The sequence below is a fragment of the Erythrolamprus reginae genome, chromosome 4 (genome assembly GCF_031021105.1).
Source record: "Erythrolamprus reginae isolate rEryReg1 chromosome 4, rEryReg1.hap1, whole genome shotgun sequence".
Classification (NCBI taxonomy): domain Eukaryota; kingdom Metazoa; phylum Chordata; class Lepidosauria; order Squamata; family Dipsadidae; genus Erythrolamprus; species Erythrolamprus reginae.
Window position 1 is genome coordinate 35,687,311 of NC_091953.1, and position 72,089 is coordinate 35,759,399.

The following is a 72,089-nucleotide window of genomic DNA, read 5'->3' on the forward strand; positions in this document are numbered from 1 at the left end:
TCTCCCTCTTCCTGCTTGTTATATCTCTAGCTATGCAGCCAAGCATCCTACTTGCTTTCCCTACCACCTGACTGCACTGTTCACCCATTTTGAGACTGTCAGAAATCACTACCCCTAAATCCTTTTCTTCTGAAGTATTTGCTAACACAGAACTGCCAATACAGTACTCAGATTGAGTATTCCTTTTCCCCAAGTGCATTATTTTACATTTGGAAACATTAAACTGCAGTTTCCATTGCTTTCACCATTTATCTAGTAAAGCTAAATCATTTACCATATTACAGACGCCTCCAGGAATATCAACCCTATTGCACACTTTAGAGTCATCGGCAAATAGGCAAACCTTCCCTACCAAACCTTCCCCTATGTCACTCACAAACATATTAAAAAAAAATAGGACCCAGAACAGACCCTTGTGGCACACCGCTTGTAACCTGACTCTACTCAGAATACTCGCCATTAACTATAACTCTCTGATGTCTACGCTTCAGCCAGCTTCAAATCCATTGAACTATCCAGGGATTAAGTCCAATCTTCACTAATTTATCTATCAGCTCTTTATGTGGAACCGTATCAAAGGCTTTGCTGAAGTCTAGGTAGGCAATATCCAGGTAGGCACCACCTTCATCCAACACCTTTGTGACATACTCAGTTTGTTCAAACCTATGTTTAATTGATTAACCACTGCTAATAAGTTGGCTTAGTAATGTTCATATACAAATAACTCTTAAATCTGTCCTTTCTTGAAAAAAGCAGCTGTTAATTAATTTATTTATTTATTAAATTTAAATTTATATTATACGGCATTAACAGCTGGCATAAGTGTTGTACATACTCCTGATCAGTTGGAGGATGATGAAGATATTGAGGACTCGGATTCAGATAGTGTTTATGAAGTAGTGGGGTGCCCGGGATTACAGGTAGTAGAGCAGGTGGGAGGCCAACCACAGGATGGGGCTATGAGTTAAGGATCTAGTGAGGGAGAATCAGATGCTTGCTGGGTTAATCCTAAATTCAGAAGAATTCAGAAACGTAGAGAGCAAAGGTATGGAAGATATTAAGGAGAGGAATGGGTTAAATATTGTAGTGAGGTAATTGGCACGTCAGGGGACTAGTGGAGAAGAAGGGTGGAGTTGCAACGTTGCTGAAAGGAAATATGGAGGTGCCTTCGCCACGCTAAAGTAAGCCAAAGTATTTTGTAGTGTATTTAGTCAGTGCTGCTGTCTTTTTTACAGCTATGTAGTTAGGAAATAAATCTTGTCTAAGTGAAGCAGGAAAAGTAATGTGAGAAATGCGGCTGAGAGAGAGATAATGGACCGATTGATGTCTGGAATGTGTTGGAGTACAAGAGAGCAGAGAAATAAACGGAGTTGCTTTATTCATGAAATGATGCATTTAATGAGAATTATTTGTAAGTACTAAACTTCTACCAGAAACCAGAACAATAAGTCCATAAAGCCATAAAACAAAGATAAGCAATTAATCCTGGATATTGTGAGAAGCTTACACAGGTTGGCAAGATGCCTGCAATCAGTCCACAAAATAGAAGTCAAAACAGATAAGTCGAGCAGAGGTTTTCCAAACAAAAGATGTTCTAACAAGCAAACTATCAAACGAGTTGTTTCCTGTAGAGTTGTTTCCATCTTCATTATTCCTTGAGTCCTCACCAGTCTCCTCACTGTCCGACTTGGGTGCCAACTGCACAGGCCGCTTGTGCAACACCTCATCGTCCTAGTCTCAGATGGGATCCGCTACCAGCTATATAGGCTGCAGGCAGCTCACAACAGATGCATCACGTGACGCCGCTGTGATGATGTGAGTTTGACACCCCTGATTTAAGCCATTTTTCTTTTAGAGATATGAGGTGTAGTTTGCACTTATGGAAGATTCTATATACATAGCTGTGCATGCAATGGCTTCATCATTCCTGTGGACATTTACTTTATGAAAGGAAGATTATAATAGATATACAATACAAGGGCCAAGTTAGTTCATTAGTGTGGTCAACCATAATGTATTTCTATGTATATGACCAGAGGCATGTCTAGAATTTGTACCTGCCTCTATAACTTAGTATGTTCATATAGTACTATGAAAAATATATGCTTTCTTATCATACTACTTGAATTCGGGGACAGGGAGGAGGCTCATGTAAATACTTATAAATTAGCATCTGACTTCTGCCCTGATAGCATCATTGTTGAAAAACCATTACATTACATTCCTAAAAGCCACATTAGAGATAAATTAGGCACAGGGTGCATAATGTATTCTTTGTGATAATTGACTGGAATAAATGATTGGCGGTTTTATAAGAAAAAATTGGGGGGGAGAAGAAGAATTCTTTTCAGTATATTGTTTCAGTACAATTGGTACAATTATGAAGCAGTTACATGATAAGTTATTGTAATGTACATTCATACTTTATAGCTATTGCCAGATCTAAAAATATAAATATACAAGGTATGGTAGTCAGCAGTGGTGGGCTACTAGCCGGAATGCTGAATTGCGCTTGCTGCCGCGGCCTGTAAGTTCTTGCGGGGCCAGCGCGATTTTACTGCTGCACCTGTAGAGGCAGCAAAATCGTGCATGGAAGTGCAGGTGCGCCCATGTTTCGGCAATAAAAGCAATAAAACCTTGCTGAAACACAGGCACACCTGCACAGGTGCAGCAACAAAATCGCCCTGGCCCTGCAAGAACTTACGAGCCGCGGCGGTGAGCACAATTTAGCATTCTGTCTCGTAGCCCACTGCTGGTAGTCAGTATGCCAGGTATATTCCAAACTATATTTTTTCCTCCTGTTGAACTAGGACAGGTATTTCTATGGTTTCAAGCCATATTTCATGGCAATTAATGCTGATAGAATTCTTACTTTTCTCTAATTATTTTCAATAATTTATGCTTTGTAAATCTTAATAATTTTCAAGCATATTGAATAAACATCACTACATGGAAATTTGCATTGAAATAATATTTTTTAATGTATTTTTATTGATTTTTAACAAGTTTAATATACACACAACATAAAACAATGCATAGTGAAAAGTGCCCACCACCCCGACACACACACATACCCCACCACCAAATCGGGGGTGTTTCTTATATAACCCACTTTGACCCAAGAGCAATATATCTATTTACATATTATAGAGTGATTCCAGTTTATTTGTTGTAGCTTGGTCTCGGATTCTACTCGTCATATAACGTCTAACCTTGTCCTGCATTGAAATAATACAATGTATCATATTCACAACATTACAATTAAAAAGATGTGTGTCTCCAGTCCTAAGAACTATGTTAATTAATTTCAAGTTTCTTAGGAATAAGAAATTTGAAATGAATTAACATAGTTTTTAGGACTGGAGACACACATCTTTTTAATTGTAACGTTATTCCTCTAAAATAAGACATAGATTCTATAACTTGCAGATACATTTTTTTCATTATTGAAGTACACTGAGTACAGTTTTTCTATATTTAAACTGTATCAACTTGCTTTCTTTGAATATGCCAGGCATCTTATAAGAGACCATAGCTAAGGTATTGTTTCTTTCTTTCACGGACAGCCTATTCTTTAGGCTTTGTAGAAGTGTTAACCTCTGGTATTAAAAATAAAGAGTCTGGTTACACCTTAAAAGCTTATGCTTTTTAATAAAATGTATTATTGGAAGTTACAAGCCTCTTTCTAATTCTCTGTCCCTGACAGCATGTAAAATAAGCCATCTGTAGCTTGGTAATCATTTAATTAATCAAATATAGTGTTTAATAGAAATTGTTGTGTTTATATAAAGTTTCTGTAAATATTTAAAAGGCTTGAAGTATGCAACTTCCAAGAATTCAAATTTTGCTATTTAGTTTTGAATTGCGTTCTTTAAAAAGTTTTCGCTGATATTAAAAGTTGAACACACACATATGGTAATATTGATTGTCCATGTGTTTTTACTTCTGAAAGTCATTTTAAAGTACATATATGCAAAAAAAATGGAATGGTATATCCACATTAATCATTCTGGATAAATGGTCCACGGGTGCCGCCATCTTTTTTTTTTAATGGGATTTTTTTAAAAAAAAATCTGCTAAAATTTTAATTTAATTTTAATTTTTCTGCTGAAAAAATTATTTTTTCTGGCACTTGCCATCTTGTTTTGGGCTTTTTTGTGGGCGGGGGAAATTGTTTTGGACTTTTTGACATTGCATGTGTGTGTCAAATCCTGACTTCTGTTTTCTCCCTGTGAATCAATGGGAAATTATTAAAAATGATTGTTTCAGAATTATCATACAGTATTTTGCCTGGTTATGATCATTCAGTCACTTCCCATGCTACTATAATAAAAGCTGAGATTGGGATAAAATATACCAAATATCACCTTGTGAGAAAAAATGATATTATGGGTATAGAAATGCTATGAATGAGGATGATTTCTGAAAGATGCTTAAAATACTATGAAATAATTATAATATTGGAACAAATTTATCAAGCATGATGACTTTCACCCTGGATGTGAGGCAAGAAAAGACCTTCTTTGCTCTGGGAAGACTTTGGTAGTTGCTGCCCCATTAGATATATATTCTCCATTTTCTTCTAAAGAGGAATAAGGTGGCTATGAACACTGGTTATGGTGCTCTTGTTCAGCTACATTTGCACCTAATAATTTTAAATTTTATCATAATTTAAAGCAATATTTGCAATGTAGCTCAATGCAGGATTTCAAATTAACACATTCTCAACAGATGGCTATACTTGTTGATACTTGAAGATTCGCCCACATTTCTGCAACACTCCGCGGCCTGCACTGGCTGCTGATCGGTTTCCGGTCACAATTCAAAGTGTTGGTAATGACCTTTAAAGTCCTACAAGGCATTGGGCCAGAATACATCCGGAACCACCTTCTACCACACAAATCCCAGCGGCCGATAAGGTCCCACAGAGTTGGCCTTCTCCAGGTCCCATCGACCAAACAATGTCATTTGGCGGGCCCCAGGGGAAGAGCCTTCTTTGTGGTGGCCCCGGCCCTCTGGAATCAATTCCCCCCAGAGATTAGAACGGCCCCCACCCTCCTTGTCTTTCGCAAATTACTCAAGACCAACCTTTGTCGCCAGGCATGGGGGAGTTAGGATATTCCTTCCCCTAGGCCATTACAAGTTATGTATGGTATGTTTGTGTGTATGTTTGTTAGTTGTTTTATTAAATTGGATTGTTACATGTTGTTTTTTATCATTGTTGTTAGCCGCCCCGAGTCTGCGGAGAGGGGCGGCATACAAATCCAATAAATAATAATAATAATAATAATAATAATAATAATAATAATAATAATAATAATAATAATAATAAGCAGTCCAATAATATTTGACAGAAATCTCCACCGACCGAAAGGAATTTCCTCCACAAGGGGCCTTTGGATTTCTCACTCCAATGAATTAAATAATCCTTTATAGCAAGATTGTTTTAGCACTTGTTGCCAGATAAGCATAATATGGCACTGTCAATATAAAAAATAAATAAATGAAGTGCATTTCCCCCTTGTACAGACTATGTATGAAACTGGAATATGACATGGAAATATTTCTTCCACGGACATTTGGAGCATCAAAAATGTGCTTTTGATTCATTGTCTTTACAATCAACCAAAATAATTGTATTTTCCAGGCTGCAGATTTGTTTGTGTTTTGCTCATGCAATGCCTTTAATGACTTTTCAGAGCTGAAAAGTTGTTCAGATCCAATGGAACATGCATAAAGCATTCTGGACATTCTTTCTGTGGAACATTTTGAAGGTGGAGACATGGATACTGGGCGTTGGCCCATATATTGTCCCATATATTCTCAACATTGCAGATTTAAGATATATGGACTTCAGCCCCAAAATTTCCCAGCCAGCAAAACCATACTTTTAAAAGTCTTCATTCAGAACAGTGACTGAAAATTTGGGAAAATATGATTATTTTCCTCTTCATTTGGAATTATACTACATAATTTTTTCCTTCTTTAGGAACAAGCAGGCAATGGTGCTTACTGTAATTTTTGAAGGGTGTGTCAGACCCATATTGTTCAAAAAGGCTCAGGCAAAGAGGCAATCCCAAAACCAGCAAACTCTGGGGAAGGGCAGGGGACAGAATGGATCTGCCCTCAATGTGAAAGGGATTGCCACTCTCGGATTGGCCTTTTTAGCCACACTAAATGCTGTTTTAGGACTAGAAAGCTTAGAACTAAGATGCCTTAAACAAGATCTAAGTATTGCCCACAAGATCATATGCTGCAACATCCTGCCTGTTGGTGACTACTTCTGCTTCAACCACAACAACACAAGAGCACACAACAGATTTAAACTTAATATTAAGCGCTCCAAACTTGACTGTAAAAAATATGACTTCAGTAACCGAGTTGTTGAAGTGTGGAACTCATTACCGGACTCCATAGTGTCATCCCCAAGCCCCCAACACTTTACCCTTAGATTATCTACAGTTGACCTATCCAGATTCCTAAGAGGTTAGTAAGGGGTGAGTACAAGTGCACTAGAGTGCCTTCCGTCCCCTGTCCTATTGCTTTCCTATATGTCCTATACCTTTCTTCTATTCCTATATCTCTTCTATTCTTTCATTGATATGTTCTATTACTATATCTTCTTTTCTATTATCTCTTAAATATATTTTACTATGAGTATATCCTCTATAACCTTCATCATGTATTTTACTGTGTGTACATAGATATATACCCACTAAAACCCTCATTGTGTATTGGACAAAATATAAATAAATAAATAAATAAATAAATGAATGAATGAATGAATGAATGAATGAATGAACGAACGAGCGAGCGAGCGAGCGAGCAAACAAACAAACAAACAAACAAACAAACAAACTCTTTCCAGAGCACGATACCATAGTCTTTCAAGACTAAAGGTTGCCAATGAATGAGAGCTACAGACAATGTGGATCATAGAATTACTTTACGTACTTATATTTCTCTGAAGTTTTAGAGTTAAGGGATTCCAGTAAAATAGCAATTAGGAATTTAAATACCTCGGGGAAGAAAAATAATAGAAAATAACCACAATGATATTTCTTATGAGATTTTTATCTAGTCATTTACAACCTTTGAGCACCATAGCAAAACAAAATAACATTATAACATATAATTATAATCCAGATTCCATTTGAATTGATATAGTAGGGTAGAAGAAAAAGAAGGGGGCAATGCTTTGAGATCTCCTTTGAGTTGAAGAGTCAGATCAAATAATCTTTCTGCCTTCCCATCCATTGGTTCTTTACTCAATCAAATACAGACCTCCACATATATATTATTCAATGAATGAGGAACATCTTGAAAAATTCCTGAGAAGGGGAAATCCTCCTGTGATCTAGAAAGTGTATTTATCAACTGTTTGCGCAAGTTACCTGGACTTAGTCCATTATTCCTGTTTGTTTATTTATTATTGTTTATTTATCCTTTCCCACTAAATTGTTAGAATTCTGACAGAGGTCATGTGTCTAGGTCATATAAACATAAATAGAATTAGGGATTTGTCAAAACAGCTGCTATCACAACAGAAAAAATTGCAACCTGACATTTTCCTGTGATTTCAAGAATTCCATCATTCCACTACTTACAGTAACTGAAATGTCTTATTCTTCTCCCCCTTTAGCTACTGAATGAACATGTGTTATTAAATCCCTTACATCTGGGATTATAAATGATTTATATTCCTAGGTTATCCCAGTTCTGATTATGTAAAGGATAGCGTGCTTATAAAATTCCACCTTAAAACTAATTAAATGTATCTGCAGCCAATTCTTTTGCTCAGAAATCTTATCTAAACAGTGACACATAGCATTTGGAGCTAGTTATCCCACATCTGGAATCCAAATGTTAGAGATGATTATAAAAAAGTCAGCACAGCCACAGCACTTAGGCGCTTTGCAGCCAGAAGCTCAAGCAACATGGACCTTATTCTTCTCTGCATGTTCCTGCCACTATTCACAGTGGCATGGGGCCAATATGGGAACTATTACCATTCCTATGATGACTATAGGGCTAATGATGACTGGGTTAATTTGTACCGGCAGGGTTTCAACTTCCAGTGTCCCCATGGGCAAGTGATTGTAGCTGTGAGGAGCATGTTCAGCAAGAAAGAAGGGTCTGATAGATTGTGGAATTATGCCTGTATGCCCACCCCAGACACACTTGGAGAACCTACTGAATGTTGGTGGGAAGAAATCAACAGAGCTGGACTGCAATGGTAGGAAACCAAGTTTAAACTTAATTTCCTGTTGTGTGTAGTTAAGCTGATGCAATGTTTCAGATGATGGATGCAAAACTGCATGTTAACACCATAATAGTTTGTTAAGTTAGTATCATCAGCTTTGTGGACTTCAGTGGTGATGCTGCTATTCATTTCTATATATGAACCAGCTATAACATTTTCTTTGTCTTCTGAGGTAAATGGAGTGCACTTATTGCATTAATTTCTAATTAAATTAACTAATTTAGTCTGGAGGACAGAAGGAAAAGGGGGGACATGATCGAAACATTTAAATATGTTAAAGGGTTAAATAAGATCCAGGAGGGAAGTGTTTTTAATAGGAAAGTGAACACAAGAACAAGGGGACACAATCTGAAGTTAGTTGGGGGGCGGGGAAATCAAAAGCAACATGAGAAAATATTTTACTGAAAGAGTAGTAGATCCTTGGAATAAACTTCCAGCAGACGTGGTTGGTAAATCCACAGTAACTGAATTTAAATATGCCTGGGATAAACATATATCCATCCTAAGATAAAATACATAAAATAATATAAGGGCAGACTAGATGGATCATGAGGTCTTTTTCTGCCGTCAGTCTTCTATGTTTCTATGTTTCTAATTGTTAGTTCCAAAATGTATTGAATTTCTTCTAACTGTTTTTCATCTTTTTAAGAAATTATGTTAATGACATAAAGTTGAGTTATTTTTGTAATTGTTTTTTGTGGGGGGAAGAAGAAAATGCTTGTCACGTAGTTATTTCCTTGTTTTGTTCCATTATTGGCTCTAGCCAAACATATTTCTGGATGCTCAAGTAGAACTTGCAAAACTTTAAAAAAATAGCCAAATAAAAACATTACGGCAGAATAAAAATAAACCTATGTAAATATATACAGTATAAGCAACTATATAAAGTAGCTTTAATGATACCACAGTTAACTATCTGCTACAAATATTGTTCTTCAGACATTTTAAGGACTGGCCCATGACAGACTGAATTTCAAAACATGGGGATAGCTGGTAGTACTGGGGTTAAATCACAGATCGAGTTCATGTCTGGTTTTGACATTGCAGAATAACAAATATTCAGTTATTTAATTGGCAGTTAATAAACTTCAGTCTGAGGTTTTAAGTAACCATTCACATTTGACATCCATGAAAAACTGTACAGATGCCAAGAAAATCTTCTGAACAAAGATGTCTGCATGTGAACAATCATGTATGTGTCACGATTAAATTTATTTATTTTATTTTTATTTATTTAATTGGATGTGTATGCCGCCCCTCTCCGAGGACTCGGAGCGGCTCACAGCATATATAAAAAAGAACAGTAATCCAATCCAATTAGTACTACAATATTAAAAACAATTAGAAAGAGAAGATTAACCTAAAAAATTAACTCATTATGCCTCAATGTCATCAGTTTTTTCCTTTAATTTTTGAAAACAAAAAGTGATTACATTTTTAAAATGTGTATCTTTGCAAGGGCTTGGAATTGAATTCTATTATTAATGTGCAAAATATTTCAGAGAACACCAAAAGAATCATCTGTTGCAAAAAGAAACTTTGAGTAAAAACTGCTGTTTTTGCATAATGGTATTATCTAATTGTTTATATGTTTATTTGCTTAATATCCTGCCTTGGTTTTGTATAATTCAGGGCAATGTATGTAATGTTCTCTCTTCCTATCTCCCCATCACAACAATCCTGTGAGGTAGAATGGGATGAGAAAGAGAGTGGCTGGCCAAGACTCACCCAGATCTCCTTTGTGGTCAAGCTCAAGATTTCTTGGTTTTTGGCAAAGCACTTTAACCATTATCTGATATGACATGATCTAAGTATTGCCCACAAGATCATATGCTGCAATGTCCTGCCTATCAAAGACTACTTCAGCTTCAACCACAACAACACAAGAGCACACAACATATTCAAGCTTAATATTAACTGCTCCAAACTTGACTGTAAAAAATACGACTTTAGTAATCAAGTTGTTGAAGCGTTGAACTCATTACTGGACTCTGTAGTATCATCCCCTAACCCCTAACACTTTACCCTTAGACTATCCACAGTTGACCACTCCAGATTCCTAAGAACTCAGTAAGGGGCCTACAAAAGCGCACTAGAGTGCCTTCCGTCCCCTGTCCTATAGTCTCTCCTATATCTCCTATATCTTATCTACTATCTCTATATATCTTATCTTATCTTATATCTCTATAAGCCTCATTGTATATTACAGTATTGTGTATTGGACTGACTAACTAACTAACTAACTAACTAACTAAATAAATAAATAAATAAATAAATAAATAAATACTTAAATATATATGCTATTAAAACGCCCATTGTCATGACCTTTAACTGGGTGAAACATAGGACAACAGCCTTTGAAGCGTGGTGCCTTAAAGGGGTAATTTACATAATGTGTCCAAAATCTGTCATCCCTTACTCCCAAAGAAATGAAATTTGGGGAAGTTATGGCTAATTCAGTGCTACTGAAACAAAATATATCCTTCCATTGAAATAAATTTGACAGTGTACAGAGGGCTTCAAGGGAAAGGAGATCCTCCCTAGACTCTTCCTTACCAGTACAATATGGAATTCCCACCCACCCACCCACCCAAAAGAACTAACATGGGATAGTCCTCACAGGTTTTTCAGCCAACTGAAATGCAACGCATAGCTTTAAGTGCAAACTACCTTGCATGGGTTAAATTATGTGAATACATAAAAAGAACAGTTCATGGTGTTTTGCAGCAGAATTTTTTAAATGTATTTTATTTATGGAGGTGGGGGGTAGAATTTAGAGGCTATTAAACCATTTTAGTCCTTAAAAATTCTTAGAAACATCAACATTTGGGCATGCATAAGTGCACCAGTGTTCCTTCCGTCCCATGTCCTAATGTTTCACTCTTACTAGTAACATGTATATAAACATTGTTATATCTTTGTATACTACCAATACATACAGTATTTGACAAAGTAAATTCTAATTGGACCCAGTTTGGAAATAACACAGACCAGTGTCAACGTCTACCTGAAGGAGGTTTTCTACCTCTGCTGGACTCACTAATTCTCCTGATTCTTTGACTTCTGTAACAATCTGACATTTATCATAGTAAAACCTGAAAATCTTGTTATATGCCAAATACTTATCAGACTAAGGAAGTTCTAGTTCACTTTACCAAAGAACACCACGCCTCATAGTCTTGTGGTCCACCTTTCCCATTTACCTCAGAATCCCAAAGTTAAGTCCTTTGTTACATTCTTGCCATAGCTATATGAGGAAGTTGTCTGCGTAGAATCCTGTATAGTCATACATTCTCTACTAAACAAATAATTCCCTCAACATTGTCAGACTTTCTGCTAAATCTGCACTTCTATTCTACTAGTTTTTCTCATCATTCCTATCACCCATTTCCTCCCTTGTTGACTGTATGACTGTAACTTGTTGCTTATATCCTAAGATTTTTATTAATATTGCTTCTTCATTGCTTATTTGACCCCTATGACAATCATTAAGTGTCGTACCACATGATTCTTGACAAATTTATATTTTATTTTATGTACGCTGAGAGCATATGCACCAAGACAAATTCCTTGTGTGTCCAATCACACTTGGCCAATACAATTCTATTCTATTCTATTCTATTTCTACATTTCTAATTATCAAAATGTAAAATGCCATAAGAAACAATCTTACAATTTCAGGTTAAATAAAAACATTACAGTAACTATATACAAAACATTTTCACATCTGTTAACAATAATATTTATGTTATATGCAGAAAAGAAAGTAAAAAAAGGAAGATAGAGAAAAATATTCTTTTAGCTTTTTTGCTTTGTATTAGTTTTTATTTGAAATTATAATTCTTATGAAAATTACTATAAAACAATAATATTTTTTTTTGCATATGTCTTTAGGCTTTGTTTATTGATTTGGGGCCAAGGCTGCTAAGAAATCGGAGTGACAGTTTCTTTGATGAAGAAAGACCTGGATGAGGGATATTTAATATGAAAAAAAAATACAAACCAATTAAATATATGTAATAAATATTCAGTTGTATCCAGTGAAGGGCTACCAAAATTTTTACTACCACGCTGTGGGCATGGCTTATGTAGGATGCCCTGCATTTTCTTTCAATATCTTTCTGTGCAAATTGGGTGCTCTGGGGTGGAGCTCCATTTTTGCTACCCCACTGCGTTCCCCCCCACACCGTCCGGGCAGCAGCCCACCCCTGGCTGTATCATTATAGTTAGGAAACAAAGAGGTTTACCCCTCAACAGAGGATATTTTTGAATAATTTATCTTCACAAAAACCTTGTAAGCTAAGAAAGTACCCAGGACTTCCAATGGTTAATAAGGGACTGATGATTTCAGAGGCCTGTTCTGTCTCCATTATATCATCCTTTTTCCCTATGGTTGAGTCACAGCAGAGAAGTTTATTTTTGCCCTGAAAATCTGCTTAGTTAGATATGATAGTGGAACACAAGTATTTCTATTTTGTGGCCTTTAATTTAGTTTTTAAAAATCATAGAAACCTCAGAAACTGCCTTACTTTGAGTCAGATCTTTAATCCAACAGTTTCAACATATCAGCCTTGAAAGGCAACAGCTGTCTAGGATTTCAGCCCAGGATATTTTTTTTTGACTTCTTGGTAATCTGAAGGATTAAATCTGGAATTTTCAGAATAGAAAGTCTGTTCTACAGTTCCTTCCTCATTATTGGAGATAATCAAAGGGAAATAAAAAGAAGAAGAAAAAAAATGTTTTTATTTTATCAGAAACATTGGATTTTCTGACTGGACATTTTCTTCCTGGTGGAAATTTCCATCTTACCTTGGCTTCTGTTCCACATGGTGAAATTAGCTACCACTGCACTATATTTATTTTATTTTATTTATTTATTTTGTCAAGTGTGTACAAAGTATAAACATAATTGTGAATATGTAAGAATATACAAGCATGGCTATGAATATATGATATTTTACAAAAACTTGAGGACATTAGGACAGGGATGGTAGACATGCTGGTGCACTTATGCACACCCCTAACAGACCTCTTAGAAATGGGGTGGGGTTAACGGGAGACAGTCTAAAGTTAAAGTTTTGGGGTATTGGGGAAGAAACTACAAAGTAAGGTAATATATTCCAGGTATATTACCTTACTCTGTTGCTGAAGTCAATTTTTTTGCAATCAAGTTTGGAATGGTTTATGTTAAGTTTCTATCTATTGTGAGCTCATGTACTGTTGCGGTTGAAGCTAAAGTAGTCATTGATAGGTAGGACATTGTGGCAGAGAATTTTGTGCACTACACTTAGGTCAGATTGAAGGTGGTGTAGTTGTAAATTGTCTAAGCCCAGAATTTTAAGTCTGGTGGCATAAGGTATTTTGTTGGGCACAGAGGAGTAAAGGACTCTTCTCATGAAATATCTCTGGACATTTTCAATTGTATTAATGTCCGATATATAGTGTCCAGATAGATGAGCTGTACTTAATAATTGATCTATGAAATGTTTTATATGCTCTGGTTAAAATATTACCAGAGAAGAAGTCATGCAATATTAGGTTAACCACTCTTAATGCCTTCTAAGCGATGCTGTTGCAGTGGGCTCTGGCACTTAGATAATTAGAGATGAGTACTCCAAGGTCCTTAACTAAGTGAGGATCATCAACAAGGTTGTAATCATCTAGTTTGTATTTTATGTTCTGATTATTTTGCCAATGAGTAAGACTGAGCATTTGTTGATTGAGATTTGAAGTTGTCACTTGTTTCACCATTCTTATACATAGTAAAAGTCTTTTTGAAGGGTAGTAGCAGTTGGATAGTTTTACATCATCTGTGAAGAGGATGCAGTTGCTTTTTATATTATCATGAAGGTTATTTATGTAAAGTATAAAGAGAGTTGATCCTAAAATGCTGCCTTGGGGACACTGCTGTTAAAAGTTATAGGATTTGATAAAGTCCTTCCTATTTTGATCATTTGTTACCTGTTTGACAGGAACATAATTATCCATTTGTGCAGGGGTCCAGAAATACTATAAGATTTTAATTTTAAAAATACTTTGTGTTGTATCAGTGAGTCAAAGGCTTTACCGAAGTCTTTAAATTGTGTCTATTGCTTTGCCCTGGTCAAGTTGTGTAGACCATATGTTTTTACAGTGTAGAAGTTGCAAATTGCAAGATAATATTTTTCTGAAATCAAATTGTTTGTTAGAGAGTAGGTTGTTTGTTATCTAAGTGGAGGGTAATGGATTTGTTAACGATTGATTCCATGACTTTGCAACATAAAGAGATTGGTCTGTAATTTTCTCGGATCTCCCTTTTTGAAGATTGGGATGACCGTGGCTAGTGACCATAAATTGGATAGGGAGCTAGTCCTGAAAGATTTCTCAAAATTATTCTCAGATGTTCTGCTAGGGCAGTGGAAAGTTTTTTTAAGAATTAGGCACATAGTCCATCTGGTCCAATTGATAGAAATGGTTTAAATTGCATAGTGCCTTTCCAATGTTGTCTTCTGTAAAATCAAAGTGTATTAAATCATTCTAATTGTTAGTGGTTCAACTAGAAAATATTGGACTCGAGTTGCTGTTTAAAAAGACTGAACTGAAGTTAAAGAGGTTGGCTTTAACAGTTTCATTATTACAGTCTTTATTGTCAGGTCTTTTTAGGGGTGGGATGGTTCTCATCTCTTGAAGTTTGTTTTTTTACAAAATTGTATAAGGCATGGTTGGATTTCATGTGCAGGAGGTTTTTCTCTTGTTTGATATGGTAATTGGTGCATTCAGTCTTTATTTGTTCGCATATGTTTTTGTAGCGGCTTTTGAAGTTGGCTATGTAGCCAGTTTTGTTTGCTTGCCAAATATTTTTTTTGTTGTTGATCTTCACAATGATTTTCTTAAATCAATATGGTCTTAAAGATGGTTTTACTGTTTATATTCAAAGCAATTCTGGTTGTTTTTAATAGTTAAGGAGAAAAAATAGACATAAGAACAATAAACTAGGGTGGTAAACATTGATTTCTCCACTTCTTATTGCCTAATGGTGGGGAATGCTTATTGATTCCTGCTGTTCTCTACATCTGAAAGATAGCTATGGTGAGGATAACCACAAGCCATTTTCAAAATGATTTCAAAGGGTTGGAGAGTGAAAAAAAGGGTTGTTAAGTGCCTGGAGAATATGCAGATATGTATCTGTATATCTATTTTTGTTCTTCCAAACTGAACAGTGCGAAGGATGAAGCCAAGATTTTTATGCATTGCATATTTAAAAGAATTGAAGAAGAACATGGTTTGGCATCTAGTTTTCAAAAAAAACAAAAGAGGCTATAGCTTTTCAGGAAATAAGAGTGGCAGTATATGGAAATATTTCATATGGTTAGAAGTTTGACTTAATAGACTTGTTAAAAATGAAATGGAGGAAACAAGCAGGAAGAAAACTCTGTACAGAATTTCTTTATGCTGGATTTAGAGTGGTCACTTCCATTTTCTCAAAACAAAAATAAATTCATACACTGTACTAATTTTTGGCTCAGAAGTAATTTTTTTAAAATGCTATAATTTAAACAGGAAAAAGAAAACACCTCCCAGATGGATGGATAGGTTTAACAGCCACAATTTTATCTCCTTTCTTATGCTTCTTTAAGAGAAAAAATATTTATGAGAATCTGGTCCTTAGTAATTCTCAAACAATGAACAGTTGCCGGAACAGGGGATGGCTAATCTAGTGAAGAGAAGGACCAGAAGAATCATGTTAACGGTGTTCCAATATTTGAAGGGCTGCCACAGAGAGGAATGCGTCAAGCTGTTTTCCAAGGTCCTGAAGTTCAGACAAGGAATAATGGATGAAAACAGAACAAGGAGAGATTCAAGTAGAAATAATGAGAACTTTTCTGACAGTGAGAACAATCAACCAATGCAACAGCTTGCCTTCTGAAGTTGTGGGAGCTTCATCGTTGGAAGAAGAAGAGATTGAACTGCCACCTGACAAAAATTGTGGAGGGTCTGCTTGGGTGGAGGGTGAGATTAGATGGCCTCCAAGGACCCTTCCAACTCTCTTAATCTGTATCAGTTGCCACTAGTTTCTAATAATCTGCACGGAAAGGCTTGTAGTTGTGATTTTTATTTTCCTAATGTTTATGTGCTTTAAAATGTGGGTTTTCTCCCCTCCAGGTATCAAACATGTTCAAATAATGGGCTAGTGGCAGGATTCCAGAGCCAATATTTTCCATCTGTGCTTGATCGAGAGTGGCAGTTTTATTGTTGCCGCTACAGCCGGAGATGTCCATACTCATGTTGGTGAGTTCACAAAACTGAACTGTCTATCCATATTAATCCATATTATTGCAATTCAAGATCAGAAGCTAGCTCTGGGAAACGATTGTCCAAGTCATTACACCTTCACCAGACAAAGTAGCAAAAACACAAAAGGAGGGGAAAAGTGGCAGAGATGGACTATTTCAGAGAACATGCTCAAATCAATGTCATTATTTTTTACAATGTTACCATTGATATGTTTAAAATTACACTATAAATGCTAAGTTAGGCTTGATATGTTGTATGTGTGTACACACACGGTGTGGTTGTTTTAACTGTTCAGTTGTGTCTGACTCTTGGTGACTTTATAGACAAATGCTCTCCATGCTACATACTCCAAGCCTTCAAAAAACTTAATATTCTGACTTTGTCAATATGTTGGTCATAGTCTGATTCACTTTGCATCATGTCTCCCCCCCAAAATTTTCCATCCTAAGTAACAGTATAAATCTGACCTTCATCTTTCTTTATAAAAAGATGGAGTAGGGTGCAGATCAGATCATCCTGTGCTTACTCTAGGAAAAGGCAGCTTCAACATATGCCTTTTACAAATGTTTTACTTTTCTGTCTTATGGGAAAGATAAGTGTAGTCTTTTCTATGCAAGATGGATTCTAGCAAGAGTTCAGATTGTAAAAAGATTCTCCAAGGACTGGTAGCAGGATAAAAATACAAGAAATATAAAATATAGCTATGAAATTATCATAATTTTTGTATGTATATTTATTTTTGTATATAAATTATGTATAATTTATATACATAAATTATACTTGTAGCTGATTGTTTCCAAACTGTTCAAGTAAGTTCACATTTCATAATGTATAATAAATCAAGTTGATCTCTTCTTTAGTTGGTTTCATAGTATAATCCTTTGTGGAATCCAGAAATTTTATCTCTCTTTCTGGATCATAAGATATGCTATTTTTTTGTAAAGGTGATTGAAATCACTCATTATTTCGAAAATCTGTTTTGAACTCCTTTATTTCATTATCTGTCTCAAGATCATTCTATACATCCCAGGTAAATGAAAATATTTATTTTGTACTACATTACTTTTGATGTTAATGGGAAAGGTTGCTTCTTTGTAGGTAGATATGTCTACTCAGAATTTGCTCCAATGAATTGAGGAGAGGTTATTCTAAAATAATTGTACATAAACAACTCTGACAATTAGTCACCACTTTCTGAAACTTGCAACAAATCATTCACATCGTAAATTTGGAGTTTGATTGTTAATGCAATTGTGCTAAATCCAAATTTTATCTCTGCTGTTAAGAGGCAAATGTGTGAACAAATGTGTTCTTAAACTGATCGAACAAAGCCCATTCAAGTTACTTAGACAAAACACTGAAGGATCCTCCACCCCTATTTTTTAAAAACAGTAATTGCAACAAAACATTTATTGTGGTACTTATTTGTTGGGCCATTCAGGAGCTGGGGTAAAACCAGTGAAGAACTGCAAAAATTGTTACTATCACATTGTGGGTGTGGCTTATTTTGTGGGTGTGCCTTGCTGGCCATGTGACCAGGTGGGAGGGGTTTGATGATCATGTGACTGGGGGTGGCTTAAAGGCAGTGATGGGCTCCTACAGGAACGGTCAGAAACACAGTTCTGGTAGCAAAATTTGGAGCTCTACCCCAGAGCACCCAATTTGCACTGAAAGATGTTGAAACAAAATGCATAAGCCATGCGCACAGTGTGGTAGTAAAAATTTTGGTAGCCCATCACTGCTTAAAAGTCATGTGACTGGCTTAAAGATGGTCACCTTGACGTCACTCACATGAAGGATTTGGGCTAGGGTTAGGGTGCCTGGCTTCTCTTTGCCACAAAGAGATAAATTTTCCCTTACTGTTACTGAACATTCAAAATATACTATTTAATTCCATGTACAGTAATACCTTGTCTTACGAACCTAATTGGTTCCAGGGGGAGGTTCGTAAGACAAAAAGTTCGTAAGACGAAACATTGTTTCCCATAGGAAACAATGTAAAATCCATTAATCCGTGCAATGAAAAAAAACCCGCAAAAAAACGCTGCCGCCCGGCTGTCATCTTTTGAAACAGCCAGGGGTGCTTCCCAGCGTCCTCCTGAACCCGAACGCCAAACCCGAACTTCCGGGTTCGGCGTTCGGGAGGCCTCCGAGAAGCCCCCCGGCTGTTTTAAAAGGTGACAGCTGTGTGGCGGGGCTTCCCAGCGGCCTCCCGAATGCCGAACCCGGAAGTTCGGGTTTGGTGTTCGGGTTCAGGAGGATGCTGGGAAGCCCCCCGGCTGTTTCAAAAAGCGACAGCCGGGCGGCGGGGCTTCTTGGCAGCGGCGGCGGCGGGTTCATAAGAAGAAACAAGTTCGTAAGAAGAGGCAAAAATTTTCTGAACCCCAGTTTCGTATCTCGGGTTGTTCGTAAGACGAGGGGTTCGTATCATGAGGTACCACTGTATATATACCATATGCATACATACATATTACACACAGGCTCACAAAAATATACATTATCTACTATATAAAATCTATGTACACATACAAGCACGCGCACTGCTCTTCTAAAATTATACACATTCAACCTTATTTACTGTGATGGGAAAAAGATACCCAGAGCCCAAAAGAGAAAAAAAGAAGAAATATTCAAAATCTTTCTAACAGTTCTATGTACCTGACCGTACCTGTAGGAGCCCATCATTGGGTAAAACCTTTCTTTCTCACAATGTAAAAGCAAGCAATAATGTAGGAACTCAGGAAAGAAAAATACTGATTACAAACAACTTTCAACCATACTCCAAACAAGCAGCATTCTGCACATTTGATAAACATTATAAGAACTGTATTTCTGTGACATTTCTACCACAATAGCCATGTCATAGATTAAGAAGTGACATCTGGCAAATGCAAGAAAGTTGATTGTTGTGCGTGCAAATTTTATGCTTTTAATTTGGAAGCACCCTACTTTTCTGAAAAGTAAGTGTGTTTAGCAGGATTTGCCAACAGAAAGAAAAAAAAAGATTGGCAATCACTTCTCCTGGCAGCAGCAGGTGAATTGCCCAAACTGAACACCTGGTAACCATACTAAAGCATCCCAATCTGGAAATAATGTTCTTACAGGAACTGAAGAGTCCATCTGCCATCATCACAGGACTAGAATAGTTAAGAGAGCAGTGAAGTGCCTTTAAATCATACATGAAGTGTCAATGGTAGACTGAGGGAATAGTTGATCTAAAGCCTTTATCTAGCCATCTGTTAATCTTCATGAAGCTGCAGTATGTATGAATTTGAATAAAAATAAGCTGAAAGATCAAAAAATCTTGAAACAAACTAAACCCTGGAACATACAAGGGTAAGATGATATATATTCACTTAAGGTAACAATTGTACATTATGAAAAGTAGCTTGTTAATATTATTGCTGAAGCCTATCATGAAGATTTCTGCTAAATATGAAACATATGTTTGGGTTCTTTGGTGCTTATCACATTTTAAACACTGTACTGCTACTTTTAGAAGATATGTGCTAGGATGCATATTCAGGATTATCTAGCTCAGTGATGCCAAACCTTTTGGGCTCAGTGTATGAAAATGCAGAAAATGTCTAACTTGATTCTTCTGGTGCATGATACCACATTCTTCCTTCCCAAGACACAAGAGAGGGGCGGCATAGAAATCCAATAAATGAATGAATGAATGAATGAATAAATAAATAAATAAATAAATATAACAGATATAATTGCAAACATTTTTTCAATTTGTCTTTGTCCCTCAGAACAAATTACCTATTGGATCCATATTTCATGAGGTCCAGAAAATTTGTGGCTTTGCAGTTTCTAAAATGAGAGGGAAAGAACATTTCATTCTCACGTGATTTTTAGAGCCACCAGAGGCCTCATGGGGGCACCCCACATTCTTGTCCAGCCTCTTCAGCCTCAGAAAATATCAGAAAACTAAGAAGAATGGGACATAGTGGCATGTCATCAAATATGACATGGCGTGTCACCTGTAGCATGTGTGTCATCAGTTTGCCAGTGGAATAACTTGCCTCCAGAAGTTGTGAATTTCCCAACACTGAAAGTTTAAAGAGATTGGACAACTCTTTTTCTGAAATGCACGGTGGGCTGATTTAACGGCCGGCCGAAATTGCGCCGGGCCCAGGAAGAACACGGCCTCGGCGCTTTGCCAATTTAGGCAACAGTGATCTCATCGGGTACCGTGAGATCGCTGTGGCCTGGCTTCGTGCTTTGGCGCACAGCCTTCGGGAGCTGGGGGATTACCAGGGCGAGCCTGATAAATAGGGTTGGACTAGAAGACCTCCAAAGTCCCTTCCAACCCTTCTCTTCTCCCCTCCCCTCCCATCCCCTCTCCTCTCCCCTCCCCTGCCATTCCATTCCATTCCATTCCATTCCACTCCATTCCATTCTTTGTATATGGAGACTTGGATATAGTGATGGGAACAGTGTGCAATTTTAATCAATTAAGGAACAAAAGTTTGTCTAGATTTTATTGCTTCCATGTGCATTGCCTCGGCAAGTTGAAAATTTCTGACATAGTAAATTCAGTCTGAATTGTAAATAGTTCCAGAATTTTGAAGTTCTATGGTGCTTTTAAAATCTTCCTCTCCCCCACCCCAATGTTATTCTGTTATAACTAATGCTTAGATAATGCATTGAATGGTCCTTTGAAAAACAAGGAAAAAAGCAGAACAACCAGTAATTAAATCACATAGACTGGGTTTATGAAAAAGTAAACTTACCCAACAAAGTTGGTACTTATATGCTTCATTATGGAGAAATATAGAGTAATTTTATTCTCTGTAATTGTTAGGATGGCATAGACAGATAGACGCCACAGCACTGTGTTAACAAAATGAAACTTCACATTCTTAATTTCTGTTTGTTAACACTTTGGGCAAGTTACCGTGACTTACAAGTTTTTCCTATGTCATCTTATTGAACAGTAAAGATATACAACTCTCTGGGGTGGTTGGTTTATATGGAATTTTGTAGTAGGTTTTTTTTTTACAACATGTGTGCCATGGGAACTGTCCAAAAACCAACCACTGTTTTGTAGGCAAGCTGGTAATATTACCCTACTGACTACTCTAACTTTTAAATATCTTGCTCCTCCTCTATCTCTTAATTTGTTTATTTCTCAACAAGTAAGAAGTAAATACTGTATCGACTATAAGGAGCCATAGTGGCACAGTGGTTAGAATATAATATTGCAAGCTGACTTTGCTCACTGCCAGGAGTTTGATCCTGACTGACTCAAGGTTGATTCAGCCTTCACGAAGAACTTAAAACTCCTTATTCTAGTTTTAAGCAAAACTCATTCCTTTAGCTAGCTATGACTAGTGACCACTTTAATACCACTTTAAAGATCACATTTTAAGATTAAAGAACACATATTTACATTCTTGAGAAAGAGAATTTCCCTGAGGATGGGCTTCAGCACAAGTCTGAAAGTTTGGAAGACTATGCCTCTAGTCCTAATAACTGACTCAAATTGGAACCCCTCACATTTTTTAGACACATAATAGAAAACAGCTCATCTGTTTGGAACCCATATCGCATCTCAGACATTAACACCCTTGAAAATGTCCAGAAGAGCCCTTCACTCTTCCACTTGAAATAGAATATCCTATGAGACTAGACTTTCAATCCTGGGCCTAGAAAGTTTAGAACTAAGACGCCTTAAACAAGCTCTAAGTATTGCCCACAAGACCATATGCTGCAACGTCCTGCCTGTTGGCACTACTTCAGCTTCAACCACAACAACACAAGAGCACACAACAGATTTAAACTTAATATTAACCGCTCCAAACTTGACTGTAAAAAATATGACTTTAGTAACCAAGTTGTCGAAGCGTGGAACTCCATAGTGTCATCTGCAAACCCCCAACACTTTACTCTTAGATTATCTATGGTTGACCTATCCAGATTCCTAAGAGGTCAGTAAGGGGTGAGTACAAGTGCACTAGAGTGCCTTCCGTCCCCTGTCCTATTGCTCTCCTATATCTCCTATACCTTTGTTCTATTCCTATATCTCTTCTTCTATTCTTTCATTGATATGTTCTATTACTATATCTTCTTTTTTATTATTTCTTAGATATATTTTACTATGAATATGTCTATAACCTTCATCATGTATTTTACTATGTGTATATAGATATATACCCACTAAAACCCTCATTGTGTATTGGACAAAATAAATAAATAAAAATAAAATAAATAAATAAATAAATAAATAAATAAATAAATAAAATTAAACTGATAAAACTCATAGCTTTTTCTGTCTCCCTTCCCAGATCCACAGGAATTGGTATCAATAGGAGAAAAATGGATTCCTAGGATACACTGACTTTTTTGCTTCTAAAAAAATGAATATTCTGACCAAGTATAGTCACATTCTGTACTTAGAATTTTTAAAATAAAATAAAAACTTCTTTGAAAAAAGAAAGAAAGAACACCCTACTCCTACTTTCTGAAGATTACTTAATTGTTTTCAGGTCTTCTGAGATTTGTCAAAGGTGCTCAACTATCTGAATTGAGTATCAACCAGTGATGGGCTACAAAAAATTTTCCTACTACACTGTGAGCGTGGCTTATGCATTTTGTTTCAACATCTTTCAGTGTAAATTGGGTGTTCTGGGGTGGAGCTCCATTTTCGCTACCCCACTGTGTTCCCCCCCCATCCGGGCAGTAGCCCACCCCTGATTATCTACTATATAAAGTGTATGCACACACACGCACACACAGCTCTTCTAAAATTATACACATTCAACCTCATTTACTGTGATAGGAAAAACAGACCCCAGAAGGGGAAAAAAGAAAAAAAAATCAAAATTTTGCTTCCGGGTACTGCGTACCTGATCATACCCATAGGAGCCCACTACTGGTGTCAACTATCAATGGGATTTGCAATAGACTATTATTATTGTACAAAATAGGGAAATGATTGTTATTTTCTTTTTCCTGACTTATAAGGATGACAACAGAACATCCAGATCACTATGGAGAAGATATGGACATGATGTTGTATTCCTATGATCATTATATCCGCGGAGCAACTACAACGTTCTCTGGTGTAGAAAGGTCAGATTCAGAAATGATGTTGAAAGCTAAATCTTTGCCTTAACATGACTACACTGTGAAACATTTTTTTTAATTAAAGATGAAGATGAAATAATTGCCTAGGGGTGGTAGGAGCAATGGACATAATGGAAAGCATGATGACTTTTCTGAGAGCCAGAATGAACCTTTAACGCTTTACAATTAGATAACAGTCAGACAAAACAACCAGCCTATTTTTATCTCACACAATAGTATCTTAATAGATTCCCTTTCAGTAATGGCAAATCCAAAACTAATACTTTAAGTATAGAAAGTGCCTAGCACTGGCCATTGACGGGAAAAGGGGTTTTTATTATATATTAAATATGGATATTGATATTGTATATAAGGATATTTATATTGTATATTCAAGACATCAATTACAATATTTTTAACATATAGATCTACAGTACTGTACTTATTTGAGTGAAGTGGCTTCTACAGCTTTTGTAGAATTAAAGGAAGATTCCTTAAAAACTGCAATTTAGCGTAACAGGTTGAAGTTGTAGGATCAAAAGAAACTATAACTGAATTCCTGATATTTTAGAGAGGATTATGTTATAACGACTGGTCCAAAGTCACGTAGCTGACTTTGTTCCTAGATGAAAATTCATATTTTCCCAGGTTGTAGCCTGGTAGCTTTAACTATTAACTGGCTCCATTTAATCATTGCATCTAGCAAAAAGAATAGAGCTAGAAAATCTTCTCAGTTTTAATAATGAAAAATTTGTTTCTACCTCTTTTTCAATGCAATATGTTTTGCTTTAGTTTGTTTCTAAGCAGCATTGCTTGTGGATAAAATTGCATTTTGGGAAAATTTTACGAGACCATCCAAAACAAAAAATAAAGTATAACAACTTTATTTAAACTCAAGACCCAAGTATTTCAAAATCTCCCTAGAGACCTTGTTAAAGGAAGGAAAGAATAAATATATATTGATGGCTGTTTTTCTTTTGCTAGAAAACCATAGTTCATTAAAAAAAAATCTATTGTAAATAAATCTAAATCAGAATCTTAACATATTTGGTGTTGTCTTCCTATTTACAATGTATTAAACTTTATTTTTTTATTTCTCTTCCTTTGCAGAGATCGTCAATGGAAATTTATTGTCTGCAGGATGACAAATTATGACTGTCAATTTCAAAATGCTTAAAAATTCTGAGTACTGTATATGCTATACTTCAGAGTTTGGGCAGGAAATAAATAAAAAAGGGAAAGGGAAAAAAGATAGGAAAGTCAATTCAGTAATAACCTCTTACAGAGGTTTGACTCTCGTATTCCAAAAAGCCTGATAAGTACAATATTGAGTTCAGATTTTCTTTCTGCAGGTGAATTAATAGGTGAATTCTTATTAGAGAATAGGTTTGCTGCCTTTGATTTCATAATCTTTGCAAAGTACTTGAATTTCCATTGCTTTCCATTCATATGCCTAGTCAGTTGCAACTGCAGAATCAATGTTAATTTGGGAGTATGCATGGCCAGTCTCTCTTCCCATAATAGTGGAACTTTTATTCTTCTCTTATGCTAGTGTCAATTCTCATATGTGTCACTATTATTAACTGGGCATATAAGTACCTGCTGGGCAGAGGGCAGCCTTTGAGAAAGCTGCAGTTCATTCTCCCGATTTTTTTTAAACAGTTACAGATAGATGCTTACTTGCTTAAACTTGGATAAAGTGACTTCCTTTGTTATTTAGCTACTCTGTACAAATACACCTTGGTTTTGATGAGCAACTTTATATCCACTGCATCTGCAAAAGAGCTCTCTTTATTCATATTAATTCACGTTTCTGAGATTAGGGGGGAAATTGGAAACCACATTATTATTATATTATATCCATGTTAATAGCAAGGCTGGTTGGTAGCAGTCACTTTTAAATATTGTTCACTTACATTTTAAATGGTTTGTTTACACCAAGTGAAATAAAGTACATTTTGAGGACCATGATATCTCCATTTTGAATGGTATCAGATTATTTTTGTTAACTGGTATGTACAAACTGTGCACAAAAACTGATGCTATTCCAGTGGCTTTTGCATTGTAGCTCAAATGTGAATATAATTTTGTTCAACATTGTTTAAAGCTTAACTATGAAGGCAGTCACTGAGAAATAATGGTAAAAGAGCATTACTTTAGAATCAAATATAAACAAATGCTGTGCAATTTATTCTAAATACCAGTATCTATTATTCAAGTATATTATGAATTAGTACAATTAAATGAATAAAATAAATAAAATTATACGGCAATTCAGTAGCTTTTAAGCAGTTTTTAACAATTGTTCGTGCATTTAATAATTGCAAACAAATTAACTGTAGAGATTCTGTTACTAAATGCTTAATATAAATTGTCAAAGCTCTGCTATATTCAAAAATAATAGATACAGATGATTGTTTATGGATTTAGTCTCACTTCATTAAGAAAGTACTAAAATTATATGCCTTTGAGAAGGATTAAAGAAGGAATTTTTAAAATACGAATAAGTTACATAAAAGGCAATTGAAGTGAATTCCATCCTTTCAAAAAGAATGAAAGTGAAATATTTTGTATTTAGGAAAAATAGACATTCAGGGAAAGGCATAATTTTACATTGTTAATGGATCAACCCATCCATTAACTAATGCAGCCTAAAAAGCAAAATCCCATTAACACTTGAACAATATACTTCATTTTTCATGTCAAAACAACAAAAGGAAAACTTTCAAAACATGGATCTGGTTCCCTTTCTGAGAATTTTTGCCTTTCAAAAAGCAGCTTTAGTAATATCCCTCTTGAGAAATCAAGATTAACTTGGCTGAACCAGTAGAACTCCAGATCTTCTTCTAAAGTGGAATATTTTGTGAGGAACGTGATATTGTAAATCATAAGAACAATTTCTTGGAAGTAAGCAGAAGATTGAATATGAATGGTGTATTAATTGTATGCAGTGATGGATGATATGTATGGAAGTTTATAATCTCTACTGCGTATTAGAAAACTCTACTGCATATTGTTCAAGAAAACAAACAAACACATGCACACACACACTCACAAGCACATTCATTTAAGATATATTTATGAAGCAAGAAAGTTTCCAAGTTTCCTACAATAGTTGTGATTTAATCTTTATCAGAATTCTCCTTAACTAGAAAATGCTAGGAATGTTCAGCCTTTTAGTATTTATCTACAAAAGCTGCAATTCTGGCATCTGCCAGAGAAATTACCACTAAGAAAAATATTTCCTAGGCCATGTTTCTCTGAAAGAACCAAAACAAACAGAAATTATAGAATTTACTCTATATTTACAGAAATAATAGCTTTATTTTCATTCCCTGGAAAGGTATCTTGCATATGTGCTTAGTTTTAGCTTCTGTAGTCATTGCTATAGAAGAAGCTAGGTTAAAACCTTTTCTTATTTTTCTTATTAATTTTTTTTTTTTACTTGAAATGGCTTGGGAATTTCTCAATGTAAATATGCAATAGAGATTCAGGTCCCATTCATTCTTCTTAGGCGTCTATTTTTTCAGTTCATCTTGAAACTGTGTGTGCAAGAATTTACTAATGGTGGTTGTTAGGTTCCTGTCGTCACCAAATGTTAGATTCGCGCAGGAATGAGATAGCGTAGTCTGTAAACCGTTGAACAATTTATTGGAACTGGAACTAGAAATACGTCAACAACATGGCAGCCTGGCAGCTATTTATATCCTTGCTGCCAGGCTGAGCCAACCAATCCTGTTTCAGTATTTTCCCGCCCAAGGAACAGAGGAAAGGTATCCTTATTAAACTGTCCTATAGACCAGTGTTTCCCAACCTTGGCAACTTGAAGATATCTGGACTTCAACTCCCAGAATTCCCCAGCCAGCATTCGCTGGCTGTGGAATTCTGGGAGTTGAAGTCCAAATATCTTCAAGTTGCCAAGGTTGGGAAACACTGCTATAGACACAACAGTGGGTGAAAGAATGAGTGATTCAGAACTCCTTTGCATCTAAACATGGTACACATATCCCCAGCAGCAATTTATTTCTGCTGTGTATTCTTCATGTTGCCTTAATTTGATCACCGTTTCTTAAACGAATCAGTCTTAAAATCATCCTTGCTTGAAATGGTATCAACTGTATTACTGTGACATAAGTTTCACCATGGATATATTCTGACACTTTTAAGCAGCCATTTTATAGGTGGTTCACTGAGTGCAGTGAAGGGCTACCAATTTTTTTACTACCACACTGTGGGCGTGGCTTATGTAGGACGCCCTGCATTTTCCTTCAACATCTTTCAGTGCAAATTGGGTGCTCTGGGGTGGAGCTCCATTTTCGCTACCCCACAGGGTTCCCCCCCCCGTCCCGGCAGTAACCCACCCCTGACTGAGTGGTGTGGTGGCTTAGTGGTGAAGACACTTGCTTTTCACTTGGATGGTTGGGAGTTTATTCTTTATTCCTTTAATCTATAAGCACTGTTGTTTGTCATTTTGTTTTAGGTAGTAGAAAAATGTACCTATTATTCTCTGCAGTTGGCCTGAAACACCTTGAGCAGCAGCCAATCTGCAATGGTAGCAGGGGGTGGGAGGCACAATTTTCTACTGTTTCATGGTGCAACCCTCCATGCTGTCAGATGTGTTCAGACTGCTTTTGAACAAGGTTTTGGTACTCTTCTGAAATAGTACTAAATGTGGCTCCAAAGGGAAGTTGACATCAGCTGAAAGCCAGATTCTCTTTGCATGAATCTGCACAAAGCATTTGAAGGGGGGAAATGACAGCGCCGGACTTACCCGGCAGGCAGGCTTTGCTGGAGGGACCGGGAGACACGGTCCCTCATGGCGGCCGCCATCTTGGATCCCGGGCGAAGTCTCGCGATGCGAGACTTCGCTCGGGAGATCGGGGCCTGATTGGCCAGGCCCCTGATTGGTCCGGGCGGGGCCTGCTTGCCCTATATAAGGGCGAGCAGGCCCGGGGCTCTTCCTTTTCGCCCGGACCAAGCTTTAGAGCAGACACCCGCCCGCCCTCCACTATTTTGCAGTGTGCTTAGGGGTCGCCCTTAGGGGGCCGAATGGGAATTTTTTGCAGTTCTGCCTTTTAGCTGAGCTGTTTTTTCGCCCATTCCACACTGGGGTAATGGCTGTGCGGTTAGGGGGTGCTTGCATTAATTAGGTTAATTGGCTTACCTTTGGTCATTTGGGTAGGCAGGTTAGGGGCGGAAAATTGGGTGGTTTAGCAACCGCGCGTTCTCCCTTGGGCATCTTTGGGGATGATTGACAGGTTCTCTGCAAGCTCATGGAGGGAGTTTCTGCCTGAGCAGCTGGGGGGAACCTGTCTTTGGGTCCTGCACCTTTAATTCCCCGATTCGGGTTAGCCGGTGGGACCCCCCTCATGCACAGCATGGCAGAAAAGGTCACAGGTGACGGCCTGGCCCTCACCTGGACCTTGCATCGAGATACGCCCATGTGTTGCCCAGGAATGTTTACTGGCATAACGTCATTTCCGCCCCGGAAGTATTTGTTTGACCCTGCAGGTCCAGTTCCGGGTCATAGTTGTTTATGCTAATTTATGCAAAGTATTTGAATAAATTATGCAAATTTATGTTAATAAAAATGACCCAATTTTAAATCCAGCTCTGGTGTCCGTGTCGTTACTCCGTCTCTCCAGCAAACAGAAGGCATTCTAGCAGAGAGTCAAATTCATTAGTCTAGCCTTATGTCAAAATCCGCCTCCTCTGCAAGCTTCAAATCCAATCCACATTAACGAGAATGATTGGCATAGGCTTTCCTGCTGGTTATGTTTGATGGAAGGGATGGGAAATACACCAATCTTTGGCTTTGACATTTCCAGGAAATTGTAGAAACATAGAAACATAGAAGTCTGACGGCAGAAAAAGACCTCATGGTCCATCTAGTCTGTCCTTATACTATTTTCTTTATTTTATCTTAGGATGGATATATGTTTATCCCAGGCATGTTTAAATTCAGTTACTGTGGATTTATCTACCACGTCTGCTGGAAGTTTGTTCAGTAAAATAATATTTTCTCATGTTGCTTTTGATCTTTCCCCCAACTAACTTCAGATTGTGTCCCCTTGTTCTTGTGTTCACTTTCCTATTAAAAACACTTCCCTCCTGGACCTTATTTAACCCTTTAATATATTTAAATGTTTCGATCATGTCCCCCCTTTTCCTTCTGTCCTCCAGACTATACAGATTGTAATCAAGGACAATTGCATTTGTTGTCATTGTGTCTATGAGAGGCTAAGGGTGACTAGTGAAGCCAACATGTTTTATGATGGCTTTTTACCTGTTCCATATGTATACAATTAATCCTCATTTTATGTCTGAAATCAAGCCTGAATTATACTCACAAGCCATTGCGATTGTAAGTCAAAAAAATCATGTGACTGCATCTGATTTTTCAATATTTTTGCAGTGGTCATTAAGTGAACCAGTTTTCCCCACAGGGCATTTTTTGTCAGAAATTAGAAGCAACTACCTGAAACCAGAAAAAACATATTGCAAATTTTGGTCATGTGACTAACAAGACTCTGCAAATGACCATAAAGATGAGCTGCTTGTCAAGCGCCCAAAATGTGATCATATCTCTATAGGGGAGCTATCCTCATAACTTGGAAAATAGGTCATAAGTAGTTTTGGGGAAATTCAAATTGCAAATGGTAGCTAAATGACAAGTCATAAGTTAAAGATGACCTGCATTATTTTAACTCTGCTGAAGAAAGAGCTGTCAAAAACAAAGAGACAGAGGAGTGATTTAAAGAAAAGATGTCTTGTGATTCACTGAGCCAATATGTGCTAAGGTTTGACAAATGTAAGCTTGAATAAATCATTGCTTTTGTGCCTATTTATAGGCAATGCACTTTCTTTCATTTTAATGCACATAGATTCCCCCCCCCATCCCAGATTTTAAAACTGGAAATTGAAGCCCAATGGAAATTACTTGTACTGTACAATGTCTATAGCTGTTTACCAAGAGGCTCCCTACTGTGATCTGCCATAAATATTAGATACTCTTGATGCTTCTGCAAAAAGCTATAATGTAATTTTTATTGATGGCATTCTTCTGAAAATAGTTGTGCTGTAACAAGAGAAGATAGTTTAGATGATGTCTAAGGAAGAGAAAAAATGCTCTTCAATCATATACGGGGGTATACATCTTATTTTCTGAGTGTCCCCCTTAATTTAAAAAGATGTTTCTCCCTTGTACTTTATTTTTAATAGGATTTTATCCTTTAAATGTATTATATCTTATATCTTTTCTCCCTTTCATATATCTTCTCCTCTATTTTTATATCTTTTCTTTATATATAATACTCCATGTCTATTCTCTTCAATATGTATTGTGTATTGGACAAAATAAATAAAAATAAATAAAGTATTGGACACCCACCTCTACACCAGCTTGATGTCGTGTAGAAATGTAATGAACAGCAATTCAATACCATTCTCTAAACTGGTAGTAGACAATTTTAAAAATTGTCAACTAACATATGGACACACCTAGAATCTGATTGGCTTCTACTTGATACTTTCCCTTCCAGAACAAAGCAAAACTATTTATGAATTGTTCAACCCATTGCAAATTCTCTGGATTGCAGTACCATCTGCCTATATGCCTCTTGCTTAGAAATGCATGATAAATTTTGCCAAGACTCTGACTGAGAGGAAAGTCAATACTCCTAGAATATTCTCCTAGCCTTACCGGCAACTCATTCTGCTATAAGAAGTGGAATTGTGTAATTAACAACATGTCCTGGTAACAATAAAACAGTGCTTGTGAAATGACATCTTTTCTCATACCTTTGTTTAGTACTGAACTGCCTGAATCCTTTCACTTCCACTTCTGAATAATGAGAATAGTCTCTTCTTCAATATTCTCCAACTCAATTTCCATCAAAAATTGCATACAACAACTTTTTGACCATTTCTTCAACATATTGTGATATAATTGTACTGGCTCTGGAGAAAAGAGATCATTTATGATTGCAGAGTAGATTCTTGCTATACCTTTATCAATTCTGAAGTGTGTTTTTCTTTGTCTGCTGAGTCATATTTAGAAAGGCTTTTGAGAAACGACAAACAAGGCTTTAAACAGTTCCGACTTATTCTCATTTCTTTATTTATCCTGCATTTATTATTTTTACATTATATATTTCTAATACAGTGTTCCCTCGATTTTCGCGGGGATACGTTCCGAGACTGCCCGCGAAAGTCAAATTTCCGCAAAGTAGAAATGCGGAAGTAAATACACCATTTTTGGCTATGAACAAGTATCACAAGCCATCCCTTAACACTTTAAACCCCTAAATTACCATTTCCCATTCCCTTAACCACCATTTACTCACCATTATTACTGGTACTCACCATTGAATAAGACACTTAGTGATCCTGATATTTATAAACATAATTATTTATTAACAATAATTATTTTTTTTTGTTATTTATTTGCAAAAATTATTAGTTTGGTGATGACGTATGATGTCATCAGGTGGGAAAATCAAGGTATAGAAAAAACCCCATGAAGTATTTTTTAATTAATATTTTTTTAAAAAACTGTGGTATAGGCTATCCGCGAAGTTCGAACCTGCGAAAATGGAGGGAACACTGTACTCCTTCTTCCACCTATGTGCAATAGACCAACAGCTTCTATGATAATTTTATTTCAGAATGCCTCAAACACCAGCAGTTACAGTTTGCACTCTCTTAGTTCAACCAAAGCAAAACTACGCTGCACCCAATTATGGGAACTTTCCCAACTTGATATGTCTCCAATGTACAAGACTGCAGTCAAGTGACAAAAGGCATTGCTTGGAAAATCTAGACACTGCAATAGAAGGCTTGCAGATAACATAAGCTGGAACAGGTTCAGAAAGATTGGCGAGATAAGTGACTGATGTCTGAAGACATCTTATCTGAACTTTGTCATTTTACTTTCACCAATGGCTGGAAATAGCTCATGATGAGCCTCTTCTCGCTCGAGAGATTGTAGGCAAACCTAGAACTGCCTGGCAGTTGAAAGTACATGGTGACATGCACATTAGTGTTTTTTTTAAAATAGCTGTGTGAGTGAATCAGGATTTCTTTGTAGCCAAGGAAATATACAGTAGGAGACAGAAATATATGACTGAGTCTAAACTAATATGCCTACTCTTATATAACATATTTAAGAAGTCATTCTCCTGTTAATATGAATATAAGTGTTGGTTATGACCTATAAAGCACTTCATGGCATCGGACCAGAATATCTCCGGGACTGCCTTCTGCTGCACGAATCCCAGCGACCAGTTAGGTCCCAAAGAGTTGGCCTTCTCCGGGTCCCGTCAACTAAACTATGTCGTTTGGAACCAACTCCCCCCAGATATCAGAGTTGCCCCCACCCTCCTTGCCTTTCGTAAGCTCTTAAAAACCCACCTCTGTCGTCAGGCATGGGGGAATTGAAATATTCCCTTCCCTTAGGCTTATAAAATTTATGTATGGTATGACTATATGTATGACTGATTTCTTAACTTGGGTTTTTTAGATTTTTTAATATTAGATTTGTTTACGTTGTCTTTTTACTGTTGTTAGCCGCCCCGAGTCTATGGAGAGGGGCGGCATACAAATCTAATAAATACAAATACAAATAAATGAGAATCAGGGTCTCACTGAATGGCCCACAATTAATTTAAATTAATGGCATGCGATTTCTTTTCAATTTTATTTATCTAATTGTCAGCTTTGGAAGCCCTATTAGCATAGAAGCTTCCACGCTGCCATATTCTTGCACTTGGGAAATTAGAAGGGGGGAATTTAGTAGATGAAATGTAGTTAGACATAATAGCATTCTTCTTTTCGGTCAGGGTCATGGTATTCCTGTACTTGGAGGAGGAGTGGTTGAAGGGATGGCTCCCGATTGGGATGGATGAAAATTGGACCATATGATGGATGCAGGGGGTAGATTTGGGGTTTTGATTTACTGAGGGGAAATCTCTGAACTCTGAGATTTGGGGTTTCCCAAATGGGCCACTATACGAATTCTAATAAATGGGAACTTTGAGAAAATGCCTGTCTCTGAGTTTTTTATGGGACTTTGGTTCTTCTTTTTTCCGAACGCCATCACTCTACTAAACAAATAATTCCCTCAATACTGTCAGACTTTCTACTAAATCTGCACTTCTATTCTACTAGTTTTTCTCATCATTCCTTTCACCCATTTCCTCCCATGTTGACTGTATGACTGTAACTTGTTGCTTATATCCTAAGGTTTATATTAATATTGCTTCTTCATTGCTTATTTGACCCCTATGACAATCATTAAGTGTTGTACCACATGATTCTTGACAAATGTATATTTTATTTTATGTACGCTGAGAGCATATGCACCAAGACAAATTCCTTGTGTGTCCAATCACACTTGGCCAATAAAATTCTATTCTATTCTATTCTTCTGACACTAATGTAAATTGGTATAATAGTATGTTTAATTTAAATTGATATAAACCTCCCTTCTCTAGAAGGTAAGGTCTGTTGATCTTTGCTTCCTACAAACTTTCAGCCATCAGTTATAGAAAAACGTGGCTAAAGTTTAATTCTAATCAGGGATGGTTCCTCCTGGTTCTCACAGTTTGCCCGTACTGGTAGCAACCCACCGGTGACATCACAACAATGTCACTGAATCGGATCTATTGATGCCAGTCCATGGGTGTCGCCATCTTTTTTTTTTTTTAATGAAATGAATGAAACACAATGATCACAATGCTTGCTTCTATCAAGATAGAGAGGAGGCTTTCGTTTCCATTTTTTCACCAATAAGTCCTAAGGAGGTTTGGGGCCTCCTGCAGTTCAGCATTTGAAATGTTGAAATTTGAGATAAGCCTGCCAAGAAGTCACTATAGTAAGATTCTCAACTAGCTATAAAGAAGCAGGTACCTGGCACTAGGAGGCCTTTGGCAGATCGTCAGCTGGCTCTCAGAAGAAGACTGGATTGCAAGTCCCTGGCCTTCAACTCTCTGTTGGCTCTAACTAAACAACAAACCTATTTGTACTATGGGTCATATCAATGAGAAATTCCAGCTGGCCTCTTTTAAATAATTTCAGTTCTTTTTATGCTTTGGAGGAATCTGAGTAAAAATTGAAGACATCTGCAATAGCACTTAGCCTTATATACCACTTCACTTGTGAAGTATCTTTGAACATTTTCAAGGGTGTTAATGTCTGAGATGCGATAGGGGTTCCAAACAGATGAGCTGTATTCGAGGATGGGTCTGGCAAAAGTTTTGTAGGCTCTGGTAAGTAGTGTGAGATTTCCAGAGCAGAAGCTACGTAGGATTAGATTTATACTTACCTTTATTCCTTTTTCTGAAGCATAGCTGATCAGCTCCTCAGCTGTGTTTTGGCTGATTATAGCTACTGAGCATGCATGGAAGCAGAATTGCACAAAGGGACATGCGCATGCGCACAAGTTTATTGAGCACATGTGTACAAAACATTGCAATGCGAACCAGTAGTGAAGGAAAGTGGAACCCACCCTGATCTTCTGGAAGGGAAGGGGAAGGAAGGGAAGAGAAGGGAAGGGAAGGGAAGGGAAGAGATAGATGCATTTCTAGACAGTACATTTTCTAGTCTAATTATTGGGTTGGATGTTAATATATAGACCCGCATATCAATAAACTCAAAAACAAATAATAAAAAGCATTGCATCAATGGAGGCATCAAGACTAACCTAAATACAAAAGTTTTTATTTAGAAAATAAAACAGAATAAAATAAATCAATACAGAATAAATAAATCAATATACATTTCTGTATGAAGCTATCTACTAGCTTTGTAAGCCTCACAAAGGCTTAGATCATGCAGCAAAATCTTTAATGCCAATCCTAAAGCCTAGACAAGTTCAGAAAACTTTCTAATAAATTTTAATAAATTGATAAGCTATTTTTGATTTTAAAGGTCAAGTCTAGTCCTTTCAATGGAGCCTGAAACTGAATAGCAAAGAGTTCATCTAGTATGCCAGTGGTTCTCAACCTGTCATTCACAGATCCCTGGGGGTTGATGTCATCATAGGGGGTCTGTGAAGATTCAATAAATGTTATAATTTAAATTTTGATTTAAATCTTGGGGGGTCCATGGCCATAATCATAGCCACAAAAGTATTTAAAGGGAGTCCATGACAAAAAAAAAGTTGAGAAATACTGTAGTATGCTATTAGTAGTAGTACAATGCTGATGATACCCAGCTTTACATCTCCACCCCATGTCCAGTTAGAGAAGCAGTGGAAGTGATGTGCCGGTGCCTAGAGGATGTTGGAATCTGGATGGGTGTCAACAGGCTCAAACTCAACCCTGACAAGACGGAGCGGCTGTGGGTTTTGTCACGGATAATAAAAGTCCGTTTGAACCTTTAATACCCGCAGAGGTTGATGGATCGAAACCATCCTCTGCTACCATGTCACGGATAATAAAAATCTGTTTGAACCTTTAATACCCGCAGAGGTCGATGAATTTAAGAGATCCAATCAGTGTTAATCAAAACAAGCATTTTTTATTTATAAAAGTAGAAACCAGTTGCGGCCCTATTTGGACCGGGAGTCACTGCTCACAGTCACTCATGCCCTCATCACCTCGAGGCTCGACTACTATAATGCTCTCTACATGGGGCTACCTTTGAAAAGTGTTCAGAAACTTCAGATCGTGCAGAATGCGGCCGCGAGAGCAATCATGGGCTTTCCTAGATATGCCCATGTTTCGTCAACACTCCGCAGCCTGCACTGGCTGCCGATCAGTTTCTGGTCACAATTCAAAGTGTTGGTTATGACCTATAAAGCCCTAAATTGCATCGGACGAGAATATTTTCGAGACCATCTTCTGCCGCACGAATCCCAGCGACCGATTAGTTCCCACAGAGTGGGCCTTCTCCAGGTCCTGTCAAGTAAACAATGCCGTCTAGCAGGACCCACGGGAAGAGCCTTCTCTGTGGCGGCCCCATCCCTCTGGAATCAACTCCCCTCAGAGATTAGGACCACCCCCACCCTCCCTGCCTTTCGAAAGCTCCTGAAAACCCACTTGTGTCGCCAGGCATGGGGAAACTGAAATGCCCCTTAGCTACTATGGTTTTTTAATGTATGGTCTGTTAGGTTGTGTGTTTGTTGTTTTATAATAAGGGTTTTAAATCGTTCTTTTAACATTAGATTTGTACATTGTGCATTGTTGTTGGGAGCCGCTCCGAGTCCTCGGAGAGGGGCGGCATACAAATCTATTAAATTATTATTATTATTATTATTATTAATGTGATGCAAATACATGATGTTGTGGTTGGCTCTGGCCCAACTCCTGCCCCAAGGAATGTGGAGGTGGATGCAGGGGAAACCTCAACATGTCATAGGCCTGTGTTATTGCCGACAGAGTCAGTTCAGAATTTAGTTTCCTTGGCCGAAGAAGAAGGTGGGAGTGACTTGGAAGAGGGGGGCTTGGCACACAGCCCAGACAGTCAATCTCCATTATCTTCCATTGATTCAGATTAAGATGTCTTGGACCCACGCAAGTGCAGAATTATGCGTAGAAGAGACCAAGTAAGGACATATTACCGGAGATAAGAGAGGCCACCTGTGTTTGGGTGGGGCTAGAGTAATTAGGGCTGCTGCTACAAATACAGTGGTACCTCGAGATACGAGTTTAATTCGTTCCGGACCTGGGCTCTTAAGTCGAGCAGCTCTTATCTCGAACGACTTTTCCCCATAGGAATTAATGTAAATAATTTTAATTGGTTCCAGCCCTCAAAAAACTCACAAAGTTAGTCTAAATTATGCAGAAAGACAAGTTTTTAATGAAGAAATGTACATGTACATATAAATGAATAATGAAGTTTCTTTCACTTAACTTGTAAACTTTCTTAAACTTTTAAATTTACATATGTTCAACTTCTCTGCCACCCAATCCTGTAGGACAGAGGTCCCCAACCCTTTTTGCACCAGGGACCGGCTTTAAGCGATCAAGAGAGGAATGGGATAAATGAATGGACGGAGGGTGGGAAGGAAGGAAGGAAAGAGGGAAGGGACAGGAACAGAGGAAGGAAGCAAGGAAACTTATGAAAGGGGAGAGTAAGAGAGGAATGAGTGAAGGGAGGGAGGGAGGGAAGAAGGTGGGAAGGAGAAAGAAAAGAAGAAATAGAGGAAGGGAAGGTAAAAGAGAGAAAGAAAAAGAGCTAACTTCCGCGTTCAGCTTCAGGAGACAGCTGCGAAGCCGCACGCGTGTTTTAAAAGGTTGCAGCCGGCCTGGGGGGCTCGGGGGGGTGCTGGCAAGCCCCCCAGGCCGGCTGCAAGCACCCCCCGAGCCCCCCAGGCCGGCTGCAACCTTTTAAAACACGCGCGCCGCTTCGCAGCTGTCTCCTGAAGCCGAACGCGGAAGTTAGCGTTCGGCTTCAGGAGACAGCTCCTTGGCGCTCGTATCCCGAATTTGGGCTTGTAAGTAGAACAAAAATATCTCTCCCCTCCCAGCTCTTATCTCGAGTTGCTCGTAAGTAGAGCAGCTCGTATGTCGGGGTTCCACTGTAGTGGGTTTGGCTGTTGTGGAAGAGTATCTGATCGCAGTTCTTCAGGAATCATGCCTTGACTTTGTTTGTTGATTTTTCACGTCTTTGAAACCAACACAGAGCAAAGTGTGTGGGTTTTTCACTTCGTGGAAGAAGAAGGGGTGTGAAGTTTCTTCACAGCTGCTAGCTAAGAACATAAAGACTGATTAAGGGAAATTGTACAGATTACCCGGTTGTTTTGGGACAAGTGCTCTTTGCAATACAAAAAGAGTGCTCAGTTTATTTTGAATTTTGTGATAAAGCACATTGTTTTGAATTTTCAAACGTGTGTGTGTCTGAAATTTGTATCCTTGAATTTTCGGGAGGCTTCTACCAGAGAGCCCAGCAGAACACATAGTAACCACCTTTTTTTAATAATAGGCCCTGTTTCTGAATTATCTTTAAAGGCATGATCATTTTTTTCAATTAATGTTGAAGAGTGGGTCTCTTCAGAATGCATTGTTTAATATTCAAACATTCCTGTAGTCTAAATGGAATTATTATTCCCTAGGACATGTTGGTGGCCATATCCATCACAAGGGCAATGATTTTTTTTTGTATTAGTGGGTGATACAGATAAGCATGTCCTGCATATTATATTGATACTCTGTAGACTCAGGAATCAAGCCAGAAGGACATCAGTCTGGGAGCTGAGAGAATACTGGGAATAGATGACTATGACTAATTGGTTAAACAGCACTTTGGCACATAATTACACAGCTCAGAAAAACTAAGTGCAGATATAAAGGATGCTTACTGAGAAGGTTGAAAAATGTATAGTGTCTATCCTTTTCACAATCACCCATGTACACATTAAATCAGAGTCAAAACTAGTTGCTCTCACTTTCCCCTACTTTTTAATTTCAATGCATGAATCAAGTGAAGAAACCAGAAGGCATTTTAATTTAATTCAGCAGGAGATGGGGAATCGTACTGGAGAATTCCATTTCAAGACTTCACCCTTTCTGTCAATATAAAGGCTAAATTTATATTAAAATGAAATGTAAGTGGGGGGGGGGGAAGAAATGTATAGAAAATATAACATTAGTTGCCAGCTGTCAACTCCTAATCAGGTTTATTCTGAAATCTAGATTCCTGTCTTTGGACTAAAGCCAGGGTGGCACAGCAGGTAGAGTGCTGTACTGCAGGCCACTGAAGCTGACTGTAGATCTGTAGGTCAGCAGTTCAAATCTCATCATCAGCTCAAGGTTGACTCAGCCTTCCATCCTTCCGAAGTGGGTAAAATGAGGACCCGGATTGTGGGGGCAATATGCTGGCTCTGTTAAAAAGTGCTATTGCTAACATGTTGTAAGCCGCACTGACTCTAAGGAGAAGGGCGGCATAAAAATCGAATAAAAAACCTAAAAACCTAAAAACCTAAAAAACTAAAAAACTAAAAAACTAAAAAACTAAAAAACTAAAAAACTAAAAAACTAAAAAACTAAAAAACTAAAAAACTAAAAAACTAAAAAACTAAAAAACTAAAAAACTAAAAAACTAAAAAACTAAAAAACTAAAAAACTAAAAAACTAAAAAACTAAAAAACTAAAAAACTAAAAAACTAAAAAACTAAAAAACAAAAAAACTAAAAAACTAAAAAATTAAAAAAACTAAAAAACTAAAAAACTAAAAAACTAAAAAACTAAAAAACTAAAAAACTAAAAAACTAAAAAACTAAAAAACTAAAAAACTAAAAAACTAAAAAACTAAAAAACTAAAAAACTAAAAAACTAAAAAACTAAAAAACTAAAAAACTAAAAAACTAAAAAACTAAAAAAACACTCAATAAATAAAATAAATAAAATAAATAAAATAAATAAAATAAATAAAATAAATAAAATAAATAAAATAAATAAAATAAATAAAATAAATAAAATAAATAAAATAAATAAAATAAATAAAATAAATAAAATAAATAAAATAAATAAAATAAATAAAATAAATAAATAAAGCAAAGAAGCATCTTATGGCACCTTAAAGACTTACTGATTTCTTATTACAATGATCCCTTGTCACTTCGCTTTTCACCTTTGGCGACTTCGGTGAATCGCGGGTTTTTATAAAATATTTTAAAAATATATACAATAGCAGTTTGCCTCAGACAGGCTCCCCATCTCCCCTTTCCCCAATCCCCGCTTGGAGGCGAAGCTTTGTCAGAGCCGTTCCGTTGCAATTCCCGTCTCAGCAGATGGGCGGGGCAGGGTGCAGGCCATCACCACCTTCTCCCCCAGCTGACAGGGAGCGCCAGCAAGAGCCAAGTCTGCCGGCAGCAGCCAAGTTTAGAAACTCGGGGGCTGCTTCAGCTGCTAAGCCACTCTGGCGGGTCCCCGGGGTGTGTAAAGGCCCCGCACCTGGCCACCACCTGCAAAATTCCCTTCCGCAAAACAGGTAAGGCAATCCTTCTTCCCTCCTTCCCTCCTTCCCTCCTTCCCTCCTTCCCTCCTTCCCTCCTTCCCTCCTTCCCTCCTTCCCTCCTTCCCTCCTTCCCTCCTTCCCTCCTTCCCTCCTTCCCTCCTTCCCTCCTTCCCTCCTTCCCTCCTTCCCTCCTTCCCTCCTTTGCCGGGCTGCCCTGCTTTTCTTGCACATTTTGCACTCCCCTAACCTGCTCTGAAGTGGACCTCACCCTCTGGCATATCTCTGTCTCACCACCACCACCCGTCTCCTCCCCTTCTCTCCTAGTTTAAGGCATAGGTAAAAAGGAGCTCTGGGAAGGGGTGGGTGGCATTTTTTACGTTATATTTACTTTGTAAATATAGCGTCCCTACTTCATGGTTTTTCGTTTACCCGGGTGGTCCTGGAACACAACACCCATGATAAACAAGGGATCACTGTATATAGGTTTTCATTACTCAGAGGCTAGATTATCAGTTTAGGTTTAATCCGATCAATTTGTCAATTTGTAACCATAATATCAAATGCATCATGATATCCATTCCGTTTCATGCATGGTTTGTTTGGGATGTATGACTGTTTTTATATTAAGGGTTTTAACCATTTTAATCATTGGATTTGTGCTGTGCTTTTCTGTTGTGAGCCACTCCGAGTCTTTGGAGAGGGGCGGCATACAAATCTAATAAATAATAATAATAATAATAATAATAATAATAATAATAATAATAATAATAAATAAATAAATAATCATGGTAGAACCTCCATTCTTTCACATTTGTGTTACAGATATGCAGGTAAGTGACTGAGTCTGCCTTATTATGATGTACATTTTTTTAAACTTATCCCACATTGCCCAACTCCTTAGACCACAGGTTAACAACTGGTGCTGTGAGGACCTCAGTGCACCCAGATGGAGGAACTGCTCCAGGATGACTAATGGCCAGTCCTGTGATTAGAGTTCTGGAATATGGGACCAGCCAGGCAATTCATGGTAGAGTTTGAAATATCTGCCATAGAGGAAGCTAAGTGAAACTTGCAACTTTGCAGTGCAAGGTTGCTGGCCAGAACAAGGTAATGGTGCGGTGGGCGGGGGTGGTACAGGCTGGCCAAAATAATGGGTGTTGGTAACCTATGGCTCATTCTCCCCCCTGCTGTGGCTTCCTGTTAGTTGAACTTACCGATGGCTGACCCATCCCTTTTCCCTCCTCTCCAAGTCACTCCTCACCTGGCATCAGAAGGGAAGGGTGGAAGATAGAGATTTGTCCAAATGCTTGCGGGAATGAAGCTTCATCTATTTCTTGGTCTCGTGGGCATTTATTCCGGGCTGTGTTGATGCTTCATGTACCTTGGTCTCTGAGGGAGATGTGCAATGCATTTAAATTTAGCTCACTTCACAATGGGAGAGTTGGCATCCCCTTCTTTTCCTGGAGTCCATTACAAGAGAGAGAGAGAGAGAGAGACAGACAGACAGAGACAAAGGCAGAGAGAGGGGGCAAACAGACAGTCAAAGAGAGAGAGAGAATGTCAGAGAGAAAGAGATAAGAGAGAGACAGGCAGGGAGGGGAGGAGATAGATGAGAGAAAGAGAAAGAGGGAGAGATGAGAGAGAAATAAAGAGGGGGGGAGAGAAAGAGATGGGGAGAGAGATGAGAGAGAAAGGGATGACAGAGAGACACACAAAGAGGGAGAGAGAGAGAGAGAGAGAGAAAGAGGGGGGAGAGAGAGAAAGAGGGAGAGAGAGAAAGAGTGGGGAGAGAGTGGGGAGAGAATGCCTGAAGGACCCCAACCCATCCCTAGGAGTCCAGCAAGCGGCGTGCTATTAGTGGTCTACAGGATTTACAATTATGAATGTAGTGGTCCCTGAGGTCCAAAAGGTTGTGGACACCTGCCTTAGACCACTGTGTTTATCAGATGCATGGGATATGCAATAGAGGCATAAATAGAAATATAGACTAGAGTGCTCTCTGTGAACAACTCTTGGTGAAAGAGATGAATATGGCTTTGAGAAATGAAGATAGCGAAAATGATCAGAATGATCACTAAGCTGAAGCAATTACTTAGAAATAACTCCTGATAAAATAAGGTCTGTTAGATTTTTAAGCAGCTTGATGCCTCAACTTTAGGCAAATGATTTAAGGTGTTGAACTCACAGTGGAGAGACCCAAATTCAAGCCTATTCTCAATTGTGGAAGCTCATTGAGTGACTTAGAGCTTGTCCTATTTCACAGAGGAAAATGGGAGGAGAAAACATTAAGTGTGCAACCTTGATCTCCAGTTGGTAATTCTGGTAACAAGTATGGCCCTGTGTTTAATTTCAGTGGGATATCACAGTTTCAGAAATTTTGGATTTAAATTCAGTTACTTTGATAAGCAATTTGAACATATGCAGGTGTCTTGTAAGCCTTGGTTGTAAATGATAATTTTTGTGGTGGGTTTCGCTGGAAATCTGTAGCAAGTAAGTTCACGTGGTGATCCATTGTTGTCTACATAAGGTTTACATGCTTTAACATCATGCAAATATATGGCATGATTATAACATACCAACTTCTACATTTTACTATTATATCCATCACTATTACTATTCTTGTTGGTACTATCAATGTTTAGTTCCACAGCAAGATTTAAGTAAAGAAGCTGAATTTCACAAATACTACTTTCTTTTCAACCAAGCTTCTCAGTTTCAACTGAAAAAATGAAAACAATTTATCAAACAAATATTACCAATCAGTACTAACTCCACTACATCCCTCCACCCCAGACATACTAGGCAAAGTTGTTAGTATTATATACAAAACAGATGGGTTTGCAATATATAAACAATGTTTTTTGTATTGAAGTATCATAGCTTTAAGAGGTAGTATTGCAAATTGCCATAAGAGGGAGCCAGAAAGCATGATTCTCTCTCTCTGCTCTCTCTGTTCTTTCTACTGATTCAATGAGACTGATGTAGTAAGCTTGATGATAGTTTGATGTATCTGTAAGCTGTAATGTATGTCTGATATGTAAGACAAAGACAGGCTTATAATATTATTATTGTATGGAGAGATATTGACTGTGCTATTTCTAAAGTAAACACTATTTTATAAACTTTAATGTATCTGTTCAGTATGACTGAATAAGTACAGTGGTACCTCATCTTACGAACGCCTCTTCTAACGAACTTTTCAAGATATGAACCCGGTGTTTAAGATTTTTTTGCCTCTTCTTCTGAACTATTTTCACCTTACGAACCCAAGCCGCTGCTGCTAAGATGAAGGGGTTTCTTCCCCCCCCTTTTTTTAAGAAAGAAAAGGGAGGGGTGGCTTGGAGGGGGGAAAAGACTCCACTGAATTAACTAGGAGGACGGCGTTTTTGCAAGCACTGAGGGGGGTGTCTTTTTAAGAAAGAAAAGGGAGGGGTGCCCCCCTTGCCTTTCTTCCTTCCCACTCACCCTTTAGCCTAGCTTTGCTTCTTCCACCCACCCCCTTTAGCTGCTCCTCCCTGCCCTCTGTTCGCCTCCCTTCTAAAGTTTGGGATTTTCCTGAAGGATTTGCACGCATTATTGGCTTTTACATTGATTCCTATGGGAAACATTGTTTCATCTTATGAACTTTTCACCTTACGAACCTCCTCCTGGAACCAATTAAGTTCGTATCATGAGGTACCACTGTATTTGTATCTCCTGGATATCTGCTGGAATCCCACGCTTTCCTCTGTGTATGTCCTCGATAACTTAAGTGTTCTGCACATTCCTTAACAAAAGTTAGGCAGTGACTATCAAGGGATCAAATGTTATGACTCAGAAAAATGTGGGCACATGTTGGAAGCCAGAAATATCTGTATTTGTTCTTACAGGCAAGTTGTTGCTGTTGGGAACAATGAAGCATGCATTCCTCTCACTAGTTTTGAATTAAAATTTACTCATCTGTCTGGTCAACTTTCATTTGTGGGAAGCCAGAAGTGCTACTCTGGGTTAGCATGGTGCAGTTCTTGAAATAATTTGGACCTGCATTTTCTTTCCAGTTAAAGAAAATACCAAGAATCCCTTTCAGCAAAGCAAAGCCTTAGAAGAGGAAATCTGAATGCTGTGATATAAATAAGAAAAATGTAGAGTTTTTTTCCACCTTCTCTTCTTTTCGGGCTATAAACCAATATTTTGAAAGATTCTTGTTGACTGTCTTACTGAATTAGTGGGTGTTTCAGCCTCTCTCGTACAACTGGCAGGGAACAACGGCAGATGTCAAATTGTTTATAAGGTATCTGTGCTACAGCAATGTGATATGACACCCAGCAGCTGTTCCACTGACCACTTTCTCATTTTTACACTCTTAAAGTAGGGAAAAAGCAGATGGTTGAAGAAGAAATCCAAGTTTTCTGTCTTTCCCCCCCCTCCAATATGTTTTATTAAGTTTATGCATATAATGGGGGAGGGGAGGCAACCACAGTAAATTTCAACATTGTTGAAATATCCTTTAGCAACGTTACTTTTTAATCCAAAATCCCAACAACTTTCTCCCCTTGTGCTTAACTTCAGTGGAATGTAGGTTTAGTTTACACATAATGGATCATAGAACAAACCAGTCCAGAATTATCATTCAAGGTAGACATGACCAGCCTCAAATCATTATGTTTCAGTTACATTATGTGAAGATCCAACTCCTTTGAGAAATCCTTCATGCTGGGAAGGAAAGAGTAGACCAGCAACAAGGTAACCATATAAATTGATAAGGAAGGAAAGAAGGTGAGTAAGTGGATTACAATGCCCATGTGCATATATATATGTCACATGTTTTTTGCTGAAATTTTTAAAATTAAGGGAGACTAGGATGGCACCATTTCGGCCTTGTTCTGGCATCATCAGCTAGCCACACCCTTACTGGCAGCTTCTGTCTTGTAAGGCAGAGAATAAATATATTACATGTTTTCATATTTATATATATATAAATATGTATATATATATAAATATATATATATCTATATATATGTAGATTGTTCTGAGTTCGGGTTTTGCCCTGTGTAAAGTTCCAAACTTCAGCCTGATGATGGTGAATGTGATTTCACCGAAACGTCGCATAGACATGCAAAACATTACACAGGGCAAAACCCGAACTCAGAACAATCTACATACATATACCCGTGAAAATTTACGAAAACAAATATATATATACAATCATATAAATATGATTGTGGAATGTACTAACAGGTAAGGCTAACACAAATGGCTCACAAACCTTCTTAGCACCTAGTCTCCTGAATGTATTTTTCATTAGTTAGCTAGTTTACTTTGGAAGACACCTAATTTTGTGTTTTTGCAGTTTACAAATTAAAGATGGAAAAACACATTCAAAAAGTAGATAGACAACCAGAAGAATAAACACCCAGTTTTAAACTAGACTAAACAAAGCTAAACCAAAGGGGAATTATGTTTATTATATGATTCATTCGTTGAGTAGGTGACAGCTCTGTTATCTGCTCTGTGTGTATTTGGAATTTCATGACTTGTTTCCACAGCACAAGTGTTTCCCATCTGTAAATATTGTCAGAAGGTTTTTGTGGGGGCGGGAAGTGTGACATAGAGCATCACATAAGCTGACCTGCATAAGCCACTGCATAAACTGACGGTTTGACTATTATCTGGATTTATCTACTCTGTATATAAATTGATATAGTATACTTTTAATCAGAATTTTTATATGATTTTTGTGGTACTAAATTAAAACTAGATAGAACATTTGCCCTGTTATCTTTAATAAATGTGTAGAAAAGGAACTTTTGGTTGGGTTAATACCATACCTGCCATCTTGCATCTATTCATATGCATACTGTTCTGTCGGACTCTCCGGTAGAATCCTCCCAAAAATACACAGATACAATTTCAGACACACACACGTTTGAAAATTCAAAACAATGTTCTTTATAATGAAAATTCACTTAAACTAAGCCCTCTTTTGGTATAGCAAAGAGCACTGGTCTCCAAACAAACTGGTAATTTGTACAAGTCCCTTATCAGTTCTGTGATACTTAGCTTGCAGCTGTGAGGCAACTCACAGTCCTTCTTCTTTCACAAAGTGAAACACACTTTGCTCTGGTTTAGTTTCCAAGCGGGGAAAAATCAGCACACAAAAGGTCAAAGTCAGTAAAGCAGTCAGGAAACACAACGATCAGATAATCCTCCACAATGGCCAAACCCACAGGCTGCTCTTTATAGAAGCCTCACTAATTAACACAGCCCCACCCAACCACAGGTGGCCTCATTTTCTTTGATAATAATCTCTCAGTTGTTGCCTATGCATCGCTCTCCTCATGCGTGGGTGTATCATTAACTCTTGTTCTGAATCCAAGGAGGAGCTAGATAATTGATCTCCTTCTGAGCTGTCTGACACACTCTCCTCCTCCCTGTCACTCATGTCTTCTTGGTCAGAGGAGCTTTCATCAGCAGATTCCACTGGGGGCAAAACAGGCCTGCAGCATGTGGATGTCTCCCCCACATCCAAAGTCCTTGGGGCAGGAGCTGGGCCCGAGCTAACCACAACACATATTGAATAAAGTCTTCTTTGGGACAGGAAGTCTGTGTGATGGAAAGCACTCTATCTAATCATTATTAAGAAGACATCTGGAAACAGAATACTTGGCAACATATTTGAAAATGTCAATGATAATGTGAAAATTCAATCATTGTTATGTTTTTAAAAAACAGACATAAAATCAACTAGTAAAATAAAAGAGGAATCCAATTGGAAGAATTTATTTCTGCTGCTCAATGTTATGACTGAAGTTTAACATTAAATATTGTAGTGAGTACAACAACTTAGTGTTTTCCCAACAATGAAAAATAACGAATTATATCAACAAAAAATAAAATTAAGACCAAAGTACCTTTTCTATTTATGAATTATTTCATAAACCTTTCCTCTTTTTCCTTTTTTTATTCCTCTTTCTTATGTTCTCTTTTTTCTCTCCTTCCCTCAACTTATTTAGCAGCTTTTCAAATAGCTATTGTTATGCATACTGGAAATAACATTTGTTTAAGGTCTCTTCTTCCAGTTAGCCAGCCAAAAACTATCTCATAAAATCTCTCACCAACAAAGGTTTCAAAACATAAAATCCAACCAGGGAGCATTCAAAGAGCAGAAGATTTCTCTACTTTGTCCAATAGTATTAGTTACTATATACATCCAAGTTTTATTTCAGTTGGTTGGCTTCCCATAAATCCCAACAGTTCCAAGAGAGTCAATCATGACTTCAAATTTCCATTCATCTTGGAAGACAGGTATTCTCTGTATTTGAATGACAATTAGAACAGCAATGTAGGCAGTGAAGGGCTACCAAAATTTTTACTATCACACTGTGGGCGTGGTTTATGCAGGACACCCTGCATTTTATTTCAACATCTTTCAGTGCAAATTGGGTGCTCTGGTGTGGAGCTCCATTTTCGCTACCCCGCTGCATTTCCCCCACATCCGAGCAGTAGTATACAAATCTAATAAATAATAATAATAATAATAATTAATCTTTTTTCCTGTTTCATTCATCCAACTGCTAAGAAAAAATTCTTAGAAAAATGTCTCACTAAGCATACCTTCATTGATCTATTGCATAACTGCTATCACCTATTGGCATTAGGCATAAAGTTGTGAGATACTTTAAGAAAAGAAAATTATTTAATAATAATAATAATAATAATAATAATAATAATAATAATAATAATAATAATAGCAGAATTGAGGAGAAGCAGCTAGAGAAATTAGTGAAATACGAAGATCTAAAAATCTAGCTGCAACGACTCTGGCATAAGCCAGTGAAAGTGGTCCCAGTGGTACTTGGCACGCTGGGCGCAGTGCCAAAGGATCTCAGCAGACATTTGAAAACCATCGGAATTGACAAAATCTCCATCTGTCAATTGCAAAAGGCCGCTTTACTGGGATCGGCAAACATAATTCGCCGCTACATCACGCAGTCCTAGGTGCTTGGGAAGCGCCCGACTGGTGATGAAATACGAAATCCAGCATAGTGATCTCGTTTGCTGTGTTGTACTGACATAATAATAATAATAATAATAATAATCATCATCATCATCATCATCATCATCATCATCATCTAATAAGAAGCAAAGTAAGTTTGCAATATATGCAGTTTATTTTACAATAAATACATTTATAAATGCATATTTAGAGAGACAATATATTCAAAATTAGCAAAAATGAAGGCTAGCCATGTTTTGAATTCCCTATTTAATTTTGAATAGTTTTGAAATGTAAATTTTAAAATTAAATAAAATGAAATGGTTTTATAAATTAACCCATCTAAACTTGAAAATCAACTGAACATTTCAATCATAAATAACTCAAAGCTCAGTTAATAACCTAATGCATAAATAATCCTTATGACAGTAAAGGAAATACAGTATAAGTATCATACAATTTTTGAAATGGGCATAGTAATTGTTTTATTATTGCAGGCGGCATTATTTTGATTGCATTATTATTGAATTAGTCATTTCTTCTTTCTGACACATATTCACTGTTTCAGTTCTCTCACTGACCACGCAGCCTTCAAAATAACATCTGATTTGTTATGTTCTTCCTTTTCTACTCTGATGAGGTCCTTCCAAGTAAAATTATGTTTGGCAGATACAGAGGGCTGATTTTTAGCTTTGCCAGCAGGTAGCAGTTGTCCCAGAAAAGGAACAGACTCTGCCTCAATTTTAAAAAGGCGATGGGAGGGATATTGACAAGAAAATGGTGAAAGAAGAAGAGTAAAGGAAACTCCAGCAATAGGAAGCAAATGAGATAGCATCCCTTTTGCCTGAATTTTTTTTATAGATATTACTTAAAATGAAGAAGAAAACGTTTCTCCCTGATAGTATGACTGGAAGGAACTTTTGCAGGTGAGCCACAAAGGAAGGGAGGGAGGGAGGGAAAGAAAGAAGGAAGGAAGGAAGGAGGGAGGGAGGGGAGAGAAGGGAGGGAGGGTGGAAGGAATGAAGGAGGGAGGGAGAGAGTGAAGGAAGGAAGGAAAAAAGAAAGAAGGAAGGAAGGAAGGAAGAAGGAAGGAAAGAGGGAGGGGGAAGAGGGAAGGGAGGAAAGAAGGAAGGGAGGGAGGGAAGGAAAGAACAAATGAAGGAAGGAAGGACGGAGGGAGGGAGGAAGAAAGGAAGAGAGGGAGGAAAGAAGGAAGGAAGGAAGTTTGGTATAGTGATTAAGGCTCCACACTAAAAACCAAGAGAGGGTGAATTGTAGGTCCAACTTAGATATGAAAGCTGGCTAGGTGGCTTTAGGTCACTCCCACTTTCCCTCAGCCTAAGTCATTTCATGGAGCTTTTGATGTGGGGAAAATTGGAGAAGGAGGGAATATTGAGTGTGCTTGCTGCTTTGAGCTATTTCAAAAATAATAGTAATAACATTGGGAAATAAATAGAGTAAAATAAATAAATATTCAGAAATGCATTGCCAATATCACCCCAGCGATTGCCTGCCTTTAGAAGTCGTTTACCTCAGAACTCTTTCTTCCAATTCCTCGTGCTAACTTCTCTGCTTCTTTTTCTCTGCAATTTTCCTGAACCCATTTAACCTCAAACCTCCTGTACTGACCTCAACACTCTTCCCTTCAGGCAGTTTCCACTCAAAATCTTGGGCTCCATCCCATGCTCACATTCTTCTTGTTCCCTTCCACCCTTGGCAATTCATCTCCCTGTTCTTTCACCTTGCTAGAAATGAGAAAAGTCGAGGGAGTCTCGTTTTCATTCAGTGTGACCTATAAAGATTTTGGCACCTTTGTGATTATGAGAGACAACAGCTGCAAAATCCAAAACATGGGAGTGGATATATGTGTTGTCCTTGATCCAGAAGGACTTTTCAGATTTCCTGTCCCAGAGGCACCAGCTTCCAAGTGGAATAAAAATCACAGGAAACTGAAAGGGCATGGAAGTGGTATAGGGTTTCTTTTAAAATATCAAAGAGGTTCACATTGAAGCAAAACAACTTTATTAAAAAAAGGATGAGCTCATCAACCTTCTCCTCTGGCATCTAAACAACTGAATTATATGTCCTGAAACAGCTACTTTGGTATCAGCGAATAACATACTGTATTGGAAATTCAGACCGTATGGAACAAGATCCTGCAGCATCATCCATTCCCCTTGTTAATATGCATTCCTCCAGATCTTGAGCTGGCAGAAAAAGTATCCTGACATAAAATTCTCTACTTCAGTTGTTGTTCCCTATTCTGCCTCACTAAGGAAGACAGCTGGGTAGTGATGGGCGAACCCAACAGTGTTCGGGTTCGGCAAGTTCGGATGAACTTTAGGCAAAATTCAGCCGAACCCGAACCGAACCCGAACCCGAACGGGGAATCCCACCAAGAGATTCCGTGGGTGGAGCTTTGATATCACATATACCGGCAGGTTGCTAAGGACACCAAGGTAATCACTTCCTGGATTCCATTGTTATTTTTACGAAAAAGGACGCCGCAGCGGCGGTGCAAGCAAAGGGCGTCCTTTTTGTAAAAATAACAATGTTTATTTTTACGTGAAGACCTCCCTTTGAAGGAGCTGGGGAATCCCTCCCACAAAGAGATTCCGGGGGTGGAGCTTTGATGTCACCAGCAGGTTGCTAAGGACACCAAGGTTATTACTTCCTGGATTCCATGGAATCCAGGAAGTGATCACCTTGGAGTCCTTAGCAACCTGCCGGTGATGTCAAAGCTCTGAACGCTGAACGCGACCCCGAACTTTGCCCAAAGTTTCAAAAAATTTCAGGTTCGTGTTCGGCATACTGAACACCGCAAAATTCGGTATGGACCCGAATTGTGCGAGTTCGGTTCGCCCATCACTACAGCTGGGCCTTATAGATTTGATGGAGAAGGAAGTAAAGAAAATGATTGGTACATTACCCTTAAATATGTACATAAAAGGACCCCCTTATATGTGACTTCCTACATGGACAGATCTCTCCAGAGAAACCAGTTGTCTAGTATTTCCTGCAGGATACTCCAAAATGATTATGGATATCTGTGTTGTTTAACAAAATAAATTTGATCACGGTCTTCAAATAGCAAAAAAAATTTATGGTGCCTACTGCATTCTTTTAGATATGTTAACTGACATCTTAAGGCATGATACTTTCTCTACTACCTGATATTGATGGATGTGGGAGCTTGTTACAGGTGATAACATCAGCTTCCTCTTATATCAAGGTAGCAAGTGGGCTGAATTTGGGATGGGCCAATTTACAGTAAATATTAGTTTTAGATCTTCATAATAAGAATTTAAATGAGACCAGCCCAAATCAGATCCAAGGTTGATCTTACTGCTCTAAAATCACAACTGATTACAATGCGGTTTAAATCAATTTTGAAATTCAACGGATGTGAATGTACACAAGAGCATCCCATAGTGAAAATGTCTCGAAATAGACTACTACATTAATAAGGATGATTCAAAACTAAGGTTTTAGATAAAAATCATCCTAACTTTCATAGTTTTTGAATTCTAGTCTAGCTATCTATCATAGTATAAATAATTCAATTTGTATTATTCTAATGGAAAAGCTTTACACACCATGGGAACAACCTTAAAGGAGCATTTTTCTAGCTGATATAATTTGGTTGCTTTATAGAATTGGTAAGGTAGGACATCAGACAGGTGGCCACAGGGCTAATCCTGAAAATTCTAAGTAGAAGTAGAGCCAATAATATCAGATGGAAATCTAAGAACTGTGGATTTGATTGGGGCAGGGGAGTTAGCAAGGGCAACCTATTTCCATGATATCACTATAAAAAAAGTACATGTTTATGTTAAGTTATCTCCAGGACCGCCTTCTGCCACATGAATCCCAGCGACCGATTAGGTCCCACAGAGTTGGCCTTCTTCGGGTCCCATCAACTAAACAATTTGTTTGGCGGGTCCCAGGGGAAGAGCCTTCTCTGTGGTGGCCCCGACTCTCTTGAACCAGCTCCCCCCGGAGATTAGAACTGCCCCCACCCTCCTTGCCTTCCGTAAATTCCTTAAAACCCACCTTTGCCGCCAGGCATGGGGGAATTGAGATATCTCCCCCAGGCCTATACAATTTATGTATGGTATGTTTGTATGTATGTCTGATTAATAATGTTTTTAAATTATTAGATTTGTTATGAATTGTTCTATTGCTGTTGTGAGCGGCCCCGAGTCTACGGAGACAGGCAGCATACAAATTAACTTAAAATGGGCAGAAACATGTTTGTCATGAACATATTCCATGATGAACCTCTATGATGCTTGTTTGGTATCGGCTGCCTTAGTAATGGGGAGGGGGGAAGATTGGCATTTGAATGGGGGAAATGAGCTGGAGTGAAGACGGACTTGTCAACAAAATGGGAGGGATGTTCTCACGATCTACTGTGCAGCTGAATTATACCAGTCAGGGAAATATAGGGGACAAGACTGCAAGGGAGCTGGCAAACACACAGCTGGAGAGGAGAAAATCTGGTGAGCAAACAGATAGCTGGGGAGGAGAAAATCCCAAAGGAATACTGTTCTGCCAGGCTCTCTGGTATGAGCCTCCCGAAAATTCAAGGGTACAAATTTCAGACACACACATGTTTGAAAATTCAAAACAATGTTCTTTATCACAAAATTCAAAATAAACAAAGCACCCTTTTTGTATTGCAAAGAGCACTTATCCCAAAACAACCTTATAGGCTGTACAATTCCCTTAATCAGTCCTTAAGTACTTAGCTAGCAGCTGTGAAGAAACGTCACAGCTGTCTTCTTCCAATGAAGTGAGACACACACATTTTGCTCTGCTTTGGTTTCAAAGGCGTGAAAAATCAACAAACGAAGTCCGGAAAACAGCAAGGCCCGGTCCTGAAGAACTGCGATCAGATAATCTTCCACAACAGCCAAACCAACACGCTGCTATTTGTATCAGCAGCTCTAATTACTAGAGCCCCACCCAAACACAGGTGGCCTCTCTTATCTCCTGTAATATGTCCTCAATTGGTCTCTTCTACGCATAACTCTGCGCCTGCGTGGGTCCAAAACTTCCGCATACGAATCGACCGAAGATAATGGAGATTGGCTTCCTGGGCTGTGTGCCAAGCCCCCCTCTTCCAAGTCACTCCCACCCTCTTCTTCATCTGAGGAAACTGCACTACCTGACTCTGTCGGCAATAAAACAGGCCTATGACATGTTGATGTTTCCCCTGCATCCACCTCCACATTCCTTGGGGCAGGAGCTGGGCCAGAGCCAACCACAACAGAATACTGGTCATTTATATAAAGTATGAAGGGTTTTGGTCCTAGAACACTGCCTTGACAGGTGCAGGACTTGATAGGGCGCTCCCTATTTTAACCACTTGTTGTCTGTTTGATATGAACACAATTATCCAATGGTGTAGAAGTCCAGAGATGCCATACATTTTAGTTGCAGAAGTAGTTTGTCATGTATGATGAATCTTGTGACTGCCATGCCCAGGAACAACCTGTACTTTTAAATCTTTTTGAATAACCAATATAATGTGAAAGAGTTTGGCCAAAGGCCACCTTCTGTGTCTAGCTAATGATACCCTCGTTTATGAGACCTAAAGCATACCTCTTCTTTTCAGTCTAGTAGGGCAGGTAGATATAATTTGTCACCTACCAGGAAAATCAAACAAAAAACACAACTAGATAAACAAATTCTACTTTATTGTAAAGTTACATTAACAGAATCTCGAAATTCTGGTTGTACAATTCTTCCACCATCACTTTTACAACCTGATAACCTAGGGAGGGTCCTTAACCTCCCTTAATTTCCCTTAACCTCCTTAACTTCTTTGTCTGTACACTATGCACCTGTGGCCTACGCTCCCTCTTATCTGACCATACCCTAGGCAGTATTTCTTCTTCTTTCCCAAGGTAATTCCCACATACAATTAGACAATTGGACTCCATATAACCTTGTTTCATACCATGAAGGGTTTAAAGGTGACAACCAACACTTTGAATTGTATCTGAAAGCCTACTGGTAGCCAAAAAAGCACACAGAGCAAAGGTGTAACAAGGGGGAAACCAGGGTTGAGCTTATTGCAGATTCAAGATGTTCTTCAAGGAAAACTTTATTTTATTTATTTATTTTGTCCAATACACAATGAGGGTTTTAGTGGGTATACACACACACCCACACACACACACACACACACACAGTAAAATACATGATGAAGGTTATAGAGGAGATACTCATAGTAAAATATATCTCAGAAATAATAGAAAAGAAGATATAGTAATAGAACATATCAATGAAAGAATGGAAGAAGGAATATAGGAATAGAAGAAAGGTATGGGAGATATAGGAGAGCAATAGGACAGGGGATGGAAGGCACTCTAGTGCACTTGTACTCACCCCTTACTGACCTCTTAGGAATCTGGATAGGTCAACCATAGATAATCTAAGGGTAAATTGTTGGGGCTTTGGGGATGACACTATGGAGTCCGGTAATGAGTTCCATGCTTCGACAACTCAGTTAATGAAGTTATATTTTTTACAGTCAAGTTTGGAGCGGTTTGGTGCTCTTGTGTTGTTGTGGTTGAAGCTGAAGTAGTCGCCGACAGGCAGGACGTTGCAGCATATGATCTATTTTGAATCTGGAGCTTATGCAACTCATTGAAGAGTACATTGAGTCGTGTATCATGTTATCATCTCTTAGGTAAAGCTCCAAAAGGAAATTCATGAACAAACCAGGACCCATTAGTAACTATACAGTTCAAGAAAGAACAGAGATCATTCAGTTAGGAGGCTACATAATGAATATAGATATAAGACCCTGGAGTGCAATAGGCTTGATATCAATGTTGTCATCTAATTAAATAGATATAATCTTGCCAACGGCTGGGGATATTTTACCTAGAAATGGAAATGACATGAAGTGATTATATAGCATAGGAAATGAATTCTGAGCTTTCATGATATATGTAAATTGTAAGTATGTTAAGATTACTCTGATTATATATTTCATAAACAACCAACTAACCAATCTTAGAACCCTTATAGCGCAACTTCTTAATTCAAATTTGATCTATGTTTTACTGATTGCATGAAAGGTCTTGGATCTGGAGGCAAAACCAGATCACCAATAATGATGCAACTGATCGCTATTTCTCTGTGCATATATCAGCTAATGTTACCTAAAAATCTGGAGTGGTCCTACTTACCTTCCCCACCAGTTTGCATCACACGGAAGTTCTCATTTACCCACCTTGAAGCTTCTGTGCATGTGTAGAAGCATTGCACATGAGCAAAGCACACCCGTGCACCCACGCTCTCCCATTCCCAAACCGGTAGCAAAGGTAAGTGGAACCCATTACTAGTGATGGGCGAATCGAACCCGCACAATTCGGGTCTGTACTGAATTTTGCGGTGTTTGGTATGCCGAACACGAACCCGAAATCTTTTCAAACTTCGGGCAAAGTTTGGGGAAACATGTTTATTTTTACGTGAAAGGACCGCCCTTTGCTTGCAGCGCCGCTGCGGTGTCCTTTTTCATAAAAATAAACATGTTTATTTTTACGTGAAGACCTTTTTTTGAAGGAGCTGGGGAATCCCTCCCACGAAGAGATTCCGGGGGTGGAGCTTTGACATTACCGGCAGGTTGCTAAGGACGCCAAGGTGATCACTTCCTGGATTCCATGGAATCCAGGAAGTGATCACCTTGGCGTCCTTAGCAACCTGCCGGTGACGTCAAAGCTCCGCCCCTGGAATCTCTTCGTGGGAAGGATTCCCCATTTGAGTTCGGGTTCGGTTTGGGTTCGGCAGAATTTTGCATAAAGTTCATCCGAACTTGCCGAACCTGAACACCGTTGGGTTCGCCCATCACTACCCATTACTTATCTACATGGGCATGGGATGAAGACACCGAGAGTTGAATGTAACTTAAAGGAGCTAGTTGCAGGGCTAGGTTTTTCTTGAACAATCTTGAGTCTGATTTTTAATGTGGAAAATATAACTGAACAATTATTCCAGAAAACTGGATTGGGGTAATGATTAAGGTACTAGGTTAGAAACGGGAAAATCATAAGTTTGTCATTCGTTAGACATGAAGCCCACTGGGTGGCTTTGGGCCAATTTCTTTCTTTCAGCCTAGAAAGGAGGTAACAACAAAGTACTTCCAAAAATCTTACCAAGAAAATTGCAAGATGTCCAAGCTGTCATTAGGAGTGAACGCCGACATGAAACAGCCTCCCACACACAAATACAGTGGTACCTCGAGATACGAGTTTAATTCGTTCCGGACCTGGGCTCTTAAGTCGAGCAGCTCTTATCTCGAACGACTTTTCCCCATAGGAATTAATGTAAATAATTTTAATTGGTTCCAGCCCTCAAAAAACTCACAAAGTTAGTCTAAATTATGCAGAAAGACATGTTTTTAATGAAGAAATGTACATGTACATATAAATGAATAATGAAGTTTCTTTCACTTAACTTGTAAACTTTCTTAAACTTTTAAATTTACATATGTTCAACTTCTCTGCCACCCAATCCTGTAGGACAGAGGTCCCCAACCCTTTTTGCACCAGGGACCGGCTTTAAGCGATCAAGAGAGGAATGGGTGAATGAATGGACGGAGGGTGGGAAGGAAGGAAGGAAAGAGGGAAGGGACAGGAACAGAGGAAGGAAGCAAGGAAACTTATGAAAGGGGAGAGTAAGAGAGGAATGAGTGAAGGGAGGGAGGGAGGGAAGAAGGTGGGAAGGAGAAAGAAAAGAAGAAATAGAGGAAGGGAAGGAAAAAGAGAGAAAGAAAAAGAGCAAGAAAGAAAGAAAGAAAGAAAGGGGGAAGGGACAGGAACAGAGGAAGGAAGCAAGGAAACTTATGAAAGGGGAGAGTAAGAGAGGAATGAGTGAAGGGAGGGAGGGAGGGAAGAAGGTGGGAAGGAGAAAGAAAAGAAGAAATAGAGGAAGGGAAGGTAAAAGAGAGAAAGAAAAAGAGCAAGAAAGAAAGCTGCAAGAACCCCCCCGAGCCCCCCAGGCCGGCTGCAACCTTTTAAAACACGCGCGCCGCTTCGCAGCTGTCTCCTGAAGCCGAACGCGGAAGTTAGCGTTTGGCTTCAGGAGACAGCTCCTTGGCGCTTGTATCTCGAATTTGGGCTTGTAAGTAGAACAAAAATATCTCTCCCCTCCCAGCTCTTATCTCGAGTTGCTCTTAAGTAGAGCAGCTCTTATGTCGGGGTTCCACTGTATATGCAATACCTTCAGAGGCTGCTGTGCTTAGCTTGCTCCAGCGTTGTATGATTTTACCCAGCTGATAAGCACTTTTACTGGGGTTTTTTAAAAAGCCAAAGTACTTTATCTTATTTCAAAAGCTATTGCTCATTTGCTATATAGGCTTGTTAAGCTTGAATTGGTACAAGAATCACATCTGATACTGCTGAAGAACGTTATGTTCTTTTATTTTAATTAAAGTATACTTACAGTTCTACATGCACAAATACCTTTGAAGAACTTGCTGCAATAAAAAAAATAGACTACTTTCACTGTGATTGTAGTCTCATTCATATACCACTGTGCACCATAATTTAGCATGAAAAAGTAAGCTGCATTGACCTTTGGACTAATGTACTCCTATGATGCTGCCAGAAAAAAATTTGGAAGGTATGTCTCAGTTTTAGAAGACACAACCATAAATAATTTATTGAAATGAAATAGAACTAGATTGGGGGGAGGGAAACATTAAAAAAGAGCCATTCTACAAGTTTACTTATTTTTTGTTTCCTCTTCCCTTTAAATGTTCCCATTTCAGCTGTTCATGCTAAGAAATTCAACTGCTTTCAGTTACAAACATTTGTATAGCATAAAGGACAGGTTTTATTTTATTTTATTTAATCTTTTTTTTTTTTTGCAGGACTACTATCTTTTTATATTCTAAAGCAACTTTTTTTTTAAAAAAAATAAATCTCTGAGAAACTATCTACTGTGAGATGGAGGTGTAACTGCTTTAATAAATACATATATGAATAGTGAGGGAGATGATTTCTTTGTTAATATTAAGCACAGTTTAGAGTCTAAATATATATGAATTGTGGTTATTGTAAACTGGAAGAGGACACACTATTTATCTGTACCAAATGTAGAATGGGAAGGAGAGCACAAAAACCAAATGTTTAACTACAGTTTATTGAGATTTAAAGGTAACCTGTTTTCTAGTTTTTCATCACAGTATTTCAGCTTCTTTACTTCTAAGAACAATAGAAATCTGAAGACAGATTTTTGCAATTCTTTTGAATGAAACAATAATTGTGATCTGTTTTGAAATCCAGAATTTGAGCAGAGGGAAAAATAAGTACCAGTACCAATTTTTAAAACAGCATCAGCATTACTCAAAAGCAGAGTAAGTGTTGTGGTTAGCTCTGGCCCTGCTCCTGCCCCAAGGACTGTGGATGTGGGGGGGACATCCACATGCTGCAGGCCTGTTTTGCCCCCCCCCCTGTGGAATCTGCTGATGAAGGCTCCTCTGACCAAGAAGACATGAGTGACAGGGAGGAGGAGAGTGTGGCAGACAGCTCAGAAGGAGATCAATGATCTAGCTCCTCCTTGGATTCAGAACAAGAGTTAATGATACAGCCACGCATACGGAGAGCGATGCATAGGCGACAACAACTGAGAGATTATTATTATTAAAGAAAATGAGGCCACCTGTGGTTGGGTGGGGTTGTGGTAACTAGTGAGGCTGCTATAAATAGCAGCCTGTGGGTTTGGCCATTGTGGAGGATTATCTGATCGTTGTGTTTCGTGACTGCTTTACTGACTTTGACTTTTTGTGTGCTGATTTTTCCCCGCTTTGAAAATAAACCAGAGCAAAGTGTGTTTCACTTCGTGAAAGAAGAAGGACTGTGAATTGCCTCACGGCTGCAAGCTAAGTATCACAGAACTGATAAGGGACTTGTACAAATTACCAGTTTGTTTGGAGACGAGTGCTCTTTGCTATACCAAAAGAGGGCTTGGTTTAAGTGAATTTTCATTATAAAGAACATTGTTTTGAATTTTCAAACGTGTGTGTGTCTGAAATTTGTACCTGTGAATTTTTGGGAGGATTCTACCAGAGATCCTGACAGAACATTAAGGAACATGTCCAATGCTATAAATCTAAACTATCAATCAATATCAGTCAATCTAATTAACAATCAACAATATTTCTTTTCAAAAGATCTTTGACAATAGAAAATTAGGCAGAAAAACTTCATCTTACATGATAGTAGGAAAAATTCAGAAGTATATTGTGCAATAACTTGACTGGTTGTAAGGGTGAGTGAGAAAGTCCTTGAGCAACAGGGTGAAGAGATACAGCCTACGGAATGATAAGATAAGAGAGGTAAGCCTGCAGTTATATAATGAGTGAAAAAAGCAGCTCAGAAAGAATCCTTCCTAATATTTCAGGCTTTAAACAAAATGGCAGGAGATTTATACTTTCTGATTTCCAAAATTCTGTTAATGTAGCTTTATAATAAAGTAAAAGGAGCTCGTCTGATTTGATTCATATTTAGAATACCTGAGAAGGATACCAGTGTACTCAAAAATTGAAATATAGAAATCCAGTGTGAAACTTGTTAATAGTGTTGGGTGAACTGAACCCGCACAATTCAGGTCCGTACCGAATTTTGTGGTGTTCGGCATGCCGGACCCGAACCCGTTTTTTTTTTTTTTGAATTCGTGCTTTGGTTCGGCGTTTGGGCCGAACACCGCGAAAGCCATCGCCCAGCTGTCATCTGCTGAGAAGAGGAAGAGGAGCTGAGCACTGGTGGCGGCAGAGCAAGGCGAACACCGGGGAGCTGTCGGCTGGTTGGGAGGCTGGGAGGGAGGCACAAAAGGAGCTGGAGAATCCCATGAAGAGATTCTGGGGGCGGAGCTTTGACATCACGTATACTGGCAGGTTGCTAAGGACGCCAAGGTGATCACTTCCTGGATTCCATCCTCCCTCCATTATTCTAGTGCCGCCCCCGGAATCCAGGAAGTGATCACCTTGGCGTCCTTAGCAACCTGCCGGTATACATGACGTCAAAGCTCCACCCCTGGAATCTCTTCGTGGGAGGGATTCCCCAGCTCCTTCAAAGGGAAAGGACCTCCCTTTGCTTGCGGCGCCACTGCGGCGTCCTTTTTCGTAAAAATAAAAATAAATAAAAATTTAAAATACCTAAAAATAAAAAACGATGGGATTCCAGGGGCGGAGCATTGGCGCCACGAACCGTTCAGGTTTGGGTTCAGTTTCGCCCAAACTTTACGTGAAGTTCGTCCGAACTTGCCGAACCCGAACACCGTTGGGTTCGCCCATCACTACTTGTTAAGTGTCATATTTATAAAGGGGCTAGAATAAAGCAAAATGGGTAATGCAATTACTACCTTATTATTATTACCCTATTTATATTATTTCTCCCAATTGGAGGGAATAAGGCTAGTTCAGAAACTGTGAAGTGCTGATTTCTTACACCATATGGATCAAAGGGGACCCATACAGTATGGTACCCTCCTTTCATTTTTTGGAGACAGTATACCTATTGTTTACAAAATTCTGTCCAGATATAGAAACTGGATCTTTCTTCATCTTGCATGCTTTTGGTTACAGAAATGTCATGTTCTATTTTGATCTCTTGCCGATATGCCAGAAAATGCAAGGCTTTTGGCAGCCTCTTAAGTATTTGGGAACAAGCATCTTCTGGAAGCCCTTCAGTGCTGATAATGTTGGCACTGAACAATCACCTTGACATCTCAGCAATGTAGTTATTTGTTTGAGACTGTTCTTAAAGCCTTTTTATGAACACAGCCTTTCCAAAGTCTCCTTAACGCAGTTCTATGTCTACATAGAAAAACTATACAGTTCGTATGCCTACAACTATAATTTTAATAAAAATCAGCAGAATGAGAATGCATATTTAAATATTTGAAGGTTAAAAGAACTCCCCTCTAAATAAATGAAAACCCCATTGGAAAATAACAAAAAATCCATATTTAAGAAGTCCTTACTCGCAGTCTTAATAGAATATGGCTCTGCAAAATGTTAGGTTAAATTTTCCTAAAGAGGTTTCAGCTGATTATCAAAGTTCTAACAGGGAGAATTCAGTGACAATTGCTTTTTCCTGCTGAATAAAGAAATACTCTAAAATTAGAAAGTTGACTCTTTGGGATCTGTATAGCCTCTATCCAATATCAAATGAATCTTGTTGTCCGGTTAATAGATTTCTCACTTGCAATATTTTTATTTTGGATAGAAAAACATCTGTTTATTTTTCTTCATTGATCTGCAGATATATGAAATCACTTCCTACCACCTCTTTATAGATTATATAGTTCCCCAGGAATTAGTATCCAGTAAACAAACTTAGGGCACTGCATCAACATGGAAATATTCCACTTTATATCTATGCAGCATGCTATTAAGTAGGAGAGCATTACAAATCAAAGGATGCAGATACAATCGTAGGAATAATAACAACAATACAAGTTTGGGCCCCTTTTGCAGCAATTACTGCCTCAATGTGGTGTTTATGCGGAGGTATTATTGAAGATCAGGATTCTTCAATAGCGGCCTTCAGCTATTCTGAATTATTTGGTCTCATGTCTTTCATCTTTCTCTTGGCAAGGTCCCATAGATTCTCTGTGGGGTTCAGATCAGGCGAGTTTGCTGGCCAATCAAGCACAGTAATCCCACTGTCATTGAACCAGATTTTGGAGTCTTGGCAGTGTGGACAGGTGCCAGGTCTTGCTGGAAAATTGAAGTCAGCATTCCCATAAAGCTCGTCTGCGAAAAGAAGCATGAAGTGCTCCAAAATCTCCTGGTAGATGGCTACGTTGACCCTTGACTTAATGAAGCACAGTGGACCAACACCAGCAGATTACATGGCTCTTCAGATGAACATAGACTGTGGAAACTTTTGCATCTCATTTGGAAACCAAGGGCCCAGAGGAGAGAGAAAGATTGGAGAGGCACACACAGCAGTCTGCATTGGTTGCCGATCAGTTTCCGGTCATAATTCAAAGTGTTGGTTATGACCTATAAAGCCCTTCATGGCACCGGACCAGATTATCTCCGGGATCGCCTTCTGCCACACAAATCCCAGTGACCGATTAGGTCCCACAGAGTGGGCCTTCTCCGAGTCCCGTCAACTAAACAATGTTGTTTGGTGGGACCCAGGGGAAGAGCTTTCTCTGTGGTGGCCCCGGCCCTCTGGAACCAGTTCCCCCCAGAGATTAGAATTGCCCCCACCCTCCTCGCCTTTCGTAAGCTCCTTAAAACCCACCTCTGCCATCAGGAATGGGGGAATTGAGATATTCCTTCCCCCTAGGCCTTTACAATTTATGCATGGTATGTTTGTGTGTATGTTTGGTTTTATAATAAGGGTTTTTAGTTGTTTTAGTATTGGATTGTTACATGCTGTTTTTATCATTGTTGTTAGCCGCCAAGTGTCTACGGAGAGGGCCGGCATACAAATCCAATAAATAATAATAATAATAATAATAATAATAATAATAATAATAATGATAATGATGATGATGATGATGATGATGATGATGCTTGAAGTCCAGTTTGAAGTTTCCAGTGTCTGTGTTGATTTGGAGAACAATGTACAGCTCCTAGAAGGCAGCCTCTTAAAGCTGCTGAGAAACACAAATCTATTTGAATTTAGGACTTCCTACTTTTGTGCACTTACCTAGCCATTTTAGCTTCCATTTGTACCCCTTTGCCAGTTCCTTACTGCAGACTTCAAAATATGCTTTTTACTTAGCGCTGCATCAATATTATTGCCATATTGCATTACAAAAGGATCACATCCAGTCTTCCCCGAAGCAAAACATGTATTTCTTTCCTGAAATAGTAACTGGCCTTACATTACAGCATTGGTTGTTTGGATCCTTTTCCACCTGGTCTTTCTGATCCTTCAACTTTAAAAATACTTGTTGGGGAACAGTTATTCCTTGGCATGACAGCTGCTCGAACTAGTCACCATGTGCTGCACTCATATTACAAAAATTTAAAATGTACAGCTGAAGGAGGAAAATAATACTGATGTAAACTTGCTTAACCTCACTGTTATTATTCCTTCCCTATATTTTTTTATTTCTTCACCGAAAACGTGGCGGATCATCTGTTAGATAATGTAAACGATTAATGTAAAATATTCTAATATAACATAAAATGTTTAGATCCAACACTCAAGAGCAGCTTACAACAATTAAAGCTGTTAAGCAGAGGTCTTCAAACTTGGCAACTAGTGTTGGGCGAACCCAACGAAGTTCGGGTTTGGCGAAACTCACCCAAACTTTGCCGTGAAGTTCGGGTGAGTTTGCCGAACCTGAACCCGAACCTGAACTTTTGCTTGCAGCAAGCCACTGCGGCATCCTTTTCTGTAAAAGTAAACAAGGAGGTGGGGAATTCCCCACCTCCTTTTGCTTCCTTTTATTTTTACAGAAAAGGATGACACAGCGGTGCTGCAAGCAAAAGGAGGTGGGAAATCCCACGAAGGGATTCCAGGGGCGGGACTTTGACGTCACAGAGACTCCTTCCTCCCTGTTTCGGCCGGCCAGGAAGTAGTCTCCGTGACATCAAAGCCCCGCCCCGGGAATCCCTTCATGGGATTTCCCACCTCCTTTTGCTTGCAGCGCTGCAAGCAAAAGGAGGTGGGAAATCCCACAATGGGATTCCCCATTCTCCTCCTGGGCGGTGGCGTTTTGCCGTGTTCGGTCGAACAACCCAAACCCAAACTTTACCCGAACGTTTTAAAAAGTTCAGGTTCGGGTTCGGCATTCCGAACACTGCAAAGTTCGGCACGAACCCAAACTTTGCAGGTTCGGTTCACCCAACACTATTGGCAACCTTAAACTTGTGGATTTCAACTCCCAGGATTCTCCAGTCAGCTGGCTGGATAATTCTGGGAGATGAAGTCTTAAAGTGGCCAAATTTGGGGACCCCTGCTGTCAAGTAAAGAATTTCTATGTTCAGTCACTAGATTAGGCAGAATTAAAAATGCTGCGAATAAATACCTAAATCAAACATGATGTTCTTAAGTTCTATTTATAAATTTGGGGTAGGCTGCAAGTGAAAGTTCCAATCTTTCTATAATTCTTGGGCATCAGATAGATTGCCAATATCAGTTTCTTATCAACTGCTTAGGATTCCATGCACAAACATGTCCAAAAGTCAACTCTTTTCCTTAAGTATTTCTATAACTCTATTGATGTTGCAGTCAGAAGATTCTAAGAATGGGGAATATTTATTGGACCCTTCAGGCTGGTAAGGACCTCTGGGCACTGTTCTCCAGGCCATCCTGCTTTGGCCAATGGGATAATTAAATTTGTTCCAGCTGGGCTCTTCCCCAGTAGTATCCAGATTTCCAAGCCAATTATCAGTTCAAAGGCCAGATCAATCTGATCTAATCACAGCTGAACATCAGTGGTGGCAGTAGGAAGAGCATACCAGAGCAGAAAAGAAGAGTCATCTACTTTTCGTTTGCTTCAAGCACTTATTGTTTGATGTACAGGCTATTTTTGAAAATAGGTTTATTGTCCCTATCAGGCAATAAGTCCTTTGAACACACTGGTGCAAAACCAGAGCATTTCTCAATCCCCATCGCATTTTATAAAGACTGATTGGGAAATGTTCTCCCATTGACTGAAAGCACCCTATTTAGTAGAAGAAAAGGAAAGCAAAACTAGAGAAATACAACAATCTCAGGTCTCAATGTAACATTGTACACCATAAAGGAACACCGCCATTTGCCAGCATTGTGCCTTTGGCAGGATAGGAATCATGCTCTTCAACATTTTCATCAACGACTTGGACGAGGGAATAGAAGGGCAACTGATCAAATTTGCAGACGACACCAAGCTAACGAGGGTAGCCAATACCCTAGAAGACAGGCTCAAATTACAGAAACACCTAGACAGACTAACACAGTGGGCCCACACCAACAAAATGATGTTTAACATCGACAAGAGCAAAGTCCTTCACCTAGGCAGAAAAAAACGTGGATACCCATACAACCTGGATGAGGAACAATGGCTGGAAGCTGACCAAGGAGAGATTCAACATGGAGATAAGGAGGAACTTCCTGACGGTCAGAGCGATCAACCAATGGAACAACCTACCAGCGGACGTTGTGAACTCCAACACTCTGGACATTTTTAAGAGAAGATTGAACTGCCACTTGACTGGTGTACTATAGGGTTCTTGCTTGGGCAGGGGGTTGAACTCGATGGCCTTCATGGTCCCTTTCAACTCTAACAATAAATAAATTGCTTTCTTGACATCTCAAGAAACTACAGAAAGTGTTGTAAGGCAGAGACCTGAGGAAAAAACAAAGATGATAGGATCACTCATTCCTACTTTGCACAATTTTCCACTTCTAGTTCATCAAGGTCACGGTAATTGCACTTCTTGTTTTGCTTGGAGTTAGTCCCTTGCACTTTGGTTTTCTTAAGAATTTTATTTGGCCTGGAGGTAGAAAAATCCTTCACAGCTTCCATTTCTACCACCTTTCATTCAAGAGATTTTAATTTTGGGATGGCACAATTCTGCTTATACCTTTGACTACGAGGGTCAAAGATTCCCCAGTTTTGCTTTACTCTATATTTTGGGGTCTGTATGCAGGTAGATCCAGATGCATCTACCACAATTCTCTTTTTTCATCATTCTTTCAGTGAAAAGAAGTTTATGGCCCAGAAACAGTCCCCCACCACAGGAAAGTCTAGTAAGCCAACTCCCTACTACAAGATGTGTTCAAACATACAAAGAAAGACTGCTCTGACCAGTATTGCCTTGGCCTGTCCATGCTTTTCAAGCATGAAACTGGACACATGTTTCATTTTCCAGGTGCTGGTTGAACATAGAGCATGTTTCTAATCCACTCATTATTTGCTATTTCCTGATTCTTTGCCTCTGCACTCCTAACCAGGAAGTAGTCTCTTTGCAGCTTGATGTTCAATCCTGGTTACATCATCATTTATTTATTTTTTAATTTATTTATTAGATTTGTATGCCGCCCCTCTCCAAAGACTCGGGGCGGCTAACAACAATATAAAAAGACAATGTAAACAAATCTAATATTAAAAATAACCTTAAAAAAAACCAATTTAAAGAACCACTCATACATACAAGCATACCATCATCATCATCATCATCATCATTATTATTATCATTATCATCATCAACAACAACATCAACATCATCATTATCAGCATCATTATTATTATTATTTATTAGATTTTTTTTATATGTATTTATTAATTTTTTCCTTTTTTTAAAAGTACATAGTCATATTCACAGATGAATCTACATCGTATATACATTCCTATCGACATTGTCTTCTAATTACTTTTAGATTTCTTGATGTTTTATTTCAATGCTTCTTTTAAGTTTCTTTTTTTTTGTCCATTGGTACCATTTTGTCCAGGTTTCATAATAGTCCGATTCTTTTCGATTATTAAGTTGTCAATCTGTCCATCTCTGCACAGTCGTATATTTTCTTGATGATCTCATTGTCTTCAGGTATTTGCGGATTTTTCCAGTTCTGTGCAAATACAATCCTTGCAGCTGTTGTAATATGCGAGCTTAAATATTTTACATTTTTAGAATAGTTACCTCTCATAATACCCAATAGAAAAAATTCTGGCATATATTCTATTTCTGTATTTGTTATTTGACACAACCAATTATTTATTTTTTTCCCAGTATTTTCTTGTCTCTGGACATAACCACCATAGGTGAAAGAAGGTGCCTTGAGTGTTGACTCGGGGCGGCTAACAACAATATAAAAAGACAATGTAAACAAATCTAATGTTAAAAATAATCTAAAAAACCCCAATTTAAAGAACCACTCATACATACAAGCATACCATCATCATCATCATCATCATCATCATCATCATTATTATCATCATCAACAACATCAACATCATCATTATCAGCATCATTATCAGCATCATTATCAGCATTATTATTATTATTATTATTATTATTATTATTATTATTATTATTATTATTATTTATTAGATTTTTATGCCGCCCCTCTCCAAAGACTCGGCCCATTTAAGTTAGCAGCCAAGCAGGTTGTCTTCTATATGTGGAATAAAACTGGAGAAATTTTTTTTCTTAGTTGTCTGAAAGGCAATTGTTTCAAACTAGCCCTGAAAACCCATTCATTTGAAACATTAATTTGCCCTAAGCAGCAAGACCCTGTATTTAGAGAATAGAAATGCAAAATACATTTGCTTTTATCTTGAATAGCAGCTGTTTCTGTCTGTCATGACGAATATTAGCAGAAACCAGTCTTTGCTAGGATGACATAATGTTCTGATGGCATAACACTGTATTGTCCTAATCCTTTTTTGTCTCAGTGCAAGGAGTTTTATGACTAACAAATGGTCTTGTCTGCCTGGTGATCCGATGACTACTTTGAGAGCATGGTGTGGTGGATAAAAAGCTGGCAACCTGCCTATTTTGTCCTCTTTCCTAAACTAAGGTGTCTGTGTTACCTAGATGAAAATATTTACCAACCAACAACCAAGGCTGTGAAGATCACATCACTACTCCCTGAAAGGGAAAGAAATTTTTGCAAAATCTATACATCATATAACTGGACCTAGAAAGCTTAGAACTAAGACGCCTTAAACATGATCTAAGTATTGCCCACAAGATCATATGCTGCAATGTCCTGCCTGTCGGCGACTAGTTCAGCTTCAACCACAACAACACAAGAGCACACAACAGATTTAAACTTAATATTAACTGATCCAAACCTGACTGTAAAAAATATGACTTCAGTAACCGAGTTGTCGAAGCGTGGAACGCATTACCAGACTCCATAGTGTCATCCCCAAACCCCCAACACTTTACCCTTAGATTATCTATGGTTGACCTATCCAGATTCCTAAGAGGTCAGTAAGGGGCGAGTACAAGTGCACTAGAGTCCCTTCCGTCCCCTGTCCTATTGCTCTCCTATATCTCCTACACCTTTCTTCTATTCCGATATCTCTTCTATTCTTTCATTGATATGTTCTATTCCTATATCTTCTCTTCTATTCTTTCTTAGATATATTTTACTATGAGTATCTCCTGTATAACCTTCATTATGTATTTTACTATGTATATACCCACTAAAACCCTCATTGTGTATTGGACAAAATCAATAAATAAAATAAAATAAATAAATAAATATGTTCATTGATATGTTCCTATATCTTCTCTTCTATTCTTTCTTAGATATATTTTACTATGAGTATATCCTCTATAACCTTCATCATGTATTTTACTATGTGTATACCCACTAAAACCCTCATTGTGTATTGGACAAAATCAATAAATAAAATAAAATAAATAAATAAATATGTTCATTGATATGTTCCTATATCTTCTCTTCTATTCTTTCTTAGATATATTTTACTATGAGTATATCCTCTATAACCTTCATCATGTATTTTACTATGTGTATACCCACTAAAACCTTCATTGTGTATTGGACAAAATCAATAAACTCTGCTGGGATTATGGTGTCTGAAGGAGGAAGGACTGGATTACTGGTGGTATAGTGAACAGTATCAATAAAAGACCAATTCAAAGGGTGTGGAGGGCAGGGATGGGCTACTGCCCGGATGAGGGGGGGGGAACGCAGTGGGGTAGCAAAAATGGAGCTCCACCCCAGAGCACCCAATTTGCGCTGAAAGATATTGAAAGAAAATGCAGGGCATCCTTCATAAGCCACACTCAACTCACAGTGTGGTAGTAAAATTTATGGTAGCTCCTCATTGTCAGTAACATATAGCCAGTAACATATTGTCAATGGCATCTCCAGGACAACACCAGGGGTGGGCTGCTGGAGGTTTGCAGGGATTCAGGAGAACCTCTAGCTAAAATTCTGTGCAGTTTGGAGAAAAACCCAAACCCCACTGCTTGGCTGCCTCCACCCACCCCACCCTGCCCCTCCCAGGAATTCCCACAAAGCCCATTTTGGATGCAGATAAGTGCATGCAGAGGCTCAGGGAGGATGAAAAACAGACCTACCAGAAGTTCGGGATTCTGGAGACTGGGGAGGTTGTTTTCGCACTCCCGGAGGCTCAAGGAAATCCTCCAGAGCCCCGAGAGTGCAAAAACACTAACTCCTGCTATGGTGCAGGAAGCCAACTAGGTCACGCCCACCCAGCAACTAGGTAGAGAACCTCTTGCTAACATTTTTGAAGTCCATCCCTACAACACCTAAATATGCCCATGTCACACCAACACTCCGCAGTTTGCATTGGTTGCCGATCAGTTTCCGGTCACAATTCAAAGTGTTGGTTATGACCTATAAAGCCCTTCATGGCACCGGACCAGAATATCTCCGGGACCGCCTTCTGCTGCACGAATCCCAGCGACCAGTTAGGTCCCACAGAGTTGGCCTTCTCCGGGTCCCGTCAACTAAACAACGTCGTTTGGCGGGGCCCGGGGGAAGAGCCTTCTCTGTGGCGGCCCCAACCCTTTGGAACCAACTCCCCCCAGATATCAGAGTTGCCCCCACCCTCCTAGCCTTTCATAAGCTACTTAAAACCCACCTCTGTCGTCAGGCATGGGGGAATTGACACTTTCCCTCCCCCTAGGCTTATAAAATTTATGCATGGTATGCTCGTATGTATGATTGGTTTCTAAATTGGGTTTTTTTAAAATTAACTTAAATATTAGATTTGTTTACATTGTATTATTATTGCTGTGAGCCGCCCCGAGTCTGCGGAGAGGGGCGGCATACAAATCTGATTAATAATTAATTAATTAATTAATGTAAAAGGGAAAATAAAGAAATATTTATGAGACAAGAAATAAATTTAGAAAAGATACTAAGGGATAAGTGTAAGAATATAAAAGCACAAACAGGTAACATACATAGAGAATTATTACAAGCGGAAGAACAAGTAGTAAAAGGACTGACGAGATATTGGCAGGACGAATTAGAAATTGATGAATGGGATATGGAAGGTATAATTGAAAATATTTAAAAAATTAAAAACACAAGAATAAGAGAGATGAGAAGAAAAATACTACATAAATGGTATTATACACCAGTACAATTAGCACGTTTTCAAACAACGAAGAAAGGAAATTGTTGGTATGGGTGCAAGGAAAAAGGAGTATTTATGCATATGTTTTGGGAATGTAATAAAGTTCAAAAATTCTGGAAACAAATACAAATGGAAGTGAATAAAATTACGAATGGTAATTGGAAAATAACTAAGGAGGCAGCATTATTGATAAAAAATAGTGAGGTAAAAGAATACGAAGAAATCAAAATTGCAGCGATAGAAAGTGCCCAGGCAACTATAGTGCTTGGGTGGAAAGATGACAATAAATGGACGATAAAAAATTGGTGCAAATACATGGCGGATCACATTCACTATGAAATTATGGAAATTAGACTACATAATTATAATGAAGGAAAATTAGCAGCAACAATGAGGCGGTGGGAGAAGGTTAAAAATTATATATTGACAACATCAGTAAGCGATGCAAATGTAAGAAATAAAATTCAATCACTCTATAAAGAATGAACAATGTAACCCAGAGACAAAGCAAATGAAGGATACAAAATGGATTCTTCCCTGGTGAAGGGATTTTTTTTTTCTGTATGGTGATGGTACACTTTATGCTTTCTGTTTTGTTTTTTGTAAAATTCTAAAAAAATCAATTAAAAAAAGTTATATTTTACATGATTAATAAATAATAAATAAATAAATAAACACCTGAAAACAGGTTCAGAGTCTCGTTTCAGCAAAACAAACAGAAGGGTGCTCAAAGGAAGCGGGCTTCAAAATAAATCAAGTAATGCATATTAGTTTTTAACAGACACTGTTATGTCCAAAGCATAAGCCACACTCACAGTGTGGTAGTAAAAATTTTGGTAGCCCTTCACAGGCGAAGGGACAGGGCGAGAGAAAAGTAAGACGAGAAAGAGAAAGGGTGTTTATACCAGGAGGAAAATAGTAGAAAAAGAAATCACTTTCATCTCTGCAGTCTTTCACTTAAGTGAAAATATAAGTCAGCACCAGCACCCTGGCGATGACTCATGGCTTGTTCTTTCCTCTTCCTGGTAAACGATGGGCGTAGAGGAAGGTCAGTCGGAGGACCAGTCCTCAAAGGCAAGCTGTTCAGTGCTGTGCGGAGGAATTTCTCTGCTTCTCAGCTTCTCACTGTGTCAACACTCAGATCGTGAACTGTTCAGATGAAAGCAGTTTGTGTAATAACCACAGGAGGGAGGTAACTGAGACTTCTTTCCCCCCACCCACTTCTTCCTGCCACAGCAGCTACTAATAATTGCTGCAGTCAAACTGTTCTGTGCAAATAAAGAAATGTAATAGACGTCAGATAGTATTCTATTGGTGGCCCAGGGTAGAAACTCTGCTAGGACAAGAATAGCTGGTTTCATCACAAATTGGTTGATATTTCGGCCCGGGGCAATTTGTCTTTTCTTGATCTCTGGGTCCCTGCCTTAAATCTGTGTGTGAAGCAACTTGAAAACCATAACTATCACACAGGCGATGCTCCAAATGGCCTGTCAAAGTGATTAGCCAGAGGAGATATAGAGAAAACAGAGCACATTGGAAGGA

General features: G+C 38.4%; 1 protein-coding gene across 1 annotated transcript; it reads left to right on the forward strand.

Annotated features, from left to right (window-relative positions):
* Positions 1 to 7,871: 7,871 nt before the first annotated feature.
* On the forward strand, positions 7,872 to 25,585 carry DPT (dermatopontin). Its single transcript, XM_070751718.1, has 4 exons — positions 7,872 to 8,236; positions 16,406 to 16,531; positions 23,513 to 23,620; positions 24,725 to 25,585. Exons 1-4 carry the CDS (start codon positions 7,938 to 7,940, stop codon positions 24,789 to 24,791), a joined length of 600 nt encoding a protein of 199 aa, XP_070607819.1. The 5' UTR covers positions 7,872 to 7,937; the 3' UTR covers positions 24,792 to 25,585.
* Positions 25,586 to 72,089: the final 46,504 nt, after the last annotated feature.

Excerpts from the sequence above, each read along its gene's own strand:
- DPT (XM_070751718.1), top strand. The coding sequence starts at position 7,938 with ATGGACCTTATTCTTCTCTGCATGTTCCTGCCACTATTCACAGTGGCA. Across the intron at positions 8,237-16,405 it reads AACAGAGCTGGACTGCAATG|GTATCAAACATGTTCAAATA; the intron begins GTAGGAAACCAA and ends TCTCCCCTCCAG. Across the intron at positions 23,621-24,724 it reads ACGTTCTCTGGTGTAGAAAG|AGATCGTCAATGGAAATTTA; the intron begins GTCAGATTCAGA and ends CTTCCTTTGCAG.